The sequence below is a fragment of the Nyctibius grandis genome, chromosome 7 (assembly GCF_013368605.1).
Source record: "Nyctibius grandis isolate bNycGra1 chromosome 7, bNycGra1.pri, whole genome shotgun sequence".
In the NCBI taxonomy this organism is placed as follows: Eukaryota; Metazoa; Chordata; class Aves; order Nyctibiiformes; family Nyctibiidae; genus Nyctibius; species Nyctibius grandis.
In genome coordinates this window covers 54,801,869-54,873,159 of record NC_090664.1, presented here as the reverse complement: position 1 = coordinate 54,873,159, position 71,291 = coordinate 54,801,869, and the positions used below count along the sequence as shown (strand labels likewise).

At 48.3% G+C, this 71,291-nt stretch overlaps 2 protein-coding genes across 2 annotated transcripts in view; one reads left to right on the top strand and one right to left on the bottom strand.

The window, feature by feature from the left end:
- The window catches only part of LOC137666048 (zinc finger protein 585A-like), a 16,797-nt gene extending 9,899 nt beyond the window's left edge, over positions 1-6,898 (top strand). The window contains 2 exon segments of the mRNA XM_068405629.1: positions 5,110-5,956; positions 6,173-6,898. Of these exon segments, the coding sequence (XP_068261730.1) occupies positions 5,110-5,956; positions 6,173-6,898 (1,573 nt within the window).
- Positions 6,899-18,129: 11,231 nt separating this feature from the next.
- On the bottom strand, positions 18,130-47,461 carry GARS1 (glycyl-tRNA synthetase 1). The gene is made up of 17 exons (XM_068404733.1): positions 47,234-47,461; positions 43,374-43,475; positions 40,303-40,405; positions 39,045-39,186; positions 37,941-38,029; positions 36,305-36,381; positions 34,406-34,551; positions 33,209-33,358; positions 31,455-31,617; positions 30,392-30,556; positions 27,640-27,747; positions 26,959-27,104; positions 24,695-24,780; positions 22,367-22,476; positions 20,872-20,965; positions 19,786-19,976; positions 18,130-18,470 (listed from the first exon to the last, which is right to left on the bottom strand). Exons 1-17 carry the CDS (start codon positions 47,402-47,404, stop codon positions 18,345-18,347), a joined length of 2,169 nt encoding a protein of 722 aa, XP_068260834.1. The 5' UTR covers positions 47,405-47,461; the 3' UTR covers positions 18,130-18,344.
- Between the last annotated feature and the right edge of the window lie 23,830 nt (positions 47,462-71,291).

The window sequence follows — 71,291 nt, the reverse complement described above, 5'->3', positions numbered from 1 at the left end:
AGTCATCTAACTAAATTGACTCATCAGGCACCCACAGTCCCAAGAGAGCACAGGCACAGATAGTGGCAAGGAGCAGGACCCCCACTTTCAAAGCCTCCTCGCTGCTAAATGAGTGTAACAGCAGCGTGAAGTTGCTGCTCCCCATCCACGTGCATTAGGGCAGACGATGTCTCCATACCTGGTCTTCACCAGGACAATTTGTCAACCAAGTCACCATATGTCACCCCCACTGAGGACAAGAAACATACCTGGTGCAACAGCATAAGGTCACAGATATCAGGAGACTTCACTTCTCCTTTGCCGGGGGCTTCCCCTTCAACCAGCCAAGTGTTTTAATCTGCCTGTGTCACCCCACTTCCTTAACTAAAATAAAAATCCCAAACAAAACAAAAAAAGAACATAAAAACATCTATTTTCTCCTTGGTTTTTGTCCTTTATTTTGTAACTGGGAAAAGAGAACCAAAGAGAATGTCAGTGTCACTTCTTTTTGTGATTACTTGGCAAACCACTTGTGAGCCAGGAGTGTGACATGGGGTGATGCAGAGGGTCCAACTTGCTACCCAAAAAGTGAAGGAAAACTGGAGCTGTTTTTTTCAAGGTTTCAAAACTAGGGTATTAGAACATTTTTTTTTTCCTGAGGATACTAAATTCCTGTAAAAGACAGAAATAATAGTTATAGTATTTCAGCCCAATTTTAGAGATGGGGAAACTGAGGCAAAACTTTGGATCTACATTAAACCCCACAAACAACCTATGTCAGATGCACATCCTCATCCTTCTCTTCTGTTCCCCCATGCCATACTTTGAAACAGTTGTGGACTTATTTCATCTGAATAATGATGCCAGGAGACATTGGTTTGGCTTCTAAGTGACAGCAGGGAGCACATAGTTGAAATCAGAGAACACAAGGAGCACAAAATATGCACTGACCAATGTAGGCTGAGCTCCTTTTTTACAGTACAATTATTTTAATCTTTTTTAAAATTACTATTTTTTTAAAAAGTCCTAATTCTGAGACTGTGTCCCCCCAACACTTTAACCAGTAGTACACAAGCTGCTGTCTGCAAGGTGCTAGTGATAAATAGCCAGGCAGAGTGGCTGTGTCTGTATGAGTAACTCGGCTGAACCAAGGACACTTCTCCAGCCCTGAGGACACCAAGTTGGCTTGTATCCATACAGCTAAACCCCATTCAGGATGGCATCATCCAGCTGTGCCCTGGAACTCATCCCTGGCTCCAGTTCTGACTCAGGCTAAAAGTTTTGGGTAAAGATGTGAAAGGTAGGAAAATTGTACTCTGGCGCCCAGGAACATCACTGTTTCAGAGACATGGCTTGGGTTTTCCATCACCCTGAATTAGTACATGTTCATCAGCCACCAAATGCTCCAGGACCTGCTATGTGACCCAGACTGGCAGGACCATGAATTTACTGTGGATTTCTGTAGGCACCAGTGCTGCTGGTTATAGCCACAGCCTAATCCAGGCAGCCTGCTAACTGCTGCAGAGCACCCAGGAACAGGCAGTCCAGGACTCACAAGGAGACTCACAGCAACATGGGGGAAACAACTTTCTTGGACTCACTGGGTGGAGACCCCTCCACTGCATCTAGCAGAGGATGCAGACCTGGGCTCTGCCGCTGTCTCACCAAACGTCCCCTTCCACTTCACCTCACTGCATTTCCCTTTTGCAAAGTGTTTTGAGATCCACAGACAAAAAGGTCATGGAAGAAGAGAGTAGGGTGGATTGCCTTGCTTGCACAACTCTACGGGGGGGTCAGCCACACAAGCAGACAGTGAAAGCATCCACAGTGAGGGCTCGGAGATACCTAATGGGGATTTCTGATGCAAAGCAGTAGAGTGTAGCTGCCTAAAAATAGCAATTAAAATAGAGAACTAATGTAAATCAAAAGCTATTTCCAGCCTGCTGCAGCGTGGGCACTGCCTTTCCCTAAAACAACCCCCAGCCACCAAACGTAGGCATCCTCCAAAGCGAAGGGGTGAGCAGCATCCCCAGGGAGGACTACAGCTCCCAGGAGCCTGCAGCCCAGGCAGCGCCTGTGTGGGGACCAGGAGCTGGGCAGCCAAGCAGGGGTACCAGCAGGGAGGCTGGGGATCCCCCCACTCATGCTTGAGAGGTTTTAGGGCTGCTGTTTCCTACCCCCAAGCCCCTTCTCTCCCTGACCCAGCTCCTCTTTCTCCGTCTCTCCTCCCCCGGTAGTTTTTACATCACTGACACAGACTTCCTGTGAGTCAGCACCAGCAGATGTGAACGAAGTAGCTGGAAGACAAAGAAGAGCTCAAAGTGGGTAGAAATAAGAAAATTTGGCCAATGACACTTGGATACTTCCAGACCCGCGTGCTGCTAAGGGAGATGGGAGACAGGTCAGTAACCGGCTGAGCTGGGATGTCTGGGGCCAGGACGGGATGCTCAACTCCTCCGTGGTGTCTGCATGTGTCCCGCAGCATCCCAGGGCAGCAGCAGGACATCTCTGGAAGCTGGAGTCACTGCTGTGAAGCTGGAGTGTTTGTCAAGGTTGGCTGTGGTGGAGCAAATTGCTCCGGCTGGGATAAATCGCCTCACTTGTCTTTCTCAGGCTGAATCCTGCCTGAGAGATCTGGCTCGCTCCCCTGGATGGAGGTGACCGGTGGAGTCAGAGGTACAGCTGGTCCTGCTAGGTGTGGGAGCAGGCAGCTTGGCTAAACACAGGGAGCAGGAACAGCAGCACAACATGGGAAGGGGCATCTGTCCTTTAAAATCTGCCTAAAAACGATGCTTTTGGGGCATCTGTGCGACAAGTGCTCTCAGGAATGATGGAGGCACGGGTGGGAAGGGGTTAATCGGTCCAGCCTCTGCCTTGCAAGGAGGAGCTATGCCTGCCTATGCCTGTGTCTGTGTGTGGGTGCTGGTGTGGGGGGTTATTCCCAGTGAAAGGAGCAGAGCAACAGGTGAGGAGCTGCTCCTGTTCAAGTGTTTCACAAGTGAAATTCAGGCAGCTGCTAACACGCAGCCACCTCCGGGAAAAACAGCCCAGCACATGAGAGAAAAATTTCCCCAGAGTCATCTCTGGGCTCAGAAAAGTTGGTTGCCACAGAGAGTAAAAGCAACCTCAATTTCTAAACCTAACTGAAAAGTTCCCAGAGAACATGTCACCCAACACCCATCCGTTCTCTTGGTGAGAAAGGAGCAGAGGTGCTGCAAATGCCCTGGGTGCCTGCTGGGATGGCTGGACCAGGGCCATCTGCGGGGCTGGGTAGGATGCTTCATCACTTTGGGGCACTTGGGAGTCAAAGAGCAGAGGAGGAGAGAGTTTTGGCTGGCTGCACCACCATCAGATGGAACACCATCAGGGACCCCTCCCAGGAGCTCCCCCAGATAAGTTCCTGGGGCAGTTTGGTGCTGGTTCTCCCACAAAGTAAGTCTATCGCAAATGGGGTTCTTCTTCAGCCTGGGCTTTTCATGCACTTGGGTCAATAATGCTGGTGATGCTGTGGCTGGACCCTTCATGGGTCAGGTGTGACAACCTGCAAATTGAAGCTGGCACCAAGGCAAAGCTGGACCTTCGGCAGCCCAGCTGCAGGGCAAGGGGATAGGGGAAGGTTTCGAGTCCTTGCTGTCCTCCTGGACACCAGGAGGACCTTTCTGTCCATTCATACATCTTCTTGGCCACCAGCCCCAGCAGCCTTGCATAGGCTCCAGTGTCTGCCCTGGTGCTGCACAGGGAAGTGAGGACATTGGTGTGAGTTTCACTTCTGCTTCCAGCCTGTCTGGCTGCAGCTGTGACCCAGATGTCCCTGTCCCCTCACCGAGTTGGACATGACAAAAAAATCTCTAGATAAATCAGTGGGCACCTGCTGAGGGATGGGATCCTCCAGAAATGGGTCTGGGTGTGCCCCTCACTGAGAAGGATTTACTTCTAGAGATGCTGACGACCATGAGTTGGTCCCTGATGGTTATGACCACCAGCCTTTACCACCTGTCTGAAGGAAAATTATTGGTTCCTTCTCAGAGATCAGCACAGCAGGAGGAGCCTCCCAAACCACCAGTTTCTTGTCTTGAGTACCTGAAGATGCAAAGAAACTCCAGCCTGTGCCAGGCAGTTCCAGTAACCCCCTTCAATCCCTTCCTAGATTTTACAGTCTCTTGGCCTTTGGTTTTACGAGAATTAACTAAGCTTGGCTGGGCTTTTATTTATGATTTTATTTATTTATGATTTTCTTTTCCACGTGACAGTTTACCACACCAAAAGTGGTTTGTTTGTTGGTTTGGTTTTTTTTTTCCCTATTGGCCTTGACGATAACACCTGCCTTGGTTTCTTCTCAGGTTCAGCCCTCATGAAGGAAAACACAGGCTTTCATCTAAAGAAGAGTAACTCAAACCAGTGCTGGCACTTTCCCATGGTTTCTACCTCCCAGCAGTGCTGGCAGGCAAGGAAAGCTGGTGGCCACGGCCAGGAGGACTCCCAGCGATGCCTCTCCTAGTGAACACCACCCAGGCCCCCACTTCTGAAGAACCGGGCGATGGAACAGCCAGCCATGATGAGCTCTTGGAGGTAGAGAGCCAGCTCTTGGAGCCAGCTCTTGGAGGTAGAGAATCTTCTCAGCCATACTTGGGAGAAGTATGACAGTCTTTGGACAGTTTTATGTACAAGGGCATCCTGGCAGCCCACCAGAAATCCCATAAGGAGGAGATGCCAGGCTCTTCTCAGGACAAGGGGCAATGGGTGCAAGCTGGAACACAGGAGGTTCCACTTAAATATGAGGAAAAACTTCTTTACGGTAAGGGTGACTGAACACTGGAACAGGCTGCCCAGAGAGGTTGTGGAGTCTCCTTCTCTGGAGACACTCAAAACCCGCCTGGACGCGTTCCTGTGTGATATGGTCTAGGCGATCCTGCCCCGGCAGGGGGATTGGACTAGATGATCTTTCGAGGTCCCTTCCAATCCCGAACATTCTGTGATTCTGTGATTCTGTGAGATAGATGCTGAAGGCTGTGAGAAGGAGGGAGATGCTGACTGAGCTGGAGAGCTGCATGACCAAGAAGCCCTCTGAGGTGGAGGAGAGGCCAATGGGGAAGGCCATAGAAAGCACAGCACACAGAGTGATTCTGAGAGAAGGGAGAAGCCCCATGCCTTCACTGAGTGTGGGAAGAGCTTCAAGATGAAGGTGGACCTCACCAAGCACCTCTGGACTTACACGGGTGAGAGACCCTTCCCCTGCACTGACTATGGCAAGAGGTTCATCACCAAATCACAACTCAAAGAGCACCAGAGGATCCACATGGGCAAGTGGCCATACAAGTGCCTACACTGTGGGAAGAACTTCACCCAGAAGTCTCAGCTCATCGTGCACCACCGGATCCACACAGGTGAGAAGCCCTACCAGCGCAGCAGCTGACAGGAGAGCTTTGTGGACAAGTTGCAGTTGGTGGCCCACCACCAGATCCACACTGGCAACCGTCCCTTCAAGCACGGGGTGTGCGGCTGTAGCTTCCGCCAGAAGATCACTTTTGTGAAGCACCAGTGGGTCTACAGCACCAAGGGGGCCCAGCAGGACGCCACCAGGGCCATTGTGGCTGAATCCACTCCGGCAGGGGAGATGATCTTCCGCTGCGGCATCTGTGGGAAGGAGTTCAAGAAGAAGTCAGTGCTGGTGACCCACCAGAGGATTCACACTGGGGAGGACCTTTACCCCTGTCTGGTGTGTAGACGGTGCTTCCAGCAGAAGATCCACCTCGCCTGGCATCAGTGGACCCATGAGTGGCCCAATGTCCACATCTGCAAAGCCTGTGGGGACCACTTTGGCAGCAAGAGGGAGATGCTGCGGCACCACCAGGGCTGCCATCCCCAGCAGGCCCCTCACACCTGCACCACCTGTGGCAAGTGCTTCAGCCAGAAAGTTGGCCTCACGGCCCACCGCCATGTCCATGCATGGGAGAAGGAGACCCCCAGTGCCGCGGGGGTGAGCAGTCCCTCACCACCCTCAGTAGTACCCACACCTGTAGGCAGTCTGTGAAGACATTCACCAAGAAGGGCAACCTGGCCAACCACCAACGGGCTCATCCTGAGAGCCGGGGTCACTGCTGCGAGGCTTGCGGCAAGGACTTCACCAAGCGGGCGGCAGCTGACAAAGCATGAGCAGACCCACACTGGGGAGAAGCCTTACAGGTGTGGGCAGTGCAACAAGCACTTTGCCCAGCACACCCAGCTGGTCACCCACCAGCGCGTCCACACGGGCAAGCGGCCCTACCCCTGCAGCGACTGTGGAAAGCGCTTTGGTGACACGTCACGACTCGGTGTCCACCGGCGCATCCACACCAGTGACCAGCCCTTCCCCTGCCCCACCTGCGGAAAGGGCTTCCACCAGAAGATCGCCTTGGTCAAGCACCGCCGCATCTGTGAGCGTGGCAGGGACAAGGGAGGGGGCAAAGACATCAGTGCCAACACCAATGGCAATGTTGACAATGATGCCAACACCAACAGCAATGCCAACACCAACGGCAATGCCAACACCTATGTCAATGCCAACACCTATGTTGATGCCAACACCAATGCCAATGACAACAGCAACATCAATGTCAACGTCAACACCAATGCCAGTGTCAACACCAATGCCAGTGTCAATACCAATGCCAATGTCAATGCCAGTGCCAAAGCAGCTGGCAAGGATGAGGACAGCCCGGCTGTCCCCTGTCAGCGGCTCCCCATTGGCGAGCGGCCCTTCTCCTGCAGCGAGTGTGGGAAGGGCCTTGCCCAGAAGGCCCAGCTGGCAGTCCACCACCACATCCACACTGGCGAGTGCCCCTTCCCCTGTGCCGACTGCCCCAAGGCCTCCGTAGACAAGTCCTGCCAGGTGCTCCCCATGCCCAGAGCAGCACCCACCACCCTCCTGCTCCTTCCTTAACCTCCAGGTTTTGCCTTTGAGGTTGCACAAAGGAGGTGAAGCACACCACCACGTCCATGCAGTGCTACCTTGCAGTCCCTGCAGGTGCCTTTGGAGCACCTGCCCGTTAAAATTAGCCGGTGTGAAATCATCCCCTTCCCTCCATGCTTTTAGCAGCGCTCACCACTGTGGATTCAGCGTGTGCCCAGCGCTCCATCCCCCCGTGCAGCCCCTGCTGTCCTGTCCGTTAAAATTAATATTCTGCCATTAACTACAGCAAAGAGATTCAATGCCATGAAGCGATGGCAGGAGCTGAAGGAAGGCTCGATACACCACTATAAGCTTGCAAAAACTGGACCAGCCTATCTTCAAACCCTGCGTGATCACTAGATGAAACAAATGGAGAGTTACACAAAAGTAAGGACTGGTTTCATTCTTTTTTTCTTTTTTTCCCCCAGTAGATCTGCTTGACTTTGAAGATTTCCTTCAGCATTTTTGTTGTTTTAATCAGATGATTGTTTTTTCCTGCATTTGTTTCGCTGGTGGTAAATTCATCAGCCCTAAATAGGTAGAATGATAACAGACCGTGATAACCGTACACTAAACTATTACATGAAAAGTGAGAATTAAATCATTCACTGGGAAACAGACCATGGTGGAAGACTGCTGTTTCCTGGAAGCTTTGTATTCTTTCAAGTTTGCTTTTTTTTTTCTTCTGCAAGATGTTCTTGCTCCAGTAATCTTTGCACAGCTCTGCCCTGTTTCTGCAAGCTAAAGAGGCAGCAAGCTGGCGTGTAGGCTCAGCCCTCGCTGACCAGTTGCCCCTGCCTTGTCCCTTGTTTGGGGATTTTCTCTCAGGAATTAAATGACAGTGAGGAATAAATTACCCAGCTCCCCTTTTCGACCTGATCCTGATTTCTTTAACTCACATTATGTCTTGCTAATAATCCTGCTGCACATAAACAAGCTGGAGTAGGGGATGATCGGGAAGTGGCTACACACATCGCATGGCAAACCTTCCGCCCTGATTAGGTGACTGGTCTTCCAACCAGGGGGACTGAGAGTGATGAGTAACAGACCATGTTACTGGAGCACGGGTATGAGAAGGAAAGGCTTTGCCTGAGCATCTTCCAAATAAGGCCCAGGAGGACAAACAGTAAAGCATGAGCACGGCCCAGCTGGACCCTCCTTTGGGGAACAGGAGCAGCTCTGTGTTTATGAGATGTGGCTGGGCAGTTTTCCATTGGCTTTCTAGAAAAGTTTGACTGCTGTGGGTTGAATGAAGATGAATTCTTAGTCCAGCAAAGTCTCTTACTTGAAAATTGTCCCAATGTCAAGTAAGAAAATAAAACAGATTGAGAATATATTTATTTTTCCCTATCTCAGTGGTTGCAGGTGCACCATGCTCTGGGGCTGGCTTTATCTCACCGGAATTCATGTCTCCATGGCACAGATGCAAATATCAGAGCCCGTCATCCCCATTTAAAATCAAAGGAGAGAAATGGAGAGATGGACAAAGTGATTTTTTTCTGCCCTATTTAGATGTCCACTCTGGGATGAGACTCCAGGACTTCATTGACTCTGCTGGCTACGTGTCCATGGGCTGCAAAGGAGAGCCAGGCTCGGACAGAGACATCCCTGTGGGTTCATGGGGTTTTCAGCCCACAGTACCTGGTCTATTCGGGAAAAGAGCAGGGGCTGTAGGGACGCAGGCTGCAATGGCCAGCGGCTATTAGACATAGCTGGAGCATGGAGTCAGCACTGCAGATGCCTCCATCACAAAAATGTCCCATCCCTTAACAATTTGGTCACTGCGCTGCGCCGTGCTGATGAAGCTCTGCCTACAAACATGCAGGCTGCGTGTGGACACCCAAGAGAGTGAGCTGGTGCAGAAAGGGGTGTGGAAAGGGTGGTATAATCCATACAGAGGGAGACTATTATTTCCCAGGTATATTTTTTATGACTTTGTTTTTATTTATCGGTAGGCTGAAGGTAGGCATGCAGGAGACGGAGGAACTAGCAGGAGTTGTGGACACCCACTGAAATGTTGACATATGATCCAATGTTATTTGCTGTTCTTCCCTACGTTTCTTTTTACAAAGCAAAATAAATTACATTTTGCAATTGTCCTTCTTTTTAATACCACCTACCAGCGTACTTTCGCTGCACAGGAGATTCACCTCTTTCCCCTAGATTTTTTCTGCATTTCCTCTGATTTGCAGATGGTTTGCCTCTATTTTTCTAATAAAAAGCTGTACTAAAAAAAAAGCTGTGCTTCAGTGAGGTTGGATTCAGGTCATCCCGAAAGGGATGGAGGTGGGGGAGGTGAGAGCTTGGGATGGAAGCGTCCACCTGGGACCAGGACACCAGCATCCTCATCTTGATTCAACTCTTCCTCCCCTGGCAGGTCTGAAGGGGGGATTGTGTGAGACTGAGGTTTTGCTGTAGGAATCGCTGAGAAGGAACTTAACTTTCCAAGTCTCTCTATAAACATTTTGAAAAGTACATGCCAGGTCCTCACTCATCTTGGTGTAAATCAGTCTGCAAAAATGAGTCACAAAGAGAGGCAAAATACAGGTGAAAACTGTGATGGATGAGAAATCTTGTCTCCAAGGTTCTGGCGCATCCTGGTTGTCTCCTGCTCAGATCGTTGCTGTCTGCTGGTGATCCTAGTTTTGCAAACAGCAGCTCATCGGTGGGCAATGAGCAGCAGGGCAGGAAACAAGAGCGAGACCTCTCTTGTTCGCGTTCACACCTCGCAGCCTGAGCATCCTAAAACCACGCTTCTCCGTGTCAGCCCAATGCTGTGCTTCCTGGGATGTGAAAGGACCCTTTTTTAAGAAGTGGGAAGTAGACACGGTGGAAAAGATACAAACCACTTTTATTTAACAAATCCCTTCCTAGTGCACTCAGCTAGGACGGTAGTCCTCAGGCACTACTGGTCCCTTCCCGTGGTTTGCCCCAGACCTTAATTTCACTTTGTCACTTGTGATGGCACCAGGGCTACATGTTTGGGGACCTCTCTGAGCCAGACGTGTGTCACAGGCCCTTCGGTGACACAACGGGATGTATCTTTCCAGTGTTCCTTAGCTATTTTCCAAGCAACTCTCACCAACCAGGTGAATTTTGTACCAGCACTAGTGTGGCCAGCAGGACTAGGGCAGGGATCATCCCTCTGTACTCAGCACTGGTGAGGCCACACCTCGAATACTGTGTTCAGTTTTGGGCCCCTCACAACAAGAAAGACATTGAGGTGCTGGAGAGAGTCCAGAGAAGGGCAACGAAGCTGGTGAAGGGTCTGGAGCACAAGTGTGATGAGGAGCAGCTGAGGGACCTGGGGGTGTTTAGTCTGGAGAAAAGGAGGCTGAGGGGAGACCTTATCGCTCTCTACAAGTACCTGAAAGGAGGGTGTAGCGAGGTGGGTGTTGGTCTCTTCTCCCAGGTAACAAGTGATAGGACGAGAGGAGACAGCCTCAAGTTGTGCCATGGGAGGTTTAGATTGGAGATCAGGAAAAATTTCTTCACTGAAAAGGTTGTCAAGCATTGGAACAGGCTGCCCAGGGCAGTGGTGGAGTCACCATCCCTGGAGGTATTTAAAAGCTGTGCAGATGTGGTGCTGAGGGACATGGTTTAGAGATGGACTTGACAGTGCCAGGGTAGTGGTTGGACTCAATGATCTTAAATGTCCTTTCCAACCAAAACAATTCTATGATTCTATAAGTAATTGCCGGCTTCTCCAACCTCCATCAGTCCTTACTTCTGTTTGCACCAAACAGCCGGTCGAGAGAACAGACTTGCTCCTTCCCTCCTACAGAAGGACATTTGTTATTCAGAACAAAATATTATGTTGCTGTGTTATTTAATCAAGTCAAAATTCATAGGCAGCATCTGTGCAGAAGATAAAATGTTTTGGGACAGTTTAGTCCTTTTCTTATCTGAGTGATTACAGTTATGTAAAGACTTTCTTTCAAACACAGAGATGGAGTTTCGTAAGCGAGGGACCAAAATAGTGCCAAGTAGCCAACCATCTCCCCTTGATCACACTGGATTAGTACAATTAATCTGTAGGTATTAGTGGCCAGCAGAGGTTTGCCTGGAGGATATAATATATATTTATTATTTCATATCTGATTTCCCCCAAGAGGCAGAAAATTCAGTCGTGGGCTTTTCTTTTCATCATAATATTTTTGCAAATGGGGATGTGGGATTTGGAAAAGTACTGAGGGGCTCCTGATCAGAGGGGGGGCAGTTAGCAAAGAGGGATGAGACCTCTGCTCATTTTTTATGTCTTCTGAGAACAATGCAATTGGGAATTGCCTGTTAGATGAGTGCGAACCCGTGTGTGGCCTCAGCCAGGACCTGCTGGGGTTAGTGGGAGGGTAGCAAATATCCACCAGTATAACCAGCCCTAAAGGTACTTTCCAGACACTACTGCTATTGTGGCCTAACACTGGAGGAAAACAAAGCTCAGAAATATGGAATTATTTAGCTGGGGGAGGAAGTGTTCAAGGCCAGGTTGGATGGAGCTTGGAGCAACCTGGTCTAGTGGAAGGTGTCCCTGCCCATGGCAGGGGGGTTGGAACTAGATGATCTTTAAGATCCCTTCCAACCCAACCCATTCCATGATTCTACGATCAGGAATCCTTATTCTAGGGCTCCTGTTCAGTTACTGTAACAACACGTCTCATGTAAATACCCCTTTCACTAACACGAAACCCTTGAAGAAAGAGCAGAGCTTTGCTCTGTTCCCGAAATGAAAACCAAAAAGGAAAGTCCCTGACAAGGTTTCTTTGCTTCGGGTTTTGGGGGAAAAGGTGCTGAGGGTTTCTTGCTTTTCTTGCTGCAAAGCACAGAATCACAGAATCAATCAGGTTGGAAGAGACCTCTGGGATCATCGAGTCCAACCATTGCCCTGACACCACCATGTCAACTAGACCATGGCACTAAGTGCCATGTCCAGTCTTTTCTTAAACACATCCAGAGATGGTGACTCCATCACCTCCCTGGGCAGCCCCTTCCAATGTCTAATCACCCTTGCTGAGAAGAAATTCTTCCTAATGTCCAACCTGAACCTCCCCTGGCGAAGCTGGAGGCTGTGTCCTCTTGTCCTATCGCTAGTTGCCTGGGAGAAGAGGCCGAATCCCACTTCACTACAACCTCCCTTCAGGTAGTTGTAGATTGCAATAAGGTCACCTCTGAGCCTCCTCTTCTCCAGGCTAAACAACCCCAGCTCTCTCAGCCGTTATTCATAGGTCAGACCCTCCAGACCCTTCACCAGCTTGGTCGCCCTCCTCTGGACTCGCAGCTGTATTTGTCATCAATTTATTAATGAAGACGTAGAGTCCTGGTCTGAAGCAACATCTGTTTAACCCAATTACAGATCAGTTGGCTTAAACGCTGCTCTTAGTACTGTATCGGTTAAAGGTTGGCATAGATGGATTTAGCTTGTGTGGGTTGATTTGTGTGTGTTGACTGCTGGGCAAACAACTGATTATCACTCTGGTTCTTTCCATACCTCCAAGTCTTCACAGACCAGACAGTGGTCACCAGAAGACGCAAAGCAAAGAGAGGAAGAACAGCACAAGTGCACGGTGATCTTTGCTCTCAGTAGCTATTTCAAAGCTGTCACCTGCCAATTTTATTGATTATTCACCGGTTCTTGTATTAGAAGAAAAAAGGAACCTTTCTCTTCTACTCCTCTTCTTCATACAGTTCCTAAAAGTGGGCATGACCCTAAATGCTGTCTAAATCCAGAGCTAGAGCCCCGGCATCGCAAGCTGAGATATTACTTAAAAAGACCAATTGGTTTTGACAGTGCTTTTCATTTTTCATAGCTTTATGAAATGAATGAGCAATGTTCTCCCACCCCCTTGCAGGGGAGATTGCTGCAGATTACAGCAGAAAGCGGAGTGTTACATGATCGGCTCAGATGATAGGAACATGGAAATGAGCGTGGCAGAGCGACGCGGAGTTAGACTGAGGTTCAGTAGCCCCCGCTTATAAATACTAAACTCTGCCTATCTGGCACAGAAGGTGAATTGCAGGTCACAGCGAAGATAGGAATCAAAAAGGTTTAAGCTGAATTTCCGAAGTACAGCTGTCGGACCCATCTTTGTTAGGACAAGCCCGTCATCTTCTGCCTTTTTTTTTTCATAAGGGGGATTTTTGCAACACGCGGGTGAGGTACGGTGCATGCCACTACCTTCAGGAGCTGGCTGTGCTCCCATCCCTGTTACCTTCAGGCGTTGGCTGTGCTCCATCCCTGTTACCTTCAGGCGTTGGCTGTGCTCCATCCCTGGCATCCCCCTCTTTCAGCCGAGCTAAACATTGCCTGTTCACAATGACCACTTAAGGATGAGACTTAAGTGCCCTAGACTCCGCTGATCACGGAGACTGCCCAGGAGGCTACAACCATCCATGCTGTAAATAATTGCATTTAACCAGATGGATCCCCCCAACCCCATAAGCTCTTGGCGGGGAGGATCCATACTTCACTCCTACACCCCAGCTATGTGCTCCCCTGAAGATGAACTTCTATGAACTACATTTCTAAGGATTGTGATCTCACTTGCGTTAAATTCCGGGTTACAACAGCATTTTCAGCCATTGAATTAACAAAGAGCGTTAGAGCAATGCGGTGCTGGAGCTCCAGGGCTGCAGCACAACTGAAACACCCAGAAGAGTTAAAAATAAAACGGTTTCAGTGTCTAAAATACCTTCCTGGAACTTGTTATTCTCTGCCTGACAGCACCCTCTTCTGGGAAGCGGCTGCTGGTCGCTGAAGGGTGCACCCTGCTCAGCCCCCATCAGCTCCTCAGTGCCAAGGGCATAGCCCTGGGGGGTGAATTTAAGCGGGGGAGGCACTAGACAGTCTTTTCTGAGTTAATTTTTGCAGTTCCCTTTGAAGGAGTTTGAAGATCACTGCGTGATCAAGGGCTGGGCAAAGTCACAGCAACCGGTTTTTCGGTACCCACCAGCTGATGGGTGCAGTGCCCAGCAGCCAGCAATCAGCACAGACACCAGTAAAGCCTGGCAAAGGGCTGCTTTGCGTGAGGACCACCCTAAAAATTTTTATTAAGTGGGTCCTTAGACACATCCCAGCTTTTTTATTTGTTTGCTTGAAACACAGGGGCACAAAGCACCTTTTTGTAAATTATGCACATATTAGTCAGGACAAGAACACACGTGTCCACCTGGGTACATCTCATAGCGACACGGGCTGTGAGCTAAGAAGGGCATGAGCAGCTCAGCTGTCCAGGGACGCCAGGCAGGGCGACAGCAGTCACCATCAGCATCCATCTGGCTGAGCTCCAGGATGCAACTCCTCCAAACTGGTCCTCATCCCTTGTCCTCTGCAATGGCAGGAGTGAGGCACTCAGCGCTGATGAGGTCTCCACTGGAACAGATTTATCATAGAATCACAGAATGGTTTGGGATGGAAGGGACCTTAAAGACCATCTAGTTCCAACCCCCTGCCATGGGCAGGGACACCTTCCACTAGACCAGGTTGCTCCCAGCCCCATCCAACTTGGCCTTGAACACTGCCAGGGAGGGGGCAGCCACAGCTTCTCTGGGCAACCTGTTCCAGTGTCTCACCACCCTCACAGCAAAGAATTTCTTCCTAATATCTAATCTAAATCTTCCCTCTTCCAGTTTAAAACCATTCCCCCTCGTCCTATCACTCCATGCCCTTGTAAAAAGTCCCTCTCCAACTTTCCTGTAGCCCCTTCAGGTACTGGAAGGTGCTAGAAGGTCTCCCCGGAGCCTTCTTTTCTCCAGGCTGAACAGCCCCAACTCTCTCAGCCTGTCTCCATAGCAGAGGGGCTCCAGCCCTCTGAGCATCTTTGTAGCCTCCTCTGGACTCGCTCCAACATAGTGCAGCTCATTCCAGGGCTTGTTTGCATTTTAAATAACAAGGTTTTTAACTGCAAACCACACGTGGGACTTACCTGCACCCTGGGCTAACGCTGCCCTTTGAAGGCCAAGCAGTGAAGCTGAGACACAATTCGCTAATTAGTTCCCCGGTGATGGTTTCCTGCTCATGGCTGCAAATTTTCTGTTCTTACATTATGGACATAGTATTGCTTCGTTTGCTGGCAGTGTGGAGGTGTTTAATTACCTTTTTCAAGCACGGCCTGCAGCAGGGAGATGGACAAAGATGAGCTGACCTGACTTTCCAGCCGCTGCTCCAAAGACAACAGTGGGAGCTGCTGGGAGCGTCTGGGTCTGACACCTGAGATCAGATCCTCTGAAACAGGGACACCTGGAAGCACTGGTCGCTCTGGAAGGCCCTGCCTACCCGCTGTACTCCTCTCCCTGCCCACTGCTGGCTGGGTTCATACAGAGCCTGGGCTTGTACAGCGCCTGGCACGCAGGAACCTTGGCTTGTCTAGTCCATCTTTCACTCAAATTAACAGCCAGGCTTCATTTATTACATTAGCCCTGTGCGTCTTGGAAATTTGCCAAAGACAACGACCCTCACTCACCCCAGCACAGGGAAACTGAGGCTGGGAAAGCCTCCTAGCAGGGATCCACAGGCGCACATCTCCACGGCTCACACATTGCAGATAATTGGAGCAGCCCCAGACTGAAGGAACACCCCGGTGCATTCACAGAATCACAGAGTGGTTGGGGTTGGAAGGGGACCTCTGGAGATCATCTAGTCCAACCCCCTGCCAAAGCAGGGTCACCAAGAGCACGCTGCACAGGATCACGTCCAGGCGGGTTTTGAATATCTCCAGAGAAGGAGACTCCACACCCTCCCTGGGCAGCCTGTGCCAGGGCTCTGGCACCCTCACAGTAAAGAAATTTCTTCTCATATTGAGATGGAACTTCCCATGTTTCAGCTTGTGCCCATTGCCCCTTGTCCTGTCACTAGGCACCACTGAGAAGAGTCTGCCCCATCCCCTTGACACCTGCCCCTAAGGTATTTGTAAGTGTTGATAAGATCCCCCCTCAGTCTTCTCTTCTCCAGGCTAAACAGACCCAGCTCCCTCAGCCTTTCCCCAAAAGAGAGATACTCCACTCCTCTGATCATCTCCATACCCCTCTGTTGGACTCTCTCCAGTAGTTCCTTGTCTTTCTTGAACTGGGGAGCCCAGAACTGCACACTGTTACTCCAGGTGTGGCCTCACTAGGGCAGTGTAGAGGGGGAGGATAACATCTTATGATCTGCTGGCCACACTCTTCCTAATGCACCCCAGGACACCACTGGCCTTCCTGGCCACAAGGGCACATTGTTGGCTCATGGTGAACTTGCCAACCAGAACTTGTCAACCTGTTGTCAACCTGTTTGCCCTGCTCCAGGTCAGGCACCTCTCTCAAGCACAAGACAGACCCGTAAAACTGCAGTTTAACTCAAGTATGCAGTTTGAGGAGGAAAAGGACTGGAAGCAGTGACCACGTGCCTGCTGTCACCACCGGGATGAACTCATGCAACCAAGCCCAGCAAAGCAAAACATCAGCAGCAGTGATTTATGGGCATGGTGAAACCACCCCCCTCCCCGCCTGTGCCTGCCCCTCCCTCTCCAATGCCCCTGATCTGTGATCTGTCTGGTTCTGCAGAAGTTCACCTAAAACTAAAGGAAATTACTCAGAAACGTTCACTAATGACTGTTTGCCTGCCAATCTGGCACAGGTATCAGCCGCTAGCGCAGAGACAGCAGCTTCCAGTCACACAAATCGACTGATGTTCTCAAGCACCCTCTTCTGCATCCCTATTTTAAAAGCCTTTCCTTGCTAAGTATCGGACCTGCTTATGCAAGGCTCTAACAGCAGCTAAAGCTTCTTAGAGGAGGTTTATGCACCCGCAGCTGACAGAGCCAGCAGTGGCAGATGTCTTCTTTACACCGGGGCTGAAGAAAGGTGGGGATCAGGCCTCAGATTTCAGTATCAGGGGCAGACGGGCGAGGGCAAGCAGGTAAATTGCAACCTGCAGCTACACTGCTCAGGTTCTTCCCATTGGAACACCAGCTTTGCTTCTCCCCACTGGGAATTTTTTAGGGCATCAGATCAGACCCTCTCAAGAGCATCCAATTTATTTCATAGCTAAGGCTCTGTGACAGAGGAATTTATTATTAGTTATTATTTTGGCTAAAGCTCTCAGGTTATTGCTTGATTTCACTGCCCAGCACTGTCTGCAGTCATGTTTTAAAGAGAGCTCTTGCAGATGTGCAAAAGATTCAGCCAGTGCAACGATTTCCAGCTTGGCCTCCCCCGCAGGAGTCACTCCTGGGAGCCAGCCGCAGGGAGAGGTCACAGCTCAAAGCTGTGCCTGGTGCCAGGGCTTCTTGAAGCCGCATCCAGGACATCACCTATCCTTGCAGATCTCCAGTGCTAGAGTTCATGTTTTCGAACCTGTCTTTAAACGAGGGTTTTAAACCCAAGCAAAAGCTTGGAGGAGGATGCTTCCCTACTCTCTGAAGCAGAGGTTTCTAGCCCAGTGATGCAAAACCCTGTGACACCAGTACCAGAGCCTTCTCCAAGGCCTAGAGGACATCTGAGCAGGCTGAGATGAAATGACACAGAAGAAAAGACTTCGCCTCTCTGCTTTTTAGTAGCATGAGAGCCTGAAACACAAGGTGTGAGGCCTCTCTCAGTTGGTCTGGGTTTAGCGCTCCCCAGACACTGAGGTGCCATTCCCACCTCCGGCTGCAGCAAGGCACCCTGACAGCACAGGGGTTTGAATGTCCCCAGTGCCCAGGGCAGTCAAAGCACACCCAGCTCTTTTCCCAACTGCTTAGGGCAGTCTCCAATTTCAGTCCTTGCTGCCAAAAGATATTCAATGAAAAACTGACCCCGCCAGTGCTCCTCCTTCTCCACACTCATAGCTGCTCGCTCCCTCAGCCAAGCAAACCAATCATGCCAAGCAAGAGCAAGAACTAGAACAGGGTTTTCCAGCACGCCTCTGTTCTCTTGCATGCAAATGCTCGCAGTTCTACAGAAACAGGTGTTAAAACACCTGCAGCCAAAAGAAAGCACTAAACCACCTTCTAAGCACTGCACAGTGGTGAAAGGAGGACTGACACCTTGATCATCCCTTGGTAAACGCAAGGCCAAGCAACCAGTACCATCTTGCACAAGAGTCCAAGGTGACCCGAATCCAGATGAAAGGTGTATGGTCCCTGCCTTCTGGAGGGGCTGTAAAAACCTGGAACACCCACAGCCATAAGCAGGAGGGGAAAAAAAAAGGAAAACAAAAAAAGACATTTCTGAAGAAAGTACAAGGCTGCATGAACACAGAGAAGCAGGCATATATAATGGTGTCTTTATTCATAAGACCTTGAACTTGGACTGCAATTATTTCAGTTTTTAAAGTTAAATTCGGGCAGCAGTGAGGAAAAAAAAACAAATAGTCCCTGTGTGCACAAACAATGCAGCTTTGAATAATACGCGATAAGTTTATTTCATATTAACATGAACAGTAAAAAGTGGACATTTGACAGGATTTGACTTCAGGTCCTTTTCTTTATTCCTCTATTGTGTCCTTTTTGCCAGTCTCTTGTCCCTCAAATTGTGGATACTTTGCCTCAACGTCAGCCCAAGTTAGATAACCGTTTGCCAGGTCACGGATGATGGCAGGAAGGTCAGAGATCTGCAGGCAAAGTCACAAAGACATATGAAACAGTCATCAGAATCAAGTTGCTCTGTTGGAGACTTGGGGAACATGGGTCATTTTTGCATCAGCAACAGAACAGGTGCAAGATATCTTCCTGCAAGATCATTTTTGGGGAGGAAAAACAATTAACTAGGAGGAAGACATCTTAAATCACAGTCTGTGTCATCTCAGACTGCTCAGTTATTCAGGGTGACCCATGAGGGAAACGCAACTGTCACTGTGGTGGATCACAGCACCCCTGGTAGCGCTGTGTTACAGTTTTGGAAGGGAAAGAAAATACACACATCCAAAAGATGCTGCCATTGCCTTTTCTTTACTCCTCATAGCACACTGTCATGGTGGAAAGGATCAGCTGGAGAAACTAGAAAATTTGCAGAAAGTGAGGGATAACAAAGTCTGGTCTGTGCTCCTCAGCAGTAAGAGGTCATCCAGGTGACAGAGAGACAGATGGGTGCCCTGAGGAGCTGGCACTGCCTGTTACACTGAGCCAAACCCACAGCCAGCTCAGTAGCCCCAGGCAGTACAGGTGCTTTTGTACAGAGCAGAGCTAGAACAACTCAGCCCCACAGATCAGCACTAGCTGCTCCTCTTACAGGAGCAAAACTGTTCCTGGTGGGGGCCAGGGAGAGAAGGGCACAACAGCGGTGCTGAGACTGCACGTGCACAGCTCTGAGCAAGTTTTGCTCGCAGGCAATGACACCACCTTGGGGAGGTTTGCTACGCTCATCTCTGTATTACAGCCATACTAGCAGAGCATGGCTTAGGGCAGGCGTGGCTTTTGGGCAATGGTTCACCAGCTTCACTGGTGCTGCACAAGCAACACCAGCAGGAAGGAAGCTTTGAGGAGTTATGTCTGTGCTGTGCTCTGCCAGCCAGCCTGCAGTAGGCACAGATGTGCCTTTTGGTGCCTGTGGATTCAGAGGAGCCCTGCCTTTGAAAGCCAGACACAACCCAGCAAACGCATTTACTCAGCAGCCTTCACTTGGAAAGCGGCACTCTAAAGAGCAGTGCAATCAGCACAAGGCAAGGCTTTCAAGTAAGATCAAGACCTCTGCATCCCAGGAAAACCAAAGCCTCTCCTCACTTTAGCAGCAGGGTTGGTATTTTCTGTTTGACCAGTATTTTTTTACTGGGGATTTCTCAGAGTAGCTAAATCGTCTACAAGAGCTGAAGGCAGCTCCTGCATAGACCAGTCACTGCTGGATCACAAACAGCAGCTCATGCCCTCCCCTAGCCCATAAGAAACAGACTTGGCTCTGTCCACAGCCAAACCCGTCTGCCTGCCCCGTACCTCAGCTCGGATCTGGCGCATCGAGTCGCGATCTCTCAGGGTGGCGGTGTGAGGTGTCCTGTTAACAGTGTCAAAGTCGATCGTGATCCCGAAGGCCACGCCAATCTCATCAGTCCTGGCATAGCGCCGGCCGATGGATCCAGAGGAATCATCCACCTTGTGAGAGATGCCGTTCCTGGTGAGTGCTTCAGCTGCAAGGAGCAGAGGAGAGGGGATCACCAGGACTCATTACATACTCAGCAGGCAACACGATCCTAGCAATGGCTTCCCACATCCTCATGGCACTACCTGAAGGGAGGAACCATGTCTCCTGGTTTCAACCAACATCACAGACACACATTTTTATTTTGATGGAAGATCCAAGGTTCCAGTCCCTGTCAAGACTACAAGCTCAAACCCACCCCACAGGTACATCACTCCACTCACAGCTCTCCATATTGCATCACAACTCTGACCCAAAGAGCAAAGTCACCAACTTCTTCAACATGCCATTACAGTCCCACAACTCTGCTTCAACTCAAGAGCATGCCAGCCTTACACATGTGCAGGAGCATGTCCAGCATGGGGAGGCGAAGTCTTGAGCAGAACTGCTGCAGACAGCAAAAGACACTGTCTGACATGTAGCCTATGTTCCTATCCTTTAAGTATTCACTTTTATATGGTACCAGTGGGCATTTTGACAGAATGCTGGGAGGCTCAGCAGCTCTGGAACTGATTCAATAAATTAGCTGGCCAACAAGAGCCAAGAAAAGAACTTAATTCAAAAAAACCAGTAAATGCAACATTGCTTCTGACAGCTTCTCCCAAGCAGTGGGAAAGACTTCTTTTTGACACAAGGAAAAAAAGAAACATCTTTTACACTGCAGACCATCACAGGGAAGGGCAGGGAGTTGGGTTTTTTGAGGTTAGACTGAAGACTTTGATAGATACCCAAAGCTGACTGATACCAACCAACCCAGCTGTTTTAGTTCAATGGCTCTCCCTTTGCACACGAAAGCCATGTCATCCCAATGCTGTAGTACTGAGGAAGAAAGTTGTCTTCCCAGTGCACATCCCCATTGGACCCACAGCGCTTAATACACTTACATAATTCCTTGACAAAAGGCATGAATTCCTGATTCTGGCTCAGAGGAAGAACGGAGCACTTGAACGGTGCTACAACAGCTGGGAAGCTGAAGAACTAAGGAAAAAAGAAAAAGCACAAATAAATACAAGTTTAATGGTTAGGCCAGAGTCTTAGGAGGTGAGAATAAGCTCTGACTGAGGTTGGAGGCAGGGCGCCTGCTCCAGGGCAGTAGCTGGCCTTCTGTAAGACATTAACATTCAGGGCTCCAGCAGTAACATCCCACACCACTGAAGCAAGGTTGATTTTCTCCAGCTGTCTTCCACTCCCCCTTCCCTCCTGACAGCTAAACGTTACCTCCCACCAAAAGAGGTCTACCAGAGCCCTCCCTGAAGAAAGTCAACCTCATCTGAATTACAGAAAAATGAAGGGTAGAGGGGTCTTTCCAGGAGGTTTAGTCTTATGCACAGTCTAAAGGGAAGAGTTCTCACAATCATTTCACTCCCTGTTTGATTCCCAAGGAGACTCCATACACACATGAGACTCCACACACACAGAGCATATGCAGCTCAAAGGTTTTCAGAACCCTCAGAACAGAAAAATGTGTCAAAAGGAGGGGAAAAAAAAAAAAACAACTTTCCTGGCAATCAGCAAGGCCTGTAAGAGTACAGAAGTAATGCAACTGAGATGTACCACAATCCAGAGCAGCCCAGGCTACAAAGAAAGTAAATGGGTACTAGAAGGAAGGTAAGTCCAATATTTTAGACTTCATGAGCAGTTTGTGACTGAAAGTCAACTGTGTCCCAACTCTGGGCTCCTGAATCTCTTCCCCCCCACTCGTAACTTTATCACATCCTGTGGCAACCAGAGACACTAATGAGCACTGTTACTTTTCTTTTCTATAAACACAGTCTAGCAGCCAGAAACAACGAACAGGAACCAGCATCAAGTTAACAGCCAGCTTCCCGTGGGCCACCAGCAATGGTGTAGAGCATCACAGTTTGGGCAGTGGCTGGAACAGGCTGGCGGTCTGTATGTAACACACACTTCCCTCTGGCCCCTGCTACAGCAAAGTTTCAGGCCAAGATTTTAGGGATGCCCAGAATCAGAGAAGGTTGAATTTCATGGTGGACTGAGGAAACAGTTAGTCTATTGTCCATCTTGCTGCATAGAACTATGATTCCAGGAAAAGCAGCAAAGAGAGAGGAAATAAACCACTGAAGATATTTCTTTCTCTGAGTGATGGGTCACTGCCAAGTGTGAATCCAGAAGGAGGAATTTCTCACTCCCTTGCCAGTAATACAGTAAGAGCCTCATGCACACACAGCCCCAGAGTCTCTCAGTGCGCATGTAGAAGTGACACGTACGCTGGCAGAAACAGCAATTCAACAGCCCACCGGGGTTTCCCATCTCTACTGTGTACTGTGCAGTCTTATTTTAGTCCTTTCCCTGGATGTCAGGGAAATGTAAATGCTTGCAGCCGGTTTTAAGCTGAGGCCCAGCCACAGGAAAGCTCACCGTTCTCTGCTCGTCTCCTTCCCGGATGTGGAATGTGTGTTCAAACACTGTGTACATGATCCTCCCAATACCAAACGAGGGTTCAATTACATTTGGGATGATTTCTTCCACTGGAACACAAAAGAACTCATGTCATCATTAAAAAAGAATTTATACACAAAAAAAAGTGTTTACTAAAGCTGCCTTTCTGCTCAGAAGTTCTGATTACATGTAGCTAAGCACATGGAAATAAAAGGTTACGCATTTCTGCTCTAAATACAAATACCTGAAGTAGAGATTTGGACTTAGTCCACGTACAGAATGTATTTAGGCTGTAAATAACAAGTCAGGGCCCCTTCTCTGGCCCTGAGAGCAAACAGCACAGCACAACTTGCATCCACACGGATAAACCCTCTTCCCACTTCACAACAGCGAAGCCCCATCCAAACTGTTCACTGGGAACAGTCCTCGCTCCACACCAAGCCACAAACTATGTCCAGGCATTGTCTGGGAGAGCGCTATTTGGCATAGACCAAAAGTGTGCCAGGGAATATGCTAGCAATTAAACAGCCTGTACGATGGCAGGGTAATGCTCCATCCTCGGCCCACTTCGGTTTAATGTACAGACACAGCCTCAGTACCCAGCAGCCTGCGCAGAGAAGCATGGAGCTTCAGCTCCAACCCAAATTCCAGCAAAGACTCTGTCCTTATCGAGTCGTTCAGCTGCCTGCTTCCATGCTGCTCCCCTCCCTATTCTCCATCCTCCTGCAAGGTATCATGAGAGTGGGAAAGAACAAGGATCAACTAGTCAGTGTTTGCAAAAATTCTCAGAAGATGTGATGTGCTACGTTATTATATACTTGTCATTCTCTGCAATCCTTGTCACACGTCCGCCCAAGAGGCTTCTTCCCCCTCCTTCTCCCCACTGTGTAGGGAAGGAGCTCAGAGGACAGCTGCCCTGCTCAGACAGGGCAGCTTTTTAGAAAAAGCCCAGACAGCACCGGAGAAGAAACAACAATTATAGGTATCAGCTGCTTTTGAAAATCAAGGGTAGAATTCAGCTCTCCAGCCCTGCACCCTGACTTGCCTCCCACTCTATGTGCCTAGAGAGCCAAACCTCCTCAATTAAGCACCTAATCCGGGGTGGGACTTTACCTTCCAAAAGGATGGTCTTGTTTTATTTGTGCATTGACCAGCCAGTTTTCAAGACAAGAGAGGCGGAAACCATAAGCTTTGCCTCCTGCTTGCAGACAGCAGCCAAACTGCCAAAAGCACAAGTTTCAAGTAGAACCCCAGTTGCTGGTTTTCTTTGCTGGCCCCCAGCAACAGCACAGTCACTAACAGCTACAACTCTGATTCCTTCTTTGAAGTTCTGACAAAGCAAAGCCTGGCACAGCAGCAGCACATGCTGACTGAAAGACACCTGGACATCTCAAAGGCTCAGCAGCTGCAAGAATAAATAAATTCTGCACATGCTACAAGTTGCTCTACTCCTTCCTAGGAGCATTTATCATGTTCCCAACCTAGGGAAGGATGATCCCCTCGTTACAGTATGAACTGGGGAAAAATCTACCTCAGTCTCCAGCTCTGTCAAAGACTTCCCAAATGACCTTGGGTGAGGCCTTACAGAGCTGGCTGGAAAGACAAGACTTGAGGAACTAAATCCATGCATTTTGGAAAGTTACCTTCTAGCCCCATTTCCCACATCAGGACAAAAGATCTGTGGAGACGCAGTCGCTGACCAAAGCTGATCTGACTATCAACTATCAGAGGAACTGACTGGACTTGTCAGCTTAAAGAGTCTGGTCAGCATGGCAGCCTGGTGAGCTGGCAGATGCCAGAAGACCTGACTCCAGGCAGTGGAGTGACAACAGGAGCTCCGAGCACAGAGATCTGCTCATAGCCCTACCAACAGACTGCCACAACCCACCTGCTGCACTGCAATGGACTTGAAGATGAAAGCTCCCAAAGCTGGTGCACCTTCCCCAGCTCCTCCATCACTACAGCAGCTGCTTCTCAGCACCACGTGGGACCTTACAAATCCTAGAATACGCAGCTGAAGCAGCATGAATATACTAAGCCGCCCAAAGTCTATTAAATGGGTTACTGAACAGACCAGGAGAGAAGCAGGCAGACAGGCCTGCATCAATGGTCACAGAAATCCCACAGCTGTGTGAAAGCTTTCCAACTCTCTGAAATTGTCATATTTCAAGGAAATAACATTTGGCATTTTTCCTGTGCCCCTGTACAATACTAACAGGACAACGCACCTAATAAAAGTTCACATTCAAAGCATATCCTGATCTGCTTCTTATTTCTGCTGCTCAAACAACAAAGATAGAAATTTACCATGTAATGTTTTCTGAAATCTCTTCACAGTAACCATGTCCTTTGTTAATTTAAAAGTTTTCCCTTCAGTTTCAACAGTGAATTCCCTGCAAAGGAAAAAGAAGTCACTTAAAAGCTACAGCAATAAACAAACAAGTTATATTTCCTTAATTGCATCAGTTGGTTGACTTTAAGAGTGGGATGAAAGAAGCCAGGGCAAATCCCAGGGATCAAAGAAACATTTGGCATACCCATTAAAAGAAACTTACATTAATAATAAAATTACTACATCTACATTAAAAGCAACCATCTTCATAATCACAGTGAACTTAGTTGTGGTTAACACCCTGAAGCAAATTCAATTAGGAAATGGAAGAATCTCAGGATGAAGCATACACACCAAAAGAAAAAAAGGGAGGCACCAAAGCAGGCACTTGGAATCACAGAATCGTTTAGGTTGGAAAAGACCTTTAAGATCATCAAGTCCAACCGTTAACCCAGCACTGCCAAGTCCACTTGCTGCAGACTCTACATCTTGTAGAGTGCATGGACTTCTCATGAAAACTGAAATGTGTCAGAAGGTACCGTGCATTTTCACAGATACCAAAAGGGAGGATACACCACAGTTATTTTATTCCTTATTTCTAAAGCTTTTGATATTATAGTCTTCTAACTACCTTCTCTTGCTCCTTGCTAACTTGCAACTAGCACACACTCCTTGCCAAAGACACTTTAGGCTGTATTGGCCTACCCACTTACAGGAAGCAAATGCCTTTATTATTATCATAGAATGGTTTGGGTTGGAAGGGACCTTAAAGATCATCTAGTTCCAACCCCCCTGCCACAGGCAGGGACAGCTTCCACTAGTCCAGGTTGCTCAAAGCCCCATCCAACCTGGCCTTACACTGCCAGGGAGGGGGCAGCCACAGCTTCTCTGGGCAACCTGGGCCAGTGTCTCACCACCCTCACAGGAAAGAATTTCTTCCTAGTATCTAATCTAAATCTACCCTCTTTCGGTTTAATTACATGCCCTAACAGAAAGCTGCCATTGTAAACCTGAGGGCTTCACATCATGGATTTATGCAAACACAGTTGTATGAAACGCAGGTCTAACACACTGACACTGTCAACAGGTCCTCAGCAAGGGCACCCTCCTTGCTGAAGATCAGCATAATACAAAACCAGCATGTTTAAGAGAAGTGTGTGCTAATCATCTGCACTTGGACCCGATACCAAATGGGCTGAAGTTTATAGAGGCTTTGCTCCGAATGCAGCTACAACTGGATGCTGAGTTTAAACACAGTCGTGATTTGCAGTCCACTATCAATTCAAACCCGGGATACTGCTTATAACTCATCTATTGAATCATTTCAGTGGGGTTCTAGATGAACTAAGTTCACTTTCTTCTGGTTTTGATGTGGGTATACTTCCCCATATTCCACAATAGTTTCTCCCTTTTGAGTGCTCCTGTTTTTTCTACACTTTCACATTCACAGAAATATAAAATAAACAACTCTTAGCTCAGGGGGAAAAAAAAGAAAAACAAAAGAAAGATGTACATGTTACCCTTCTGGAATGTATTCATTGATCCTACACCTTGCACCATTTCAAGCAGGAATAAAGTTTCTTTTTTATTGTTGCCCTATTAGCCTTCTCATAACACACACAGCTGCTGGCCTGCTTCAGCCAAATTTGACAACTGTAGAGATCTCTTACATGTTCAGTTCCTGAATGTGTTAGGAATACAGGCAGACAGCTTGAGGAAAAACATACAGACTGCTGCCCCAATAAATCAAAGGCTGTAACAGGTCCTAAAGCATATCACTAAACATTGGAGGATACTCGCACACGTTTTGGTTCTTGTTTAACTACTTTGTTCAATCACTCACAGAATTACTTTATTAACTTTAAAATTAAGTTCAAAAACACCTGCCAGCCCTGGTCAACTCTCAAACCAGAGTCAGGAAGCTGGTAAACACTTCCTATTTCACTGAGATGTCTCTCTTATGGGATGATCCTACTAAAGCCAGAAGGTCATTCCCATGCAAATAAACAAATATTTGAATACCACAGTTACACTTTCATGTGCATGTATCAAGAGACGTGTTGATGGATGACCAGCAATGAACTGGCAGAAGGGATAGCACCAAGACATTTTAGATGATCCACTCAGCCTGCTCTCACAAGGAACCTGGTTTCAGGTGGCTCAAATTAATCCAGCAGCCCTTTGGGAACCCTCATCAGAGGTGTCAGAGAAGGGTACCATGCACACACAGCCAGCTCACCCTTTCTCGTTGAGCAGCTGCTCCATCTCAGTGACGTAACACTCATCACACATGGAAAGGTATTCCATCACTACCTTTGCATCCTTCTTATAAGCTTTGCCAATGGCTCCCTTATTTGCCTCAAACTGAACAACGTTGACTGTTTTGTGCGAGGCAGTTAAGGAGTTTGAGATGACAGAAAGCAGGGCCTGGTTCTTTTGCTATGTGATAATTGCTACACCACACAAAGAAATCTCCTCTGCTACTGGATTAAGGAACTTCCCTCCAAGAGAAGAAAGGAACAATAAAAAATACTGAAGGGCAGAAGGTCACAAATTTTGAAAGAACAGAACTTTTTTTTATAAGTACAGCTAGCAGCAGAACCATGGAATGACATGGAGTAACCTGGGATGGTAACCCCACATTCACATTTAAACCATGCTTCACAGTAAAAACAGAGCCTAGCATTAAACTAGAAAAAAACAAGCACAACAGTAAATCTCCTTTGCCCACCTGAGTAAAGTCACCCACATGGCTCAATTCTTTGTAGGTTACTTCCCAAAGTCATGCTGGTCTGTAGCTCTAGGTTTCCCTGTCAAACTTAGAGATGTAATTTAAACTAGAGCTGCACAGCTCTACAAGACATCTCACTGTCAAATCACTTTTCACTTCAAGAGAATCTGGTTTATTCTGAAAGGATATAGGTTCTTTGAGAGGCTTCTCAGCTATAAGAGGAACTTTGGTAGCACGGGCATGGCAGGAGAGGTCATAGCAGGAACGATCAGCACAGCCAACGATCTCAATCCAACCCTGAAAAAACAAAAGTGAAAGCTTTCACCAACTCACTTTTTTGTCCACTTAACCATCAAATATGTTTATTCACCCTTAAGCCCTCCCTGCTCCCATGACGTTTTTTTCTACATAATTAGCTCTGTTACAATAAGCAGCCCTCACTCACTAGTTGCTCCTTCATTTGAATGATTCCATTTGTTTCCAGAGGAAACGATCAGTTATCTAACCAGTGCCTGTGTTCAGGGCCAGGTTTTCCACATGGCTTGGCAGAACATAGCACTGTGCCAATAGCTTGGGGCTGGGGCCAGAACACACAGTCCTATCACTCACATGTTATAGGCACACGAAGACATCATGCCTTCAGGGCTTTACTGCTCCGCAAGCATGGAACAGAGAGCAGGCAACCAGCCACATCAGAATGGCCAAAAGCCTGACTTACAAGCTAGTAAGACACAGATCATATGCAAGGGAAGCACCTCTTTCAACATTTCAGCACATATGGCAAGGAGGAATCTCAAAGCACCACTCACACACACGGAACTGATAAAGCCTTCTAACACTTGCAGCAAATACAACCATCACCTGGATTTTCTAAAAGACAATCCCATATAAGAACAGGCACAGCAGCTGCCCTCCATTCACTGTCACATCAGCATGGACATACAGGCAGCCAGATGCTGTGTGGTTTTCCAGTCTACAGTGATATAGCAGGGTGTCAGGAAAGGTACGTGAACAGAAAAAATCCCTGTACTGGAAAAACCATGGTGTTCCAGAACGTCTTGGAGAATTTTTACACAAATTAAACTACCAGGGTGCTACAGCTACTTCTCAGAAGGTTTACGTAATAGCTTTATATAATGGATTTTAAACCATTCAGTGCAGTTAACTTCTTACTACTGAGTGCTGCAAGTTGGTATAAACGTTTTTGGTTAGAGTTAAGTGACAAACCAAAGTGTGAGTCGAGCTCACAAGGTGGTTTTGTCACGCCCCTGGGATTGCTGTCTTCACCTCTGGGTTAGGCTGTTGGACATACTGCTCTGAGAGTGTTGTCTGATCCATGACAAGGCTTGCGAAGTTTATTAATCTTATTTACATTGTGACCCACACATGTCCAGCCTGTTTGGGCTGGCTGGGAAGAGAGACTGTGAACTCATGGAAATCAGCTATCTACATTCAGAAGAAGCCATTCCTTCAAACACTTCTACAGGTCTTTTCTATATGAAGACAAATCACTCATCCAAGCTGCAGGAATTTTTTTCTTATTTAAGTCTGGTAGAATTTTACAGGCTGCTATTGTTCTAACTAGCTGTAATGAAACATCACTAGTGATAAGCCTGTTTCAGCTCCTTAAAAGAAATGAAAGAGAGGAAAAAAAACAAACCAACCACCCCACACAGACAAAAACCACCAATCACACAAACCTCCTCAGCCCTAGTTTGTCAGAGGTTCTCCCTGCCTATAAATAAGGCTGGCTGAACCATTTGAAGCCTTGACCCGTTCCCTATGTGGACACCTTTGGGCTGAGCATGCTACCAGTTTGGCTATCAAACTGGTCAGGACCGTGGACGGGGTCATCCTACATAAGGGTCACTGCAATGTCACAGGCTAACCCCACAGACCTCAGCAAAATCCCTTCACTCTTTTGATCCTTTATTGGGACTAGACCACACAGAGTTCTCTAGATATTTTCAGGAATCTGCACATACCCTAGAGTCCTTGGAAAGGCTAACCAGGCAGAAGAACATGTGCTTTGCTACACATAAGGGAAAAATAATGAAATTAGTTTTTTTTTAAACTCAGATTCGACCTAAAAACTAGATTCTGTATCCCTTAAAGAGGGGAATGACTTCATAATCAATGCAGTCTAGTTACTATGCCTTCTAATACACTTTTTTTGAAACTATTATTCCAACTGATATCCTTGGCTGAGACTTACTGAAGAGGCTGAAAGCTCTGCAAGAGAATCTAAAATGAGTCTAAGAGCCTTGCCCCTAACTACCTACTGCTGGTTTACCTGACAGAAAAAAAAAAAAAAAAAAAAGACATATGTTTCAAAATCCAGCCAACAATATAAGAGAGAAACAAAGCGCCCAACAAGGCCTGAACTGAAAACCTCTTAATGATTCAGCAGAAGATAAAAAATCCTTGGGAAATTTTTCTCCCAGCACCATCTGTCTGAACTGGCAGGAGCGAACTCTCATTTCTCACAACTTGGAAGTGGGAAAGGAAAAGCAAGCATTCTAGCAGGAAGGAATCTGCCCTGGAATAATGCCACCAACAAAACAAATCTTTCCCCACTGCTGTTAGAGGAGTTATGGTCTTTGGAAAGTACTGGGACCTTTCCTTTAATTCCAGATGAAATTCAACCAGCACAATGTCCACAGGAAACTTTAGGCTCCACCAAAGGAGTCTGAAGCACGGACCTACAAACAAGCATGAACAGTTCATAAACTTTGTGCAAGCCCACTGCAGGAAGCTGACTTGTCCCCTGGATTCCAAATATTTCCACTGCAGTAAGTGTGTTCATACCAACGTGGGGCTGGACAGAAACATCACGCTCATAGCCCTAGTTCTAAAAACGAAGGAATAAAACAGAACCCCTTCCTGCACTATCAACAGATCTGATAGGGACTGCCACTTACTGCTGCACTTTGTCACTTACATACGATGTTTTGGACTCTGCATCCCAGCAGTCACAGGCATAATGAGCCATCTCATTCTCCATATGCTGTCGGAAGCGCAGCTTCTCTGGGGATACACCGACCTTTGTAAGGAAGAGGTAGATTCTGCCAATGAAGTAACCGAGAACGGAGTTATTGATCACACCCTGGAAAGGGAAAAAGCAGGAAGAAAAAAATACACATAGACATTAATTCCTAAGGAAGCAAAGTCATGATTTGTTGTACTTCTGCAGACAACCTGACACATTACAGAGAGAACTTCTTGCAGCTGCCTGTGATAAAGTACTGCGTCTCCCTTGAAACTATTATATCTCTCAAACTCACCTTGTGCCACTGGCATTATCTCCATCTGACCAAAACAGTAAGTTATTATTACTCTAGGAGTCATCACTAACTGTCTCTGAAGATCACCTACTTGAAGATACTCTGCTGCATCCAATAGTGCAGTCACCAGTATTACAAGAGTGCATGGGAATTTCAGTTACAGCTCAGGACTCCACAACAGCTGTACCCTACAGTTCACAGCTGCAATACAACAGGGGGGTGGTGTTTTTTTTTGTTGTTTTGTTTTTGGGGTCTTTTTGTTTGGGGTTGGGAGGGGGCAGTGCTTTGATGTTTTTTTTATGTGGGGTTTCGGGGGAGTGGGGCTGAGGGGGCTGGTAAACCTACTCATTCATAATTTGCATGCATGGAGAATCAGGTCATGGAACCCCAATGTGCAAGCCACATACTGAGGGGGGCCAGCAGTTGAGTATCAGATTCCCAGACACCGCTGAGCTTTTGGCAGATTAGTATTCCTTACTGTTCCTCTCCCATTAGCTACTTGTGAAGCTTAACCTGTGAGCACTATCCCAGCACCACCTGCAGCCTTTCATCACTGATAACATGGGCCAGGCTTGGATCTCAGTCACACTGATTCACTGAAGAGAACTGACTCTTAAATCTGGGAGCAAATCCCTGCTGGCACCAACACAACAGTTTGTAATTTAGCCTTGAGAGCAATATTCAAGAGCAAGCTCCACGTGCTCACAAGAGGAACATTACCTGTTGGACAGCATCTCCCAGCCGCATTACATGGGCAGACTGCCCGCTGACCTGGGCCTTGGAAGAGTACAGGAGGATGTTGAGATCTGCCACATTCTGAAACTTGGGGTGATTTTTCTCACTGGGATCCACAAAGTGCTCAATTTCTGCCATGGTGAATTCCCTAATGGAAACACAACCAACCACGTGTATTAAATATTTTATGTGTTAGCCACAGCCCCTCTAATAAATGATTATGCTTTAGCCTCTCACAAACAAGTCAGTAGTTTAAAAACATATGCAAACCCAGAGCCAAGACAATGTATAGACTGGAACATGAACCAGTCTTGACACTGAATTTAGTTTCATCTTCAAATTCCTAGTAAAACTTTCTACAAATTCGTCTAGAGATCTCCAGGCCATAGTCATCACCACTGTGATTCAGAGCAGAGTATACCACCTTTGGAAATACTTCCAGAAGTTCTCCAGAGTCTTCTGGAGTTTTTCCAGACTGCTGTGATGCCTATATTAGAAGTACACATTTCCTACAGGGTCAATGAAGACTAATCCATTGATTAACTCAGTAGCCTTAACTCATATTAGAGGTGCCCAAAATAGCCAGGTGAGGTGACAATTTCTTGAAGATGATACTGCTACATTCAGCAACGGTATACTTTCTGTTTTAAGAACTTGTCTTTAATACATCTGTACTCATACACTGATTCTTAGCCTTCTTCCTGAAATCACTTTACATTGAATTAGCTTATTATCAAGAACCTTTAAAAAAGCTCTAGGTAATCATTAACTTTAAATCACAGGCATCAGGATGTAATTTGCTGTGATAGCATAATAACACAGTCTCCAATAAACGTGCCACAAGCGTATAATTTATATTTGACTGAAAATGCATTTCAATGAGAAAAGTTCTCATTTCCAGATGTGCAAGAGAGAACAGGAGGACTGAGAAAATTCCAAAGAGTTCCCTTAGTGCTAACAATGCCACTGCCTCTCAGTGACATTTATGGCACCATCGCAATCAATTACCAAGTTTATAACACATACTGCCCGTGTGTACGACAGAACCACACCGACTGTGCATGGGAGCTCTTGTTCCCAACCAGACGGAAGAGACTTCTGTTCGGAATAGTTCAGTTAAAATACAGATATTATCCTTAATGAAATGCAATGATCACTTTTATCCTGAGACAGAAAGCTTTGGAATTCTCAATAACTCCGAGCTTTCCTGCTTGACTGATCTTCGGACACAAACATACATCCCGAGTCAGGTTATCTCCCAACTTCCTCTCTGTAGTAAGCTGCAGAACTGCAGAATCTGCAGAACTGAGACAAGGAAATACTGCTGCAAGGTCAATCACGTTTTGATTCCAGATTTCGGTTTTAAAGTAAATGACATGAACATAACTAAGCAAGCAAAGCTGCACGTCCTGCAGAGAACACAGCTACCTTTAGTATGATTCGGTTAGATTATGATGGAAGCCAGATTTTGCTAGTAAAACTAAGTTTAATCCAGGTGTTCCTAATACAACAGCTATTTCAGAGATGCTACTTCTCACCAGCCAGGCTTAGACAGAATTCTGTAGTTAAACCCTTAACTGAGTTGTTTGCCCATGAACGCTGAGACTCGCTAGGCACGTTATCAGGAGTCCTCTGGAAGAAAGTACTGACGTGAAACAATCATGTACAAACACTAGAACAAAAGGGAGCTGCTACCTGCTCCCAGCCACCCTTCTGTTGAAAGGGGAAATTTGCAGTACCTCACTCTGATAAGGCCGGAGCGGGGTGAGATTTCATTTCTGAAGGAATTTCCAATCTGGGCAGCAGCAAAAGGCAGTTTGCCTTGGTTAAACTCCAGAAGACGTTTGAAGTTGAGGAATATTCCTTGTGCAGTTTCTGGCCTCAGATAGCTAAAAGGAGATGGAGGAGAAGAAAAAAAATCAGGAAGATAAAAGGGTGGGGGAAAGCAGTGACAAGAGAAAAACACAGTTACTACAGAACTTAAAGGTGGTACTTTTTCTCTTGAGTCTTTTAACTCCAGACACAAAACAATGAAGCAATAGACTGATGGCAAAAAAACAACCAACCATCAGCTGCAGCCCAAACACAGCACTCCATAGTTACTCCTAAAAGTAAACTGGATGACTTGGCTGCTTTTGAGATGCAAGCATGGAATGGAAAAAGAAGTTGGAATGAAATACAGTGGCCAGTGACATCAAGGTCACAGGGAACGCACCCTCCTCGCCTTTCCTAGGTGGGCCTGAGCTGTACCAGGCTGCTTACAAATGTCGATTTTGAAGGCAAACCATGACTGCACCTCTGCTGTCACATGAACTGTGAAGTGGCTTTAGTGTAAGGCCCCTACAACTCCTACAGTGATTTGAGACTCCCACAGAGGATACCACCTACACAGACCATTTCGTGTACTACACTGGAGAACACATATGACACATATCTCTGATCCCATCCCAGAGTATACGCAAGTATCGTATTCTCCACTTTTCAGTGGGGGTGGCTACTTTTAGTTTTGGAGACCCCACCCTCAAGACAACAGCCTCCACACTAACTACAAACACCTAGGAAATTATGCTACCACTGGATCACCCTGCTAAGTAACTTCATCCTGAAACAGGTACACTGAAGCAGGTTCCCTATAGCCTTGAAGTCACTGACAATTGGGGACCCAAAGTTAACTGGCTTTATGGAAACAACTCCAACTAGTATGGGCATTGCTGCGACCCACATAGTCTGGCTGCTTCAAGTATCTTCGTGATTCTGCAACAGCTCCTTGTTTCTCGTGCCATTCGCCAAGAGTACAAAGGACGCTAAGCTGCCAGAGAAGACTGGGAAGGCTACTCAGGAAGAAATTGAATATTTCAATCCTGCTGAGACTTCATTTTTATTCCAAGTGATCTACGAAGAAGGGAGAGTGTGAGCAGAATGAGATTAGCACCTACCCAGGCATGTTTCCTCCAGGTCCAATGGAGGTCTTGAACATCAGATTGAAGGAAACAGGAGGGGACAGGTCATTCCCAGTGATAGGTGATTTCACATTGTAGTTCACAAAGAGATCTGCAAGTTCTTGCTGGCCATAATTGTCCAACTAATAGCAAAACACAGGAGAATTATTTTAATTACTAGACAAGATAACATGAATTATGTCCTTTTCATCTTCTACTAAGCATGATCCACAGCTCCGAATCACCTGCTCAAAATATTCCCTTTTAAGCTAAATTTTCAAGCAAGCTAAAGTTTGAACCAATGATAGAAGAATACATGGCACATCTGCAAACCCATTTTAGTAATAAAGGTCCACAACTCAGTCACACCACAGGAAGTCTGAAGGCTAGCTAGAAATGCAAGCATTGAGCATGAGAGTGGGCGTAAAGCAGAAGACAAGTCACTGGGACTGCATCACCGCCCACCAGTAGCTTCTTTTGAACAGTTTCAGCTAAAACATGGGGAGCAGCATGTTGGGAAGGAAAAAAATACAGCAATGAAAGAGAAGAAAGCTAAAATTTCTGCAGGGCTTTGTCTGCATGTATTTCTCTTCTGCTGCATGAAATACAATATTCAAGCTATGCATTAGATACTCTCTTTTAAAGCTGTTCTGCATTTTAGTTAAATTGAGCAAATCTGCAGCACAGGGCTTCTTGGTGAAAAGATTTTTCATTTGCTCTGAAAACAATTTGGTAATGACTGGACATTTTCACAAGTGGGATACCGTCAGCCCCTTCCAGTACCCTACCTTCACCTTTCTCTGGAAGATGGGAATCAAGCAGTAGTAGAACCACAGATTCTAACTGCAACCTAACTGCACAAGAGCCACAATTTCTGGCATTGTTTTGTGTATTTATGCACTAGCCTTTTGCACACATACATTTTAAATGTGGTTTCTAGACTCAGGTACCATAAAGGATCGATACTGAACAGTACAGCAATGATTGAACACTCAAGTTTAAAATCAAATGAGCTGCTTCTAGTATTGTCATGATCCTTCATATATCAGAGAAAACTCAAGACAGGAGATAAAAAGAGTTTATTAGTAGAGGGATACCCCCAAAAGAATGGCCAAAGCTCAGTGTTGCAGTGTGGAAAACCTAACAACAGCTGCTCAGCAATGCAATACACTGCAAAAAAAAAGCTGCTCTTTCTGGAAGGAAACATTCACTCTATGCATGGCTCTGGAAGCATTTATCCTAGAAGTCATGAGAACAAACATTAAAAACAAAGTAAGAAAAACAAATGAAAAAATAAAGGCAAATATTTGTACAGCTGCTCAGGCATGTCAGCCTGGAGCACCAACTATTCTCACAGTAAACACAGGAAAAATCTGTGTGGGGTGCTAGAGACAGTGGAACAAACCTGAAGTGCCTCAAAGCCAAGACAACTTCAAACATACCACTCCAGTGCTAAGGTGATTCAGAAAAACCCTAACAAAACTTCTCATTCGTCCCTGTTCCTCTGTACCATAATCCCGCAGTCAGGGATTTACAAAGGTAAAGGGGGGATCCAGAAGAAACAGGCTTTTTGCCAGGGCGTGAAGTGGAACAGAGCAGACCAGCTCCAAGGACAGAGCTTCAGCCCTACCAATCCAATATTCAAGAGGCTAATATAATAGCAATAGCTCTCCAAAACAGCAGAAAAAGGGAGACGTGATTAACCAGCAAGTTTACAGTATTTGTTAACCAGTAAGGTTTCAGTTTTTAGGTGCATGTACAGCCCTACATGTATCTGAGGTAAAGACTTCTGAGCATCGTTAGAGACACAGAAGGGACCTTGCCTCCAGACCTGGTGCATTGCACCTGTTAACACACACATCCCTGAAGCATTCACCTCCCCATGCAGACACCCACCTGTGTTAGAACATTTTCCATTTCTGCCTTTTTCTCTGCTGTGCACTTCTTGTCAGACATAAGCTTTTGCAGGTGAGCTGAAAGCAAGAAAAGCATATGGTGAGTTTATACTGCCACCACATCACTAACCTCAATCTAAAGCTAGACAAATCAGGAGGATCCTCCAGCATGAGCACCAGTTGTCTTGCTAGTGTCTATCAGGGTAATTCCACTCACGTCAACAGGGCAATGCTGATCTACAGCTGAGGAGCTGCACCAGTTTGCTGTACTGGTGTGCCACAAGGAAAAAACAGGTCCTTATCTAGTTTCTTTCCAATACTCATTCCCCTAAACCCAAGCAATGGCTTTGTAGTCCCTTTATTTTCTTTCTATACAGACTGGAAATCAAAAGCAATGTCTGATCCCAAGCCAGTAAGGCTAATTTATCCAAATGCACTCAGAGGCACGTACTGACTTGGTACAATAGGGTTAGACTGCATTCCACTTTAAAGCACAACATCCTCCATGAGATACAAAGGCAGAGAGTGATGCCAAGACTTCCCACCCTCATTTGAAAAAAGCAATCTGACTTTTTAGTGGCAGTAACAGCAGGTGGCTGTTCACCAGCAATGAGCTGCAGAAGAGACATGGACACTCTTGCTTATGATGCTGTTCAGCGTGCAAAGTGGGCAGAGGTTAGATGGGCTTCTTTTGTTTTTGTTTTTTTTTAATAAAACAAAAATTCTGAGTACTACGAGAACAGCTTTAATGCCAATATAGATTAATCTACATATTTAACTTCCAAGGAGAAGGCTAGAAAAATAGGGAGCACAACCCACTTAAACCCAGAGTGGAACAATCCTTTCTTTCACAATGAAGCTGTACATGAAAGTTTCCAAATAGGTTTCTTATTTCTAAGATTCCTTCATGTGATTTTTCTTTTGTATTTTGTTTTTTTAAACAAATTTTAACCAATAACCAGAAAGAAGCATGAGGACTTTGCAAACCTAAGAAACGCCTGAAGTCTATTTACCATTCCCAAAAGCCAGTTGAGCTCTAAGGTATACGAAAGTCACAGAATCATCTAGGTTGGAAGAGATCTCTGAGATCATCGAGCCCAACCTTTGACCTAACACCACTGTGTCAACTAGACCATGGCACTAAATGCCACATCTAGTCTTTTCTTAAACAACTCCATGGCAGTCAGCAGCTGCCATGTAATTGACTTTTGCATAGGGAAAGCAGGCTCTGTCCCCTTATATCATCATTACATCATTTCTCAGTTCCAAACTAAAAGCAACTGAAACTCAAGAAAACTGAGAGCAGAACACAGTAAAGAACAGGAACCTTGCTATATAGGGAGTCCTCAGCTTAGACAACACAGTACTCTTTTATGGCCTGATGACAGGATTTCATAAAAAGGGAGCCAACTATGCTTTTACTGGAGATCCTGCATCTCATTTAAGACACTAACACAACATTTGGGTGGAACTGAGAACTGATGGGATCTTTGGTACAGTATGATTGATGAACTACAAACACAAGTACAAAAGACTGGCTACACCAACTGGCCTTCCTTGAGAAAGACACTCTTTTCCCATGTTTGTACCACCACAGGAAATTCCCAAGCCCACCTAGCCTTGAAACAAAACCAAACCTTTTAAGAGATGATCAGCACGAAAACATTCCCCATTTTTCACATCTTTCACCATGAAGTCAGCAAACTTGTCTACATGGCCGGAAGTCCTACAAAAGATGATGCAAAAAAGGAACATGAAAGCTGCCACTGGACAGCCTCGGGTACTGTGTGATCCCAGTGGACAGACCATTATCAAAGAGAAGTCCTTCAAACCATGCACCCAAACTGCAGGCTCATTCTTGCTTCAGATTATAGATTCACATTAAGCAGTACCATCCCACAGAAAACCCCATCTGTGAGAAAGTATTAACAGATCTAGGTCTTAAAATGTGTCACTAAGATGACACTTAGTGCCTTTAGGAACTGCATTGTGATCGGAGCAAGACACAGATGTAGTTGTGAGGAGTAACCAGCAGTTCAGGTGGACAGATACCCACTATTTTATACCAGTGATCCATGAGAGCTTCTGCCCGTTATGCCGTGACCCTTACAAAGTAATGCAGCTGACTCAGTTCGGACTCTCATTCCAAAAGCTCCTGATGTATTTAGCAAACCTATAGGTAGTATTAGTGTAGATACTTGGAGGTGAAAGGGTCCAGAGTCTGAACTATGCTCTCACCCTGGAAGATGGTCCCTCTCCCTGGTCTGTGGATAAAGAGGGCTGCAATCCCCAGAGCTACAGAAGCATCATTTGCGTTCAGAGCTCAGTTAACACATTGCACATTGCCATTCCTCCACAGAGAGGGGAAGGATGGTCAAGCAACCTGGCCACTGTCCTAAACTAAGACCCAGGTGTCCCAGATTTAGGCAAGACACCTCATGCATTTTCTTGTCTTCTTGAACTTTTATAAAAAGGAATAATGGCAATTTCTTACCTAATAGGACTACTAGGAGACATTAAGACATTAGACTCTCAGACACAAGTCCCAGTGTTCTTTCCGATTTACAGAACAACAACTTCTCACACTGACCTGTGCACTGATATCTAATTATTTTGCACTGCAACAAGGTATGAAATTGGGTGACCCAATCTCAAGATCCCTGCAGGTAATTTTACATAAGACTGTAAAAAGCAACTATGACCAGAAATGACACGCTGCAGAGAAAAAGACACATATTTACTTCAGAACTGGCTCTGGCGTGAGCATGGTACAATCAATTTCCAGGATTTGCTCTTCCTGAATAAAGTGCTGTCTCCATGCCTGGATGATGTTGTTCTTCAAAGCACACCCAACAGGCCCAAAGTCATACAGACCACTGACACCTGCAAAGAGAAAAAGGAAAAAAAAAAAAAAATCATAGGTGAGAGATTGTACAAACCTGCACGGTTTAGAGGAAATGTCCTCCCTTCTCACTGTTTCCATCAGTTGGTCTAAGTTTGAGGTCATTTTCTCAGTATGAAGCATGAGCTTCTCTGTGCTAAACAGAATATGGAACGTGGCTCACTGTGGAGAGCTTTGTACATTAAGATCCATGACATAAAGGCTGAAAGTAAAGTCTAGGAAGCACCTAAACAGATGCTGCCCTACACTAACCAGTACAGTTCAGCTGCAGAGTTTACTGTGGTGTCAGGTAGTGGTTGAAGCTGAAACTGATAAATACCTGTAATCAACAACTGTAAAAGCCACACTCCCTCTGCCAATGGATTATATTTTGCGGAGAGTTTTGTGGGAGCAATCTATCTGAAGGAGGAATCTGTATATAGAAGAATGTGCCAAAGTACTATGTTATTGTCAGCACTAAAGCATATCTGCCAATCAGTAGTTTAGGCACAAAGACAAAAAAAAGAAAGAAGGAGCCAATAAAACAACCCAGAGTATTTATTTTAGTATCTTAGCTGAAAGAGCAGTAAATATACAGGCACTGGGCTGTCCCCCCTGCCCCGAGGTGCCTCAAATCAGCTATCTGAAGAGGTTTAACAGCCACATTTGTTCACCTGTTCCATAAAGTTCATTGAGGTAACAGGTTCTAAAGTTCACAGTAGTTTTGAGCCTTATCTTGCCAAGGAAAGCTCAGAGAGAGACGAACGGTTATGAGGAAACAAGCTGATCACCCCCTTGAATGCCAAAACATCCTACCCCTCTGCAAAGAAATAATCTTCTACAATGTAACGCTCAGAACTTGCATCCTGAAGTCCACTCATTTACATGCAGAATGCAAAAGACAAATTTTGAGCCCCCTCCCCACCCAAAAACTTTAGGAAGGGGGAAACTTTTGAAAGGCTTCCAGATCCAAGCAGGACAGGTTAAAGCCAACTTTTAAAAAAAACTCTTTTATGTTGCATTAATATAACATTGCAAGAGCACAGCATCTCATACAGCTAGAAAGACCAGAACATTAGCCTAAAGGGACTAAAATGTAAATTTCTTCAAATCCATACCTCCATAAATAGAAAATGCTTGATCATAGAAAAACCTCCTTTTCAGGGTGTCTTCCATTTTAACTCTGTCCACAATGTCATCTTTGGGCTGTAAGGCCAGCTCCTGTAATTCAAGCAAACCGAAAACAGTTAATAGCTCCTGTTTCTGGCAGGAGGACAAATCCTCTCCATTCACCACTATGAGTCAAAAGTCTGTAAAGACCATTTTGAAGCAAAGGTATCCTGCCAACATGCTCATTTTCCAAAGTGGAATGGTCACACTGAGATTCAAGCGCTCAATTATGAACATGATTGTCTGAATGCAGCATTTTAGACCCTTGAGGTGTACTCAGTTGTCTGAAAATTAGGGCAGATGAGTCTGAGCTGGTTATCCTCAGCTTTCTTTACAATCAGTGGAGAGAAATGGCCATTTCTAAAGCAATTCTTCTGACCTATTTCCCTCTCCCAACTATAAAAAAAGCTTAAAGTGACTAGCTCAGACTACAAACATCTAACTCTTGGTATATATGAAGCTTTCAATAAAGCGTTCCTCACATGAAACAATTTTGATTATGAAGATTATGAACATCCTCATCCTTGTGCTCTTCCAAAGGTGTTTATTTAGCTACTTATACAAAGGATTTCTATTTGCTAAATGTAGGCTTTCACAAATATGGCCCCCCCTGCACTCAGAAAATTTAATTACAGAGTGCCTAAATGCCCTGACTAGATCCTGTGAAAATGTTTTACAGCAACCTCACTATTTCATCTGAAAACCTATGATTTCTGCAACCACCTCGATTACTGAAGTCAACAGACTTGAAATATTTTCCTCAACAAAGGTCTTTGATAATTAAAGCAGAGTTAAGCCACGAAGTTCAATAAATTAATTCAGGTCCTCCTAAGTGGCCAACACTATCATTTTGAACAGTCTTTTGGTAACATCAAGTATTGTATGACCAACAATTTTAAACTTTTTTTTTTTTTTGCATCTATCAAGACAAATAAGAGTGGTCTAATTTTAAAAGCGGTCTAATTTTAACAGCACTGTACCTCTGCTGCTCCCATGAATTAGCATAAGCCAAGGAGTAACTTTACACAAGAGACAAAGAGTCAAAGACAGACAGAGAGCACACATGAGAGCAAGCACCAGAGCAGTACTTTTAAAGCATGGAAAGGGAATCCATTTGGCAGTCTCTGTCTAAAAACACAGAATCCCATTTCACAATGACCAGGGTTTCTTAAGAGAAAGGATGGCTTTTGCCCAGAGATGGACAGGAGGAGAGCAACAGCGACACAGCCCAATTCTGAACTGGCAGGGAGAAATGGCCAGCAGCACAGGAGTAACTGGAGTAGGTACAGAATGCTGCAGAGCCCCTCTTCTGCTACCTAAGAGAATAGTTAATGAACCGGTGCAGAAGTTAGTTTCTTCTATCTGGCATCCATTTATAAACTTAAATACATTCATAAATAGAAGGTAGAAAAGTGCCTGTGTTAGCCTTCAAGGGGAAAAAAGACCCCGTACAGGAGCAGAATCATCTACTGACGTAAGATATGGTTTGAGGACATAAAGCCAAAGAATTTTAAACACTCAACTGCGCTGCCCTGTTCAAAGCTTCAAATTCAGAGTCACTCTGCTATCTTTAAGTAGGAATCACAGGGCCTGAAAACTGTACCAGCAGCTGCTAAAGCTAACGAGCATTCACGCTGCTGCCTTCTGCAAAAGTTGCAAGCGACTGTGATGCATTGCTGGAAACAGTCAAGAGAGAAAAGCTATATCGGAGTGCTGCACTTACAAGGGTAGATGCTGCATTTGCAAGGTCATTCTTGCACCGACAGCGATGCAGCCCACACAAATTGTGTAACTGGCAAGCACGCCTCTACGCTGCATCCTACAGGCACCCTTCCAACAGAAAGGTGGGGCTCACAGGGATACCAAGACTCCCAACCTGCCTTGCTATGTCTCCCTACGTCAAGCTTTCAAGAGGAGCTGAGAAACAGAATTGGGAAAACATTTAGAAACTATTTACTCCAGGACAACCTAGCTATCAATACAGGTTTAATGCAGTGGCTTCAAAGCACAGCTCTATGCTGAATACTAAGTACAAACGACATCTTTTTACTGAGGTTAAATGTATGCAAACAGGTAGTCGTAAGGCCAGACCTGACAGAGCGCGGTAATTGTTTGCCTCACATGACTCTGTAGGACGAACAGGGCCAAGTGGTTTCAATTCAGGTATACTCACGTTCTCACAGTAAGTTAGTTGCAAGCAGTGGTGTACATATTTATTTATTTATTTTTAAGAGTACCACCAAAGCCCAACCACAACCATTTCTATATGCAACACAAATTAGAAAGAACCTCTCAGTTTCCTGGGTGAATCTGCACACCTGACTGTTTTTATGCTTCAGGAGTTTCTTTTTGTTGTTTCAGTCTGAGGGCAGAGAGAAGGGGAGGGAAGGCTGCAGGATAAGGAAGTGTATTTTTACTTGGTTATTGATCTAGAGACAAAACAAACGTGAAGTTCCATCATTTCATTTGCAGAAGGACACTTCAGAGCACAATCGCATTTAAGAAAAGGGCACAATTTCAATACATCCCTCTCTTTAAAGCTGAGTGAAACCACAGGCTATTTGAAACGTCTCCAAGAACTTTGTTTAAACTGTAGTAAAGAAAATGGTTTCTAAACAAACATGTTCTATGCCAGTCCGGGAATTCAAATGCAGCACAAAGAATATGAAAATGAAACTCACTACAGTGAACATCACGTCCTCTCACCCTGCACAAAATAACATTTATACAGTAAACGAAGATTAGCGACACATCCACTGAATTTCAGCCTTGACTACGAACAACCTGAACTCATATTTATTCGTTCACACACTGTGATTTAATGCTAACAGATATTAGCGTAACAGATAACAAATGAAATTGCCACGAGTTAGAAACATGCAAACTATTTCAGAAGTGATTCAAACAGTCTACCCTGCTATGAGTTTAGCCCGAATCAATACTGTAAAAAAGCATTAAGTAGATATTTCAAGGCTTTTCAGACAAAACTGTGGAAGTCAAATTTAATTTCCAGACTCACCTTCGCTTCTAGGACCCTCTTCCGAGCTTTGAGCTCTGCTACAGCTTTGTCTATATCCACCTGGGGAGCTTTCTCTTCCTTCAGCTTCCTTACCAGTTCTCCCTAGAAGAAGACGACAAAACACAAGATATAGATTTTTTTCTTTGAATGCCATAGACAAGAACTCTTAATTCTTTCAGCTCCCCTGGCAATCCAAAAGGAGGGTTTTGTCCTGCCTCCTCGCTCTCCACACAGGTCTCAAGAGGCTGCTTCAATTGGCAGAAGTGAGAAACACGCATTTGAGAGTTAGCAGAACTAGACATCATTAGAGAAATTCAACTCCCCCACACTATTGTTAAATCCCAGACCTGTTATTAAATCTCAGTGTGCAAATACACTGCTGTATGTACCACTTCACAGCGGATTTCCACAAATCCTAGTTTTCAGTCTTTGAGGATGCACTAAGTGGATTCTCAAATGATTAATACAGGCTTTGTGCTCTCTTTCTCAGTAATGAGGCTTCTCTTCCTTCTACTCTTCCCCTTTACTTCAAAATTTATGACCATTTTAGACTCTTCTTCCTCTTTCATATCTGTTCAAAACTGGCCAGTAAGTACATAAATTTTTAGAAGAAGGCCTCACAGAAGACAGACATTTTTAACCTAAAGTCTAAGCAAAGAAGGCACTGCATTATCTGTAAAAACTGTTACTGTTTTTAAAACTTGTCCACTATCTTTGGGAAGAATGGAGGGGAAAAAATAAATAAATAAAAAATCCCACAAAATCCCAAAGCCTAAATATTTCAGAGCATCAAAACCCTGCAGTGAGCTTACACTGAGGTCTTGACCTGAGTCAAACCACCATCACCTTGTTAGAGTTCCACAAAGGTCTGTTTGCCCAGTGGGTAAGATTCTCCCCTTTCACCCTAAATACCCAACAGCACGCTTTTCTGAACATGATCCTCAGCAGTCATGCCCAGCTTGCTCCTGGAGATAAATTAAAAGTCTTCCTTTCAGTCCACTCTTCTTCAGCCAAAACCAAGGTCTATCTTGAATTACTGAGAAGGACAAAGGAGCTGACCCAGGAGGAAAGAACACAGGGATGTCAATGCCTTCTCAAGTAGAATGCTCTAAGAATGGGATGCTCCAAGTTCAGCATTTTTCTTGCATCTTGTGCTTCTCCATTAAACAAAAAGGAAAAAAAAAAGGGAAAAAAAAAACCAACCCAAAGAGACAACATATTTCCACAATACCAGCTTTTTCACAAATTCTGAGCTTGTCTGACATTAATATCACAGGCAACTGAGAAACCAAAGAGAGTACACAGATTGCCATTCAGTAATCATATTAGAAAAGCTAAAAGTGCTTCAGAGACTAAGGGGTTCAAAGGCTAATTTTATTAATAAAAGGAGGAAGACTCAAAAGACTGCATTAAAACAAACACACACAGAGAACAGAAAGAAAAATAAGAATCCTCTCAGACTCCCTAACCCCATCGGCTACAAGAACAGAATAAATCTGCTGCTTCCTTCCTGTTAACTAGTTATACCAAAACGTGAAAGTTTCACTCTAGAGCTGAGGACTTCAACTGCCATTCCTGGGAAACGTGGCAGAGGGAGGGATCTGATCTTTTTTTTTTCTTTTAAAGTAGTAAGTTTAAATTGCCTTTGTTGAGCTAGTGGGTCAGCAGTGGAAAAACATCAAGGCAGCAGCAAAGCACCTACTGCTGACTCAAGAGAGCTATCACCCTGCTCATTGCTGAGCATCTAAAAGCAGCATACAGCGACTCTTTGTCCTGATCTATAAGTGAAAGAGTATTCAGACATCTACAAGGAAAAAAAAAAAAAACCAAAACACAACTGAAGCAAATAATTATGTTTGCTGACAGGACTCAATCTAATTAAAGCTACGAGCTCGAGCCCAACCCAGAGGAGGAGTACACGGCAGAACTCGATGTGGCATATTTTGCTGCAGCTTTGTCCCACAGACCAGTAAAGCAGAGAGGGATCCACCCCTGGATCACGGCAGCTTATTGCATCAGGCACTGCTGCAGGAAGATACGTTGCTCACTTTCCTCTCTGTAGGTTGAGTCCCTTAGGTTTAATTAAACCAATTCTCCACGAGCTGATAGACAGCGTCCCCTGCATCGTAAGGCATCACTACCCCAATCTTCCCTCCCTTTCCTCTTGTGCAAACATCTCAGTGAATTACTCCTGTCAGCTGTACGATACAATATCCGTGGTCCCAGCTATACAAATTTTCCCACAAACCCTTCCTTGGCACCCCACTCCTGTTTCCATCCCACAGGCAGCCAGAAAAAAGGGGTGCATTGATACTTTAAAGGCAAATAACAGCATCCAAGATACAGGATTTTAAAATAAATAAATTGGCTAGTTCTAGAGATCATCATTTTATTTACAAGGAGCTCTCCTGCCAAGGCATTATGCTGTACAATGATTCATAATAAAAACTCATTGAAGTGCTGGTGCTGGTATAATTAGAGGGTCATAAATCCACTCATTTAATGGGGAAACACATGCACAAATCTACAAATACATGGGACACACACGTAGCTACGTGTGCAGCTAAGCAGAAGACTATGGATTCAGCCACTTAAAGGAGGCATGTGGGAAACCCACAGGCACAGGTCTTGCTGGTAAAGCAGGGAGGAAGGGGGACTTCCATGTGCTGCAAGCAGGCTCCACTGCCACTAACACACACAGCAAGGGCACCAAGATCAAGACTCACTTAGGAAATAAAAAGACAATCAAATCCTTCTCAGGTAGGAAGGGAGCTAAAGATAACAGCTTCATCTGTGAGGGAGATGGAAAGAGAACGCGATGCAGTCCCAGCTAATAGCAGACAGCTAACATATCTAGACAAGTAAGAATGATAGAATGGAAAATGTGCTAAGAAATTAACATCCCTTACTGCATCAGGCAAATATGCAACTCTAAAGAATATTGTTTACCTCCAAAACCCAACACAAACTCAGCTCTGAAGGGAAGTCACGTGTGACCCTATGGGATGAGGAAACCTATGCAGGCTGTTTTATAAAGAAAATGTGAAGAGCCAGCGGCCGGGCTCTAAAAACACAACAAAGTCAGCCCTAGCTTGGGCACAGAAGTCACATCAAGCTCAGGAGAGGAAACCCAGGTAGACTGACGCACAGATCCAGTTCTGTAAGACAGCTCTAACACCCACCATCACTACGGGGAGGGGAGAGGGGCAGCGGCTCAGGCACTCCCTGCCAGCCCACGTCCCTTGGGCAGGGCAAGACCCACTCGAGGGCAGACACCTGCAGACCCCGCACCCAAGGGAACCGGCGCTGGCCAGAAGCCCCGGGCAAACCCACAGGGACCCTCCGCTGTGGGTCACCGCTGAAGCCCGCAGGGTACCGCAGTGCCCCAGAGTGCGGAACTAGAGGGTCGCAAGCCTGTGTGGGGCTGAGGGGAAACACCGCATTGACTCCGCAGAGAGGGCAACCCCCGCTCCGGAGCACACCCCGGGGCTCGAGGAGGGGGGACGGGGGTCACCTCCCCACAGACCCCAGCCGAGCCACCGGCACCGGTCTGTCACACACCCGACCCCCTCAGCGAGATCGCCGTCCCTCAGCCGGGACCCCACCCTCAGGGGAGTCCTCGCCGGCGGGTGTCACCCCTGACGCGGGTGTCCCCACCTCAGGGGAGTCCTCCCCGGCGGGTGTCACCCCTGAGGCGGGTGTCCCCACCTCAGGCGAGTCCTCCCCGGCGAGTGTCCGCCCCCTCAGACAGGTGTCCCCCCTTCAGGCAGGTGTCCCCCCTTCAGGTGCCACCCTCCTCAGCGGGACTCCCCTCAGCCGGGGTCGTCCCACCCCGCCTCCGCCGGGCCGAGCCGGGTTACCTGGTGCCGCACCGCCTGCCGGAGGGGCGCGAGCAGCGCCTCGGCTTGCGGGCCGTCCATGGGGGTCGCGGCCGGGGTGGGCCGGGTGCGGAGCGGGGCGGCGGGCGGGCAGGCGAGGCGGCGCAGGAGGCGCAGCACGGCGGGCAGGGCGCTACGGGGCGGCAGCGGCATGGAGAGGCGCGGCGCGCCGCCCTGCCCCCCCCCGCATGATGAAATCCCGCCCGGCGTAAAGCCGGCCCGCGCCCCGCCGCAGCACTTTCCGCACGGGCAGCGGCCGCCGCCGCGGCGCCGCCGAGCACCCGCCCCGCCCCGCCGCAGATTCGGCACGGCGCCGTGCGGTGCGGCGGCGGGCCGCTAGGGGGCGCGCGGGAACGCCCGCGGCGCGCGAGCACACACACACCGCCCCCCCCCCCCGCCGCCCCGGAGTGCGCGTGCTCCGGGGAGCTACTGCGGCCCCTCCGGGGTGTGCGTGGGGCGGGGGCGACACCCGCTGCCCCCCCGCCGTGTGTGTGCGTGGGGCGGGGGCGATACCCGCTGCCCCCCGCCGTGTGTGTGCGTGGGGCGGGGGCGACACCCGCTGCTCCCCCCCGGGGTGTGCGTGGGGCGGGGGCGACACCCGCTGCCCCCCCCCCGGGGGGCTCTGCGTGGGGCGGGGGCGATACCCGCTGCCCCCCCCGTGTGTGCGTGGGGCAGGGGCGATACCCACTGCCCCCCCCTGCGTGGCACTTGTCACCCCCAGAAGTGTCGGTGCCCCCCGGGGGGGGACACTCACCCATCACCCCTGAGCACCCCCATAACAGCCCCGGACACCCCCTCTGGGCCACTCCCCGGCGCTCCGGGCCACCTCAGCGCAGTGTCCCCTTGTCCCTGAGCCACGTCCCCAGCACATGCCCCGTGCCGTGGGGCAGGGAAGCGCGGGGGGCCGAGGGAGGTGTGTGTGTGTGTGTTATTTTTACAATCAGCTGCAGCATTTGAGCTCCAAAAGCTTTGTAGGTTTTGGGCTTGGCGGTGTTTTGCTTTTCGCTGATCCCCCATCATCCCTCCGCCGCACCAGGACGGGCAGCACCCCGGTGCCCGAGCCCTGGGGCTGGGCTTAGGGCAGCGGGCAGCAGGCCAAATCCTGCTCAGCCCCTTGGACACGAGCGTGGTGGGTCTGCGCAGGGAGGAAGGACAACCCCACGTCAGAAAGAGGAGCCGCGAGGAGCACCGGTGGCACGGGAGAACTTCCCATCCCTAGGAATTAAAGCCCTCCATGAAGCAGAATCCATAAAAACAACATTTACATAAACATTACATAAAACAACATTTAAGATCAATTAAAAAATATAAATCCACTTCCCACGCACGCTTTCCCCACTGCCCCCACCCTCCTCCTCCCGCCGCTGATGCGATGTTGGCGTAACGGGAGTGTTCAGGCTGCTGTTTTGTACCTGTCTGATTATTTGAGAGGCAGCCGCAACCTCCTAACGAACGCATCGGAATATTTATCTGCTGCTTCTGAATGGTGTGTTTGTATTTCAAATGCTTAATTTTTAGTTTTATTTAGCTGCAAATTGCCGTTTTTATTTCGCTGGCGTACCTACTCAGAAACCGCTCCAGCGCGACGTTAACGCTGAGCTTTTCTCTATTCCTGATTAGTTTTTTTTAATTAATCCGATGCTGGTAAGAGCGTAAGGACACCACAGCCCCCTTCTAGCTTGTCACGGTGATCTAAGACGTGAAGATACTGGAATCAGCCCCAGAAGAAACTGGCTCATGTGGAGGAATGGGGAGAGGGCAAACCAACTGGGACCGCCAAGGAAACATGGGCAGGACCCGGGGAGACCGGGGTCCAGAGGAGGGTGACCAATCTGGTGAAGGGTCTGGAGGGTCTGACCTACGAGGAACGGCTGAGGGAGCTGGGGGTGTTTAGCCTGGAGAAGAGGAGGCTCAGAGGTGACCTTATTGCAGTCTACAACTACCTGAAGGAAGGTTGTAGTGAAGTGGGAGTCGGCCTCTTCTCCTGGGCAACTAGCGATGGGACAAGAGGACATAGCCTCAAGCTTCTCCAGGGGAGGTTCAGGTTGGACATTAGGAAGCATTTCTTCTCAGAAAGGGTCATTAGACAATGGAAGGGGCTGCCCAGGGAGGTGGTGGAGTCCCCATCTCTGGAGGGGTTTAAGAAAAGACTGGACATGGCACTTAGTGCCATGGTCTAGTTGGCATGGTGGTGTCAGGGCAACGGTTGGACTCGATGATCCCAGAAGTCTCTCCCAACCTGATTGATTCTGTGATTCTGTGATTCTGAGATGGGAAACCCCAGTGACGGGAGCAGCTTGGTTCTCCTGTGCTGAACCTGGAGGACCAGGTAGCAGCGCTTCTCCAAAATGCATTTTTTTCCCCCTTCTAGAAGATTTCCTCCCTTTCTCCGCAGCAGAGAGGGCTTGGTCCCCAGGGCAGCACCGTGGAGCTGCAGCTGAGGATGGAGATGGGCCAGGCTTGTGCCTTGAGCCTTTTTCCCCTTCCTCGCACACGCTGCTGACCCCAGCAACGTCTCTCCTTGCAGATGAAACATGCCTGGGACTGGTTCCCAGCATCGTGGCTGGCTGGTACGGGACAACCCCAACACAAGGGCCAAAAAGACCTTCTCCCTGCCAATCCCATCTAGCTGGGGGTGCAGCTTGTCCCCAAAAGGACTTTAAAAGCATCGGGCTGAGAGCACCTACGGGGCAAGACCGAGCTGTCAGACCTGGCCTTGTGAAGAAATCCTTCATGACACATGTGATTGCCCATGCTCTGGGCTCGTACAGTCAACTTGAGCTTTTAAAGTCATGTTGCTTTTTTAGATAAAGGAACAAAGCAATAAAAGAAATAAAAATGGAAGAAAAAGGAGGGCGGACACGTTTCCTGAGCAAGGTTAGAGGAGGGTGGGAAGGGAGCGCACAAGGAAACCCCGACTGCCCCTTTGCGATGATGCTGCTGAAGACTGACAACGTGATTGAGGATCCTCGGACCCAAGTGACACTGCTGGATCCTTGCTAGGTTGTGCAGGAAGGCAGGAAAATTAGGCTGTTTTGCACCAAAACGTAGCTGCAAATGAGAGACTGTGAGCAAGCTGCACCCCCAGAACTGGGTCATACCCAGGGTTGGTTGGACCCCATCTCCAAGCCGTTTCAGTGGGAAAGGCTAAATATTTCTGGGAAACACCGAGTGAATATCTGAGCTAAAAATAAAGCTTTATAGCAGTGTGGAGCTGCATGGAAGGGCTTCATGCATCCGCTGCCGATGGAGGGTTTGTGGACCAGACTGGAACTCTTCTCAGTGGTGCCCAGCGACAGGACAAGGGGCAATGGGCACAAACTGAAACATGGGAAGTTCCATCTCAATATGAAGAAAAACTTCTTTACTCTGAGGGTGACAGAGCACTGGAACAGGCTGCCCAGGGAGGGTGTGGAGTCTCCTTCTCTGGAGATATTCAAAACCCTTCTGGATGCGACCCTGTGCAACGTGCTCTGGGTGACCCTGCTTTGGCAGGGGGTTGGACTAGATGATCTCCAGAGACCCCTTCCAACCCCAACCAGCTTGTGATTCTGTGATTCTGTGACCAGGGCACAGACCCAGTATGTGCTCATACAATCTTCCCCATCCCTGTGGGTCTCAGGGTGCTGCCAAACTGCTCAGACCCCCTCCAGCACAGAGGATCTCAGTTGATCTGATGCTGCAGAGAGCCCTGTGCCTCATGCCGGTTTGCAAGGAGGACCCTGGCGCTGGCTTCATTTTCCACCCCATGGGCGGGTGAACCACCATCACTCCCAGGCACGTTGTCACCACTGGTTAACATCTCATGACTGCCCAGAGCCCGGCTTTTAAATCTGATCCAGCTCTGTGCCTCTTTGCATTCAATAAGCACATTGGGGGAGGTGGCAGTTTGAGGATGCCCATGTTGAGTCTTTGCTCTGCAGCACCCCCAAAAGGACCCTGCGGGGCTATGGGGCAGGATGGCATCGTAGGGAGCACATTACTCCATCCTCTTCTGGGGTGGCCTTTGAAAAGCCATCTCCATTTCCTTCCCTGGGTACAAGGCTATGGTGTGGGGATGAAATGGGACATGTCACCCCCGTGGCACAGGGCACAAACAGGGGGGGACTTAGTGCATGAGGAAATTTGCAGGAAGAGGTGAAGGAAGAGGGGGTTCAGGAATCCCCCCCCACCCCGCTTCAGCTTGCAAACTTTTGGGTGCAGAAACAGAGCGGTATCAGCACCCCGAAAGGTCTGGGGGGGTGTTAAGGAGATATAGGGTCACCGAAGGGAGACAGAAACGTGGCTGTGTCCCCCCCTGCTCCCCCTCTCTGGGTGCCCATCGGGGCGGCAGCAGGGTGGGAGCGGTGAGGCCGCAAAATGGGAGGCAGGAGGGAGAGGGATGGAGAGGAGGGGAGAGCCCTGCTCCGGCCACGGGAGATTTGTTTTAAGGGAGGGAAAGGAGGAAAAAATCCTCTGCAGAGGCGTAAGGAGGGGGAAAGGAGCCGTGCACGGCCCCTTGGTTCAGCTTGGCTCGTCGGTTTGTAAATACATCTACGCTCCGCCGCGCTTACGTCTCGGTGCATGTTCCTGGCAGATGCACGAGCCCCCGCCGGCAGAAACCCCCTCGAAACCTCCCGAAACAGAGACCGATCCCCCTGCGTGCAGAGGGATGGTGGGGGAAAGGGTGTCGGGGGGGTTTGGGGCTTTGCTTTGGGGTGTTTTTCTCAGGCTGGGCTGTCAGGGTGGGCTCCCCGGCCCGGGGCCGCTAGATGGCAGCCGGGCCCTCGCCGCCGCCCGCCCCGCTCCCCCGACAGCCTCGCTCGCCCCCCCCGCCCGCCCCGCTCCTCCCCAGCCCCGCCCCCCCCGCCCGCCCCGCTCCTCCCCAGCCCCGCCCCCCCCGCCCGCCCCGCTCCTCCCCAGCCCCGCTCCCCCCCCAAGCCCTGCTCCCCCCCGCCCCGCTCCCCCCCCCCCCAGAGACCCGTTCCCCCCAAGCCCCTCTCCTCCAGCCCCGTTCTCCCCCCCCAGCCCCGCTCCCCCCAGCCCTGCTCCCCTCCCAGACCCCCGCTCTCCCCCCCCCAGCCCCGCTCCTCCTCACAGCCCCGCTCCCCCCCAGCCCCGCTCCCGCCAGCCCTGCTCCCCTCCCAGACCCCCGCTCTCCCCCCCCCCAGCCCCGCTCCTCCTCACAGCCCCGCTCCCCCCCAGCCCCACTCTCCTCCTCCAGCTCCGCTCGCCCCCCAGCCCCGCTCCCCCCCAGCCCCGCTCTCCCCCTCCAGCCCCGCTCTCCCCCCCCAGCCCCGCTCTCCCCCCCCTCCCCAGCCCCGCTCTCCCCCCCCAGCCCCGCTCTCCGCCCCCCCCGCCCCGGGCCCTGACGCTCTTCCCGGCCCCGCCACGGGGCCTCCCGGCTTTCCAGCATTCCCGCTGGGTTTTTGGGAGGCTCAGCGTGGGCCAGAGTTTCCGTGCCGGCATGCTTTGCAAAACCGAGGGGCACCCGAGCCCAAGGAAAAGGGTCTTTCGCAATGCGGGGAGACGACGGTCCTGCGAGGCTCCGACGCCTCTGGGCTGCCTTTCCCCGAGCCAGAATCCTCCCTTTTCCTTCCCTCCCGCCCCCGCTTTTGGTTTCTTTCTGGTTTTCTTTTCTGTTTTCTTTTTTTTTCCCCTCTCCCTCTCCAAAAGGCTGCCTGCTTTTCCCTAGCTCATTTCAAGCATGAAGGTAGCACAATCAGACAGACGCATCCCTCTGCACACAAGCTGAGCCGCAGCAATGTGCAAACAAGGTTCGAGATTATTTCCCAGCACCGGGGGATTTCAAGGCTGGCAGTAACCCAAGCAGGGCCTGAGGCATGCACGTAAATGGCTTAACCTGGCTTTCCTCTATAGGGCTCCTTTTTTTCAGCTTCCAAAACAGGGTGGCTGCATCCAGCCTGCTTCCAGGGTACAGCCCCCAGCTCCTGATTTCCCCCGAGCCGCGTTTGGGGGCTGTCTGGGGAGAGAAATAGCTGGCCCCATCCAAACCCATGGCACTGAACATGCAAATAACCAGGGGATAAATCTGTCCCCAGGCCTTGTTTTCATCTCTGGGTGTAAAGTTTGCTGCAACAACCATCTCTGCTCCTTTCCTTGCATCTCTCCTCCTATGAACCATTCAAAGCATGATGCTGCTCTGCCCCTGGGCCCCGGGATGCTGAGTGCAGGAAAGGATGCTCTGAAGGTGCATCTGCATGGTAGGGCTTCCACATGCTTTACTTTCGTCACCCTCAAAGAACTGGGCTATCTGGTGGGGGAGCCAAACACAGTGGATGTTACTGAAACTCAGCCCCTCCTGGGACAGGGCTTTGTTTAGACTGAAATAGGAAGTGCAGACCTCACCCCGAGCTTCCTCTAGGGTTTGGTTCTTCCTAGAGGTTTCTCCTTGCCAGAAATTTCTTTTCTGCATCCCTGGCCCCGATCCAGCCAAATGCTTAAGCACACGCTTAGCTGCAAACCACCTAGCCCCTTGCACTCCCACAAGTGCCTTCTTGGACAGGTCCCCTTGTCCCTTCTCGCCTTGGGAAAGCTCGTGCCTCTCCACGCTCCTGCTGTGAGATGATGGGTCTCCTCCTCTCGCTGCCAGCAGCAGGAAGCAGGAGTATCAGCTTGCTTTGCTGTGCACTGGCCACAAAACTAGCCCCATACCTATGCAGGGAGAGAGTTACCAAATGTGTGGTGTATGCTGTGAGGGCATGTGAATGCTGCACATGAAGATCTGGGAGTCTCCAGGCATGAGTACCTGCAGCCTTGAGAGCTAACGTCTATGGCTCAGCCCATCCTCATTCTCTCCACTCTTCTCACCAGGGGATGGTCAGGTAATGCTTCAGTTGCCAGTAGTGCCTGTGAATATGTGGTACCAGTTGAGATGGCCAAGCAAAATCCCAGTTGTCGTCACCTTCAGGGACGCCCAAGACTTGCCCCCATGTCAATGACGTGCCCCAACACCTGTTCTCCAGGGACTGGGACCACCAGTGCATTTTGGCACAGGCCACCAAAAAAGTCTGATCCGTTTGGTCACACCCACCCAATGGCTTGGACGCAGGTGGTCTCCCAGGTTTGGCTCTGCAAGAGCTCTGATAAAAATTCAGGTTGGTTTCCCGACCCTTCCTCTGCTGTGAATTTAAATTCTGCAAACCCTAATGCAGGGAATTGAATTGCATATTGATTAAGGGCCTTTTATGGATGCCTTGCAGAGCATATTAAAAATAATTTAAAACTTGCATTCCAGTATTAATGACTCTTGTCTCCGGCACTTTGCAGTGATTCAGTCTTGACTTATAATTGAAAAGCTTTAGTCAAAACAAATTCCTTCACCCAGAGAAGATGAAGTGTCCCTTCAGGTGTGTGCCGTGGAGGGATTTCAACCTCAAGGTTCCCAAATTGCAAAGCGGCTGGGATGCTCACGGAGAGGAGCCTCTGTCCTTCAAGTGCGTCCATGTGGGTTGTCCTCCAAGGAGCCATTTCTTTGGACTTCCCCTCCTGGCACTGCTGCTTTGAGCACAAGGGGGCTGCGGAACAAGCATTTCGCTGCTCCAGCTCTCAGGGCAATCACAGGGAAAGATTAATAACCTCCCTCAGCAGCCAGTAACTGCACCCACATGCAGCACCCAGAAAACGGTGGCACCTCAGCACTGGTGATGCATGTCCCACTTCTGACAGCACCAGTGCGTACAGGAGCCAAAAACGTCTGAGCCAATTATTGCTGTTGCCAGCTTGAACACCTCATGCCTCCTTAGTCATGTTTTCTTCTGCCTCTACATCTGATCCCAGGTGGCTTGTTCCTAGCCTTGAAGCTCAGGTCTGAAAGGGCACCTTGGCTTGAAAACATTCCCCAGAGAGGATGTGGCATTTTGTAGAAGGAGCAGCAAGAGATGTGACCTTGAGGCTGCCAGGATGAATACAGCCCAGCCTGGTGGAGACAGCAGCTTATTTAATATTTGTTGGCTCCATGGTGGCCTACCTAAGAGACAGGGGTCTGCATTGTGGTTTGGTGTAGAAGACCAAGACCTTGCACATTATGGAGACTTATTCCAGTGTTATCCTCCTGCTCCATGACTAGAGCCTTCAACGTGGCGTCGGAGGGGGTTTGTCTTTGTGTTCCGTTTGCCTCCAAGGAGAGACGAGCCCACAGTAAGTGCAAGGCCCCAGATGGGTGGTGCGATGTCGGATCCAGTGCTCGGCCCACCTGGGGCCAATGCCTACATGGAAAGCTTGAGTCCCAGCAGTCCTCACTCTCACTTTTGTGAACAGAGAGACAACTGCATAAGTGAATCCGCCTCCTCTCCTGAGCTCTTAAAGGAAATCAATATTTTCCATCCAGTCTCTGGTGGGACAGGATATTGAACGGCAACCAGTGTCTTCACCCCCATGCATGGGTCCAGAGCCTGGGGGGGACTCCGAGACCACAGGGGTTTCCAGGCTGCGTGGCATCAGCTCAGGATAGCAGAGTCCCACCGTGCATCGGAGGGGACCTCTGACCATGAGAGCTAGAGATTAGTGACTGGCCACGACCTATTTTGGTTCTGGCTTAAAAAAAACCTTACTCCATCCACTGCATGCTAAATGATTGTTTGATTTTTTTACGACTACACGTAAAACGTGAACCAGCTGGGATCCAAAGTGCTTCTCTCCACTCGAGTGGCTTTCCTATAAGTCTCATCAAAGCCACCAGTCACCCTAGGGACCGAGTTGTCCATCCAGGCCATCACGTATGCAGTACAGCAGTGCTTCGTATGTACATCCTGGGAGGAGTCACAACCACCAGCACAGTTCAGGTGGCGAATAACCATTACCCCATAGAAGGATATAAAGAGAAAATATTTTGCCAGGTGCTGCAATTTTTTTTTCCTTAAATATTCATTTTGTTCCTTCTCTGTTTTTAGCTTCTTGGTGACTTCTTGTCCCACCCATCATGAAGAAAGCCGATCATCTTGTCAACCCAAAAATCAATTTCTTGACAACAGCTGGGATGAGCTCCCACCTTCACTGTCCCGCTCCTCAAAGGGACTGTCCTGACATGATGCAAACCCATTGCCCCCTAAATGGACCCAACCTGATCTAGCAATGAAGCTCCTGTGGGGCAGCAGGGAAGCCCTAAATTGAAGATAAGCTCCAAATCTATTTAGGCTGAATCTGCTAGAAGTAAGCACTGGTTTAATTTCACATCCAAAGAGGGTCCATGGCTCCTTTGCTCCCAGGTGGTAAAAATACTGCTCCATATCTGATTGTGCCTTTGTGGCATTTTACAGGGCGATTGAGGCAGGCTGTGTTTCCAAGGGTTTTTTTTGTCGTTGTTGTTGATTTTACCTTGTGTGTCGCACAGTAACGGGCTTGACTTTCTGGATCAAATGCTGGGCTGGAAATCATGGGGTTCATCAGACAGCAAAGCAAGTATTTGCCCACATGATGTCAAGGTGCTAAAAATTGTGAGCTAAATCTCCAAACCTCAAGCTGAGGCATCCTCCAGACCCAATGTCCTCATATTTGCCTAATTCTCTCAGGTTTTTAACCAACAGTAAGAGCTGTAAACTCCAAGGGTAGGCAGAAGCACATTCACGTATGTCTCGACTATCTTAAGGAGCGTGTGCGGTGCTGTAGTTTGGATGTATGAAGAGGACCTTGCCAAAGACTGCCCAGACTTTCCAAATTGCGGTGCTTTGTGCACACGGGTAGATCTGAACATCACCCTCATGAAAGAGCCCATCAAATAACTAAACACATCCTACCCTCTTCTCCTCCCCAGGCTCCGGTGCTCGCAGATGACAAGGGCATTACTGCAGGGCTTCCAGCAGGCAGTAAGTTATGATTAATAATGGTGTTTATTTATAATAAATGGAGCATTCAGATGGAAAACTGTGAGTTACTCCTCTAATCGTGCCTTAGGGTGGCTGTGTGCTTGGGGACACCCTCCCCGTCACTGTTGTACCACAGCACTATACATCATCTTCAGTTTGGTTTTGCTTTGGAGTCAAGGAGTTTTTGTTGTTCAAGGAGAAAAAAAGACTCTGGCCTCTTTTTTCTTTCTCTTTCTTTCTGTCTGTCTGTCTGTCTGTCTTTTTTTTTGGAGGTAACATTTGGAGTATTGAAGCAAATGACAGTGCTGGTGGTAACCTTTGCAGAAATGATACATGTTATTTCCTGACAGTCAGTGCCCTCATGCCTCTCCCATCTCAGAAACACACACCCACAGGCGAGAATCCCTGCTTTCCTTCTCCCTCAGGTGCTCAGCAGCAGAAGGTAGTAGGTGGGATGGAAATGTCCTAAAGGTGAAGGACCAGTTGGAGGATACCATGCCTAAAGCTGAATAGCCATGCAACAACACGTGATGTTTTCATCCTAGTGATTCTGAGATTTTTTCATAAAGTCTGGTGAAAGTTTCCTGAGTGGAGATACAGCTGCATTGCTATAATCCTAGGCTTCTTCAAAACTGAGGCCTACACACAGATTCACATCTGCTGAAGGACCTCACCTTCCTAATGACCCATGTGAAAGTACTCAACCCAGACGCTCCTCACCACTTAGGGCAATTCAGAAGCCAGAAGTGGAGTGTTGTAGCTTGAACTCATCTTTAATTATCTGGAATTTCTTCACACTAAAATCAATCAATCAGAGTGAAATGTCCTACCAGCATAGCCCATAATTTATGACTGTGTTGATTTCTCTCCTAGGTTACAGTGACATCAGTAAATAACAAAAGACTGGATCCTGTCAAAGAAATCGAGGAGGAGATATCAGAGGCATTGGGCAAATGCTCTCCCAAGGGACATGAAAACTATAGCAGCCTGCCATCACCCTGCAAGAAAAATGGAGTGAAAGCACATGAGATTTAACTCATCAAAAAATGTGAGTTTAATGCAGATTTGTGTTTATAAATTGTAGCATCTGGAGTTTCCAATGAGTGTGACCACATCCTCCTTGAATTCAGCAAGCCTTTAAAAGTGAACCACAAAGGAAATACAGAACTGATTTATTTAGGGAGAAAGAAAAGCTTTTGTTTTCTGTTATTTTACAGAATGCCATTCTGACACAACCCTGCTTCTTCTGGGACCTGCGCTACATAAGCAGATCCTTGTTGTCCCAAAGGACATGCCCCAGTCTCCCATCTTTGAGACACATTCCACTCTCCTGTCTTTGAGTCACAGTAATAATATTATACTGATCCACCAGAATAGAGAGGAAAAATCAATAAATGCTTGTGTTGTTGTACATCTGAATAGCCTGGCAGAATAAGGAAGCCAGATCTCACCTGCTCTTCTCTCTTCAAGCTAGTGACAGACCATGTCAGGGCATCTTCTTTGATTTTCCATCTCTCAGCCTCCAACAGCACCTGTCAGCAGCCCATCTGTTGGCGAGGAAACCCATTTAGCTCCGCTCTGTAGTTATTCAAGGAAAGGGACCACAAATGCTTACATCATTCAGGAGTCTGAGTCCCGTGGAAAACCATCAGGTTTTGATTCTCAGCTCACACCATAGACAGGCAGGTCACTGAGACCAAACTTGAGCATTACTTGGTGGTACAAAGCTGGTGGGATATGTGTTCCCATGGTGCCGTGGCCATGCTTTTTTGCTAAATTCAGAGCAAGTGATGCAGTGTTCATGGTTACTGGCAGTCTGTCCATCCTACCAGCCATCACAGCCAGCACTGCCACATTCATTGGCACACCAGAACATGTGGGTGCTCTCGCATGATGGAGAGGTTTGTGTAGGGCATTGTTTTGAGGATAGGCTGATGTCTCTGAGTCACTACCTTAGCAAAAGCCTCAGAAAAAGCAAAAAGACGGGATGCCATTGCATTGCCAGGGTATGGCATAGCACCATTTCCACAGCTCCACTTCCCAGATGCCATCTTCAGCAGTGCCATATAGGAACAGTGACCCCAGAAGCGGCCTCGCCCCAGAAGACAGGGTGGTGGAAATAAGCACTGAGTCTTTGTGCTGGGGATGGCTATCATGAACAGCAGATGGTGCAAGAGGAAGCATAGCTGGCAGAATCAGCCAGCATTTTTCCTAGATGATGATGAATCAAAGCCAGCAAGCTGCTAGCTCCTGCCTTGCATGGTGTCCAGTCCAGGAGAACAGAGAGGACTGGTGGCAGAGGGTTGGGCCATGAATGTGGGAAGATCTCTGGAGGACGGAGAGCCTTGAAAGCAGGAATGTGAAGCTCAGGGAGACATGCTGAACTCACTCTAGACTGGGTGGAGTGGAAGACCAAAACATGAATCAGCTACTGAGCACTGAAATGAGGCTAGTCTTGGTCATTTGAAGTTGGCTGCCACTGACTCGCCTCATTGCCAGTCAGTTCAACACAAGCTGGACAGGATATGCCTGGCAAAGAGCACGCTGAAGTTGATTAAATCACCATGTCATTGCTGCCTGAAACCCTTCGTATACCCCCTTCTGGAGTGCCTTGTGCAGCAGTACACTAGCACCCTTGAGCATCTCCCAGACATCTTCTCTTTCCTCCTGGGTAGCTGTAGGACAGCAATGGAGTGTGTACGTGGTTAGTGTAAAGGAAGGTGGACCATTATATTGATCGTTGCTTCTGTACTGGGATCTTTTCTGTTTTGCCCTGCAGGATGTAAGAGCAAGGAATCACAGAATCACAGAATCACAGAATGTCAGGGATTGGAAGGGACCTCGAAAGATCATCTAGTCCAATCCCCCTGCCAGACCAGGATTACCTATGTCATGTCACACAGGAACGCATCCAGGCGGGTTTTGAATGTCTCCAGAGAAGGAGACTCCACAACCTCTCTGGGCAGCCTGTTCCAGTGTTCAGTCACCCTCACTGTAAAGAAGTTTTTCCTCATATTTATGTGGAACCTCCTGTGTTCCAGCTTGCACCCATTGCCCCTTGTCCTGTCAAGGGATGTCACTGAGAAGAGCCTGGCTCCATCCTCATGACTCTTGCCCTTTACATATTTATAAACATTAATGAGGTCACCCCTCAGTCTCCTCTTCTCCAAGCTAAAGAGACCCAGCTCCCTCAGCCTCTCCTCATAAGGGAGATGTTCCACCCCCTTAATCATCTTCGTGGCTCTGCGCTGGACTCTCTCTAGCAGTTCCCTGTCCTTCTTGAACTGAGGGGCTCAGAACTGGACACACAGTCCACAATATTCCAGATGCGGCCTCACCAGGGCAGAGTAGAGGGGGAGGAGAACCTCTCTTGACCTGCTGACCACACCCCTTCTAATACACCCCAGGATGCCATTGGCCTTCTTGGCCACAAGGGCACACTGCTGGCTCATGGTCATCCTGTTGTCCACTAGGACCCCCAGGTCCCTTTCCCCTACGCTGGTCTCCAACAGGTCTGCCCCCAACTTGTACTGGTACATGGGGTTGTTCTTGCCCAGATGCAGGACTCTACACTTGCCCTTGTTATATTTCATTAAATTTCTCCCCGCCCAACTCTCCAGCCTGTCCAGGTCTCTCTGAATGGCTGCGCAGCCTTCCGTTGTGTCAGCCACTCCTCCCAGTTTTGTGTCATCAGCGAACTTGCTGACAGTGCACTCTATTCCCTCATCCAAGTCATTAATGAATATATTGAATAGAACTGGTCCCAGTACCGACCCTTGAGGGACTCCACTAGATATAGGCCTCCAACTGGACTCAGTCCCATTGACCACCACTCTCTGGCTTCTTTCCTTCAGCCCGTTCACAATCCTCTTCACTACCCGATCATCCAGACCACACTTCCTCAGTTTAGCTGCGAGGATGCTGTGGAAGACCGTGTCAAATGCTTTACTGAAATCGAGCTAGCTGAATCCATGTGAGCCAGGTAGCTCTGCTTGGCTCCTAATGGGATCCTGGAGAACGTCAAGGAACAAGATCTCCCTCCAAGTCCTGTCCTATTGCTCCACAGAGGCTGGCCTCGGCCTCTCTCTGAGACTCAGCAGCATCTACCTCATTGTTCTTTGTGGAGGTGAGTTGAGTTGCTTGAGAGTCCAAGTGTGTGGGATGCTTTTCCAGTGACTTTCACAGGAAGGAGCACAGGCAAGGGCAGTCCTGTCCTGAATATGAGCAGAGCGCTTTATCATGGCTGGTTGTTACAAAAAGTGGGGCAAATATGGCAGTAGGTCAGGAAAGTTTGGGTGAATATCCAGCAGAAGAGGGCAAACCCAAGCCAGTTTGCAGGGAATGACAGAGTTATATAGAGATTTGGAGTACAGAGAGCAGAAAGATAGCTGGAGGTCTTGGGGGAGATGAGTCTGGGCTAGCTGCAGGGTGTCCCAGCAGGGAGGTCAGCTGAGCAGCAAAGAGATCTTGTGGTCACAGATCTTTCAAACCATGGAAAATCTTTCCAAACAATACAAGAGAGTCACTTCATATCGGGTTAAAGATCTGGTTCTTGTGGCTCTAGTGTGCAGATCTGTCCCTAAAACTCAAATTACTGCCCTGCCTGATGATGATGGCTTTAGGTGCTTTGAAAATCTCACGTATATTCTACAGTATAATTGGTCTAAAATATGGTTTCCTCGTTCTTCTGGTGCCCATGTCAGAGTCAGACCTCCTGGGTTTTGTAACCTGCTTGTTTACGCTACTTCAAGCAAGATCAGAGTCAGGCCCCTGGATGAGGTGGTGCCTTTCACCGCATTCTTCCTTCAGTCTTTTTTTCTGTCTTTTCTGCCCCATCCCTGACAGGGGAAGCACTGTTCTTTCCGCGCTCCTTGTATCTGTTTGAAGCAGTCATAGAAAAAGTGACAATTAGGAAAGAAAGAACCTACAGTATCTGCTTTGGCAGGGACGGCGCATCCCACTGCTGAGCAGAGCCGAGTCAAACCAGCGGCTGCCTGCTGGGTCAGACGGAGATATTGCTGCTTTATATTCTTGGATCTGTCTGCGATAGCATGGTGCACTGCCACACTGCAGAATAAATAATAATCCAACGTTAAAGTCGAGCAATGCTCATTTATAGTAGTCCTGTGAGGAGCAGGGAGTTGGACTCAATGATCCGTATGGGTCCCTTCCAACTTGAGATATTCTGTGATTCTATGATTTCAGAACGCTCAACTGCAATTCGGAAAATAATGTTGATTAGAAGCAAATGGCAAGGCCAGACAACTTATTTGGGAGATCAAGTAACCATCTGGGGCAGGGTAACAGATACAAACTTTGGCCTTCCCAGGTTATTGTTCTCTGCCAAAATGATTGAAGGTTGCTAAGCAGTGTCCGTGTATTTCCCCCAAATTGAAGAAGCGTAACAAAAGCGAATGAGTTCACCGCAGTTGAACTGAACTTATATCAAGCCCAAATATATATGATCCTTGCTAATGATGATTTCTGTTCCTCAAAGCATGCTGGGCACCTGAAAGATTTCATGAAAGCCAAGATCCTTTCGTCATGTCATTTATAGTGCAGAAGTCTTCTGGATCAGCCAAGGTGGACCTGCAACCCCCTTTCCAGGTCTCATCTGGCAGTTGTAAGGCCCTGGTTCGGTGTCCAGGGCTGTTGCTAAATGCTGCCTCAAGCCCCCTTTTCCTTCCCCCCCAAATCCAGGGAAAATGGAACCCAGTCTCAGACCGTCCTGTGACTTCTACTTCCTCCACCCCAAATGATAAAACAGAAAATCTCATCAAAGCACAACTTTATGAAAGGGAAGGCAGACAAAGAGAGTGGGAAGAAAGATAAGATAACATCCTAAACCATGAAAAAAGCCTCATTTTCCCATGGATCCCATGTGATAGCCTCTTTCTCCTTATTTTTATGAGCCAGCAACCAGCCCCTTCCTGTCAACACATCACCTTCATGTTTTGGTGGGACCTCTACCCCCCTGCCCAGGGGAGGGTGCTGGGTCTGAAGGTCCCACAGGAGCTCCTGCTCTCTGCTATCCCTCCTGTCCCTGCTGGTCACCTCTCTCATCTCCACTTTCTGGTGTCTCCATAGGACCACAACCCAAAAAACAGGATTTGCCACAAAAGGAGAAATTTCCCAAAGAGGCTTTTGGGACTATGGTAGAGTGACCAAAGGAGTCTGGGACTGCACATGGAGGTGACATGGCAAAACAGGGTTGTAGTAGATGACAGAGGGTCTAGGATAATAGATAGGAACCTGAAATTGTCCCCTGTCACCACTCGCAGTGACACAAAAAGGAGTCTGAGGAGCACAGCAGAAAATTATCAGTGGCACAGTGACCATCAGTGCTGGCTGGAGGCTCACCTGCCCCCTCCACGTGAGGCCCAGCCGGCAGTGGAGACGCTGAGTAACGTGGGGCTGGTGTGCACTCCTCCGCTGCAGCCAGCTCCGTGCAGTTCATCTCTCCAGATTTCCTAGTATTTGTTCTCTTGTTCTGGGAAGAGCAGAGAGCTGCAAGAGGCCCATCTTACAGGGATATTTAGAGAAAGGAAAGTCCATTGTGTGAAAGAATTTGGTATTTCAGGGTTTGTTTTCCTTCTGACACAGAACAAAACACCACCATGTCAAAACCCTCCATAAGGCAAAACCGAACAAAAAAACCCCAAAAACAACAAACAGTGGTGTTCAGTTTGGACATGGTCTGTGGAAGTGTTTCTCTTTGCTTTTTGTCTTCTCCATCTCAGGATACCTACTGCTGCAGCTATTTCAGGAAAAGAAAAAAAAAAAAGAAAAAAAAAAAGGAAAACAAAATCCATGCCAGAGCAGAGAAGGGGAGCCTTTCCCTGTGCCAGGGTCTGACCCCACCTCAATGGGTTTCCTGTGTGGTGGCACCGGGACCAAAGCAGCTCCCCTCTTTCTGCCCTTGGTGGGAAGCAGAGCTGCAAAGGAGCCCCCGAGTCTTAAGTGGGAAAATCAGGGAACGGGCAGCGCAGAGGCTCTGCAAGACATCAGCAGAGTTATCTCCCTTGAGCTGAAGGACTCCTGCAAAGCAGTCAAGAAGTTTTAGAAAGGTTGGACATGAGGACTGGCTCCCAGCAACGAAACTGGGGGAAAGTCACTGCTCCTGTGCTGCGCTTTGGGTCAGACCCTGTGCGCGTCCGTCACGTCAAGAGCTCCCAGCCCAGCTTTCCCAGCCTCCCTGGATGGGCTCGAGTCTCTCCTCATGCTTTCAGCCCCCGGGACGGTGATATTTTGTGGGTGCTGGTGCTTGGATGGGTTTCCCCCATGGCACAACCAGGGTGCCAGTGCCTTCAGCGGCGGCAGAGAGCAGCTCGCCACCACCTCTCTCCGCCAGCGTTTTCCGAGCGCTTGGCATGGCGCCCGGCCGCCTTTCACTGCCGCCTTTTCATTCGCCTTAATTCACTGCGTTTCCTTTCTTGCTCCTTGCGAGGAACAGAGGGAGAGCTTGTTCCAGCAGACGGGCCCCATCCGCTCCACCCTCGGCTGGAAAAGAGGGATGGAGGCGAAGGGGGTATCTCCCACCCCTGCGGGGCCCCGCGTGCCGCCTGCGCGCTGCTCCCCAGCAAATACGGTAAGCGCTCGGCCTAAAGCTGCGCGCCTGATCTCATGACACGGGTGGCCCCGCATTCCTCACCCCTGACATAACCCGCTGGGAGCGCGCTCCGCTCCGCGCAAAAACACAAACAAGATGTACTGGCGGGCCGGCGGCGGGGGCCGGGCGGCTGGCAGATGTGCTCCAGAGCCCCCCGCGCAGCCCCCCGCACGTCGCAGCCCTGCTCCCTCCGGCACGGCCTGTCCCCTCGCCATCGCCTCTTGCGCCAGGCGACGCGTGGGTGCGTGCCCGGCCTCCCCCCAGCCCCGCGACCCAGGGAGGGGGTGGGTGGGAAGGGAACTCTCTGTGGTTCAGTGTCACCCAGGGAGGCAGCTGAGCTCCCCGGGGATTTTGCTTGACGAATGCCTGAGGGCGTTTTTAAGGGCCTGCGGTGCTTTTGCGGTCGGTTGGTGGTTGTTATTTTTTGCCTGTTTTTGTTTCTTTTTGCATCTGAGTCTCTCCGGAACAAGCTCTGCTCTAGGTCTGCCATGGCCGTGGCTGGTACAACTGCTCCGGCACTGGCCTCCCGTCCCCATTAGCCACCAGCTCTTAGCAGCGATGCCAACGGCCCCGTTTGCTCTGGGTGCATCATGCCCACGGAGCTTGGCACCCAAAGCCTTGGGTGTCACGGGGTGGGGATTCCTCCCTCTACCCAGACAGGGCACTGGGATTAAATGATTTGCCAGGGATCACGCGGGGAGACTCAGGGCAGGATAATGATCCAAGTCCTGCTGCCATAAGGCTGACTTTCCTCCTAGGCAGAGCCAAACCCTCCTGCAAGTACAGCCTTGTCTCGAGCAGGGGGCAGATCCTGCTCGGCGCAGAGCTGACCTCCCATCCCACCCAGCCACGCCACACCGCTTGTTTACTTTCTTCTGCAAATGCCCTAAACCTTGACAATGACCTATTTTCCCTTCTGTTGCACAAAGCTTCTTTCCTAGAAAGAGGCTTTGTAACACTCAGTCCAACCAGCCCAGCTCTCCTCCGTGTAAGTAAAAGCAAACTTTAAATGACTGGCAGGTTTAGCTTAGCTCAAACACATCCAAAACCCACAGGCAGATGAGTTGGGAGACTCAGTCAGATGCTCCCTGAAACTGTCCTGTGAGACTGCCAGCCCGCTTTGCAGAGGAATCTGATAAGCAATAAGTCAGCTTTCAAGTCCACACCTCAAACTTGCTTTTTCTTATTAGTGCTTTTCAGCCGTCTGCTCCTGCTCCAGCATTCAGCAAAGCTAGGAGAAAACTTTTCTTTTCTCCAGATACTTCTCCCCTGTTTCTGTCCTTACCTTTCCCTGGCAGTGAAAACATCTGATTGGGTTTTTTTTTTAATTTCACATTTTAAAAAAGGGAATTTTTTAAAAAACATAATTCTCCTCCTTCCTCCACAATACTTCCAAGTTTTCAGGACTACTACTGCTCTGGCAGAGGATGGTTTGCAAGAGAAAACAAGAGAAACAATGGTAATAACAAACAATGGTAACAAGAAACAATGGTAACCAGAGAAACAATGGTTTAAATTTGCTTCTTCAGAGCACACAATGTTTGATCCCAGAGCAGAAGGAAGGCGTGTTTGCTTATGGGTCCAAGCCTCTTTTCAGCCACTCCTTCACCTTGGGTCTCTCCATCCTTTCCTCTTTCTCAGGGAGGTGCCCTGGCCATGTTCAAGCTGTTGGTAGCATGGGGTTGTCTCCTTCTCCCCACACTGGTGATCACATACAGCTCCTTCTACGATTTCTTCTCCATCTCTAATCTACAGCCCAGATTTTTAAGTTAACTGAAAGTCAGTGCTAGTTTATTTTAATGTGCCAGGCTGTAACCTGAAGCTAGAGACATAAATTCAGCCTAACAAGTTCCCCTTGGCCAGCTGAGAGCACAGGTTAGAGATTAATCCAACAGCAGCAGATGGTCTGGGCTGAACGCTTGCTGCTTGCCCATGGCTGCTCCTTCCTGTCCCCTTGGTACCTGCAGCCTGGCTTGGCATCTAGCCATGCTCTCGCCTGGACAGACGAGCTGCTCTACATGAAAAAAAAAACGCACAACTTGAAGCCTGATGTGCTGGAGACAGGGTCTGGTTGTGAAGCAGCTCATGTGCCCACCAACACCTACACATGTGGACATATGCATTTTCCAATGGTTGAAGTCACCAGACTTCCAATCACTACCAGTGGTCCCTAACGTCTCTGTTATCTTGTCCATGCAGGACAAGGATCCTGCTGACGACTTGGTTTAAGCTGGAGAGGCTCTTCTCCAGGTCTCATCCCCAGTTCAAACCGGCCTGAGATGATACAGTGAGTGGAGATACTGAGGTAGGTAACATACCCCCTTGCTCCTTGGGAAGCCACATGACTGGTGTTTAGAGGAATGAGTAATCCCATAAGTGACCTGGTCTTCCCTGGAGGTAAGACTTCAGGTTGAACCCCTGGCTGGGTTCTTATGCCCCCAAAGTAATAAATCTCCCTTTCCCTCTCCCTCTCCCTTCCTCCTCTACCTGGCTGCCTGTTTGCACAAACCCTGTAGGCTTCAGCTCTCCAGGACTGCAAATGTACTGCAAATGTACCATCAAATGATGTTGGAAACAGCCACCTGGTCCACAAGCAGTGAAGAGGAGGCAGATAGAAAAATAGCCTGATCACATCTGCCTGATTTCCTGCCAAAAATGCCAGGGACTCCTGGGATGGATGTTAAAAAGCCAGCACCCTCCCAAGGTGCTGATGAACACTTCGGGTGTGTTACCTGTAACAGTCTATGGCAAACTGCCAGTTTTCCATGCTTCTACACCAAATCGGGCACTGTGGAGGCAGCTAGAAAGTCATCATGAGTAAAAGACATCATTTTAATTTACCTGGAGAGGTATAAATCAGGTGAGGAGGTGGGGGACATTTTTGCCTGCTGTGGACCTGATAGGACAGTCTGTGGGCCATATGGGAGCTATGAGGAAAGCTTTCCCTGGTGTGAGGGTCATGTAAGGCTGACATAAGCCCTGGCATGAGGGCTGGGAATAAAACAGGGACATAATGAGGAGAATGCTGAGCTACAAGAACAACGCAGATCAGAGGAGGTCCCAGACCCTCTTCCTATCCCAGCTTCTGGATCCATGTAAGAGGGGTGCAAAGCTGGGCTATGGCACCTTCCCCCAACATCAGCTGGAGACACTCGAGAGGAGCAACCTGGAGAGTAGCCAGATGCCTGTCACAGAGGAAAAGGCCACTAAAAAGGCCACGTGCGAGAGAGCTTCAAGTATTGCACTTAAAGGTATAGTGGATACAAGTGCACTGAGAGTCTGTACAGATCCCCTCTTCCATCTCTGCTGGAATTAAAGGGAGCAATAATTTCACTAGCAGTTCTGAAAAGCATCACGTGGGGGGGGTTCCATTACTAAGGGTAAAACTTGGAGAGGGTCACCAAGGCGGTGACTTCCCCAATGCCTCCTGCCTGGCTGAGAAGAGCTGCCCTGCTCTCCCCTGATCCTCATCCTCCAGCTCCTGACCAAGGCATGGGGTCTCACACGTGACTGGAGAAGATTTAATATGCTTGGAGGAGGGAGCAGCCTACAAGATGGCTTTGTAGGAATTTTTTTACCTATTCCAGCAGACTCCTTTGAGGTGAGATGAGCTGTGCCCTAAAAGGGCCATCCCTGGCTGTAAGGGGAGACTAACCCAGGGAGTGCAGCTGTGACCTGGTAGAGCATCAGACAGCCCGTGGCAGCACCCCTCAGCATCAGACCACTTCTGCAGGCTCCCAAGAGCTGAGAGAGGCAGCTCTTGACTGTCCCTGTGATCAGGAAGATGCAATAGGCTCCTGGTATTTTTGCATAGGGACCCAGGTGTCCTGCCTGGGTGCTACTGGCAGGACAAAAAACTGCCTTCAGTAGCCATCAGTTTTCCTCCCTGAAACTCTTTCCTGAAAAATAACATGATCCCTATGTCAACTACATAAGCCCTGCCTGGAAAACCCAAGGAATACAGGGCCCTGGACTGGAATTATTCTTTGAGCTTCAGTAGCCCTACAAATAATTTTCGCAGGTTTTGAATGTGGCATTAGGCTGAGGTGATATGAAATAGAAGTGGTCTTCAAGAGACTGTTATCCAGTCACGGTATGTTATTTTTTGCCTGCTTCTAAATGTGCATTGAATGCAAACAAGTAAGGAGCTGGCTGGTGGGCTGATGTCTGTGCTTGCTTGTTCAGGGATTATTGGCACCTGGGATTTTCAGGGGCACGACACTCATAGGGATAACGAACAGTGAGGATCTTTAGGGATCTTGGCCATGAGCAGAATCAAGCCCCTGAGCCCCTGGCAATGGACTGCTTCAGTCACCCCATCACATGCTGAAATAAAGCATCTCCACAGCCAGTCAGCTGTACTGCAGCGGTATCTGTTTTGTGTAGTCAATGTGCTGTATACGGTACTTTTGCCCCTAATGATGAACAGTTGGTCCCAGCAGTCCATCTGCAGAGACAGAAGCTAAAATTTGGGTGCTATGAACAGACCGGAGCTGGGGAGTCGGCAAGTACCTTTACCCCTGAGACAGCACTAATATATTTCCAGTTTCATTAGTTTTCTCCATTTTAAAGCTGAAACCCTTGGAATGAGCAAGTAGGGGAACACCAATGTTAGAATTAAAAAAAGAAAAAAAAAGCTTTCTTTTGAGCACCCAAAAGGCACAGCAACCAGAGGGAAATAAACCACATCCCAGAGTTATTATGTTGCTGTAATTCTGTGCACAGCTACAGGACAAATAGCCTGTTCCTGAAAGTGCTCTTTCCATGGTTGCATCTATGGGCTTAGATTTAAGGTCAGATTACCTGATTTAACAAATTGAGGAGTATCAGCTGATCCACACTAACTAACCAAGTTCATGCAGGAGTAATGCTGTGCCTCCTGACCTTCTACCTCAGTTTCTGAAATCTCTTCCCCTAAACCAGTGGTTCTCAAACCCCAGTGCTTGGGCTGTGATACAGCAGTATAAGCAGTGTCCTAAAAGACAGCCCCTAAAATATTCAGGCATAAGATGAAACCTGTGCTTGGTCTCCACACCAAGCTTGAAATTTTCTTTCACATTCACTTCTGAAGGATGTGAAAGACAAAACACAGCCCTGTCTATAGTCACTGCTGCACAAAAAAGTCCCATTACTACCTCCTCCATCAGGCAGGAAGGACCTTCAGATTGATGCTGGAAGGTCACATATTTCATTGCTATCTTGTTTTCCATGAAACTGCAGCCCACTGCTTCCCAAGGCTGAGGATCCAGCCCCTCTGTGCTCAGTTAGGAGATGTCACGGACTTGCTGCCATCCTCAGGTTTCTCTGATGAGAAGTCAGCCAGCAAGATGCTGATCCTCATACTGCTTGCGTGTTTGGAAATCTGTCCAGCTTTACTAGAGAGCAGGAAACCAGCACAGCATCATGAGCCCAGGATGAAACTAGTGGCACTGCAAAGGTCTGCCATTTTTAATTTTTCACTCTAATTTCCTCTTTCTAAACCCAAATATGCCAACGATTGGGTTTTTTTCTCACTGAGTTTTTCAGAGCCATAGGCATGCAGCAGTGTGTATGGGAATCAGTGAGGTTTGTGCTGTTAGTTGATCCAGAAAAGGACTGATGTGGATAGCAAGGCAATTTTCCAGATCTGCAAGGAGAATTGCATGGCCAGTATCATTGTGTCCACATAGTAATTTGGTGTCTAAGCCTCTTGTAGAGTGCTAAAATTAGTATTTTAGCACAGAAATAGCTATCAGAAGACCTGGAATGTATGATGTGGAGGAGGAGACCTGGAGCCAGCAACCCTGACACCCTCCACTCGGTTGTGCCAGATGTGACGTAGGAGGCTGGAAAACCTCAGGTAATCACTTGGACCACATTCAAACCACTTCCTATGGAGTCTGATAAAGCCTTAAACATCAACAGGGCTGGGGGGAACAGATGCGAGCAGTGTCATCCAGAACAGTGATGGACCCGTCATGCTCTGCAGCTGGTGGGGAGCTGCAGGACCCTGTTCAAACAACCCTTAGGTGGTGCTTTTATCTCTTCCCACTGATGATGTACCGAACTGGGGGTCTGGCAGCTCTGGAAATGCAAAGTCCTGAAGTAACCGTGCTTTTCATGATAACAGGAGGTACTGAAGTTTGTAACAAGCTCCACAAGCTGGCAGTTTGAGGAGAGCCCTTGGTTTTACAGTGCTGTATCTGGTGGGCAAATTTCTCCCAGCCCTACACGGTGACCAGTCCTCCCTGATGTTTGCAGCTGGAAAACTGCAAAAAAGAAAGCCTCATAGTGCGATATCCTAAGCCATTTGCTACAGAATAAGGCAATTAAGGACCGGAAACACTTCCAAACGAAGTGCTACAGAGATAACGACGATGTTCGTTTTGTCTGGACCTGAGCCCAAGGCCTGTGACTAGACCTGTCGTATCCCCACACCTTCAAAGCCAGAGCCTGGGCTGTGTTCATGTTCTCCTATCGCAGGGTGAGAGCTTTCCTGGAGCCGCCGAAGGAGCCTGAACACTTTCTTCTGTAATCTGTCATGACTGTCAGGATGCCAAGAGACATGCCAGACCTAGACTCTGGGCCAAAATAGCTACGTAGACATGCCCAGAAAGGAGAGCTGGCACAAGGGATTGTATAAAGTGAG

Bases quoted from the DNA above. Each gene is read 5' to 3' on its own strand.
- GARS1 (XM_068404733.1), bottom strand. From the start codon at position 47,404: ATGCCGCTGCCGCCCCGTAGCGCCCTGCCCGCCGTGCTGCGCCTCCTG. The intron at 33,359-34,405 runs GTAGGTGCTAAT...ATCTCCTTTTAG, and splicing joins CCTGGAGGAAACATGCCTGG to CTATCTGAGGCCAGAAACTG. The intron at 27,748-30,391 runs GTAAGTGACAAA...TTGTTTTTTCAG, and splicing joins CAGAGTCCAAAACATCGTAT to GGTTGGATTGAGATCGTTGG.